The 55,974-nt window shown below is 38.7% G+C and overlaps 4 protein-coding genes across 5 annotated transcripts; 2 read left to right on the top strand and 2 right to left on the bottom strand.

Moving 5' to 3' along the window:
* Window positions 1–2,253: 2,253 nt before the first annotated feature.
* On the bottom strand, window positions 2,254–17,574 carry LOC306968141 (solute carrier family 35 member F5-like). The gene is made up of 15 exons (XM_079563450.1): window positions 17,430–17,574; window positions 16,905–17,007; window positions 15,668–15,807; window positions 14,019–14,168; window positions 13,792–13,854; window positions 13,618–13,699; window positions 12,569–12,762; window positions 10,560–10,641; window positions 10,350–10,437; window positions 10,152–10,216; window positions 9,977–10,081; window positions 8,807–8,966; window positions 8,456–8,546; window positions 6,649–6,803; window positions 2,254–2,345 (listed from the first exon to the last, which is right to left on the bottom strand). Exons 3-15 carry the CDS (start codon window positions 15,800–15,802, stop codon window positions 2,264–2,266), a joined length of 1,452 nt encoding a protein of 483 aa, XP_079419576.1. The 5' UTR covers window positions 15,803–15,807; window positions 16,905–17,007; window positions 17,430–17,574; the 3' UTR covers window positions 2,254–2,263.
* Window positions 17,575–17,999: 425 nt separating this feature from the next.
* On the top strand, window positions 18,000–36,801 carry sympk (symplekin). Of its 2 annotated transcripts, none has more exons than XM_079562591.1 (27): window positions 18,000–18,139; window positions 18,428–18,522; window positions 18,614–18,679; window positions 18,776–18,829; window positions 18,919–18,992; window positions 19,072–19,198; window positions 19,293–19,542; window positions 19,881–20,051; window positions 20,203–20,442; window positions 21,683–21,831; window positions 22,140–22,290; window positions 22,401–22,593; window positions 22,728–22,878; window positions 24,735–24,970; window positions 25,052–25,133; window positions 25,199–25,312; window positions 25,389–25,536; window positions 27,381–27,541; window positions 27,626–27,734; window positions 27,848–27,948; window positions 28,820–28,910; window positions 28,991–29,092; window positions 29,868–30,055; window positions 31,453–31,629; window positions 31,701–31,772; window positions 33,085–33,222; window positions 36,478–36,801. In XM_079562591.1, exons 2-27 carry the CDS (start codon window positions 18,445–18,447, stop codon window positions 36,652–36,654), a joined length of 3,600 nt encoding a protein of 1,199 aa, XP_079418717.1. In that variant the 5' UTR covers window positions 18,000–18,139; window positions 18,428–18,444; the 3' UTR covers window positions 36,655–36,801. The 2 variants fall into 2 exon arrangements, with proteins under 2 accessions (XP_079418717.1, XP_079418716.1); XM_079562590.1 differs by having other exon boundaries at window positions 18,393–18,522.
* Window positions 36,802–37,018: 217 nt separating this feature from the next.
* On the top strand, window positions 37,019–42,947 carry LOC306968173 (mannose-1-phosphate guanylyltransferase catalytic subunit beta; the record flags this gene model as incomplete). Its single annotated transcript, XM_079563491.1, has 8 exons — window positions 37,019–37,417; window positions 37,497–37,586; window positions 37,660–37,739; window positions 38,404–38,519; window positions 41,654–41,751; window positions 41,836–41,904; window positions 41,978–42,036; window positions 42,827–42,947. The coding sequence occupies exons 1-8, from the start codon at window positions 37,226–37,228 to the stop codon at window positions 42,945–42,947; spliced, it is 825 nt and encodes a 274-aa protein (XP_079419617.1). The 5' UTR covers window positions 37,019–37,225.
* On the bottom strand, window positions 42,941–47,279 carry asnsd1 (asparagine synthetase domain containing 1). Its single transcript, XM_079563428.1, has 4 exons — window positions 47,204–47,279; window positions 45,682–47,136; window positions 44,108–44,289; window positions 42,941–43,317 (listed from the first exon to the last, which is right to left on the bottom strand). The coding sequence occupies exons 2-4, from the start codon at window positions 47,077–47,079 to the stop codon at window positions 43,071–43,073; spliced, it is 1,827 nt and encodes a 608-aa protein (XP_079419554.1). The 5' UTR covers window positions 47,080–47,136; window positions 47,204–47,279; the 3' UTR covers window positions 42,941–43,070.
* Between the last annotated feature and the right edge of the window lie 8,695 nt (window positions 47,280–55,974).

The raw sequence follows: 55,974 nt of genomic DNA, 5'->3' as shown, positions 1-55,974 counted from the left end.
GTTCCTTCAAGTTATAAATGAAAAGATTAAAGTGTTGAGTGTTATGAGGTGCTTTAATTCGGCAGAAACAAAATGCAACTCTTGTCCTCGATTCGTAGCTTATACTGTTTTAGTTCAAGCCAAGGCCTTATTGTTTTGCTCATCACCTCGACTATTGCATTGAACATGACTGTTTTTTTGGTTTTTTTTTAGAGGGCCGGTCTTGACCCAAAAGTTCCGGGGCCGATTTTTTCTGCCAGTCCAGCCCTGTCTGTCATGGATATAAATGTGGTTCTTTGCATAATTCTAATTTTGCTCCCATTTTTACAAATAAAATATGTCCTGACCATTTCCATAAGAAATTATAGAAAACTTGCAATTAATTTTATTATGCATGCAAAAGTATCATTCCAGGTCGAATCCACTTCCCAAAATATAACAGTTGTTTCCTCGTAATAATATCCATAGTCAAAAGCTATATTGGTCAATTAAAGACATTGCATTTCTCCTTCTAATTGGATTCAGTTTGCAGAGGCTTTAGGCCGGATGCTCTTCCTGACTCAAACCTCTCTTTTTATCCAGAGTTGTGAGTGAACTGGCTCGTAACCACAGCGGGTTAGTTCAACACAGAGATTTGCATAATGACTACAAACTGATATTTCTTCAATACTACAAAGTCAATATTGGCGTAAGATTAAAAATACCACATGTGGCTTAGTTTTTCAGACAGTTAATTTGTGCTTTCACTAAACCCTCATGTCCGACTCCGTCCTAAATTACTTTGTTGTCTCTCGGTTCGCATCTCCTCGATTAGAGCCCACATGCTGAGCCGCAACCTCTGCTATTACTGTGTGTGTCTAGGAGGGAGCGATAAGGAACAAGCCTGACTAAACCGTCTCATCTCAGATAGAGCAAAGAAGGACGTGGTTTAGGACATGTGGGTGGCCTGTTTGAGCCTTAAATATTTACATCAGGATCTTTCCTGTCCCACTCATCGCTCTGTCTAAACTCGAGAGCGTCTGACAAAAGGGTGGACAGATATGTGGAAGCCTCTGAAGCAGTGTTAATTTTGACAACATATTTTAATTTAGTTTTTAATTTAGTTTTTGTCTGTGTAATTGAATTTTAGCCAAGATTTAGTCAAAAAATATCTTCAATTTTAGTCTAGGTTTAGTCGACTAAAATTGCAAGTAAATTTAGTTGACTTTGCATTTATAATATTCATTATAATCATGTTGAATCTTGTTCTTCTGCTTCATGGAGCTTCTCCACATGAACAAAGCTCAGAGCTGATCCTTTTGCAGAGAATTTACACGATATGAGGCTCTTTCAGACTGTAATAGAAGTTTGGATGATTTTATTCTCTCCTTTTCATTTTTATTTAGTCATGTTAGTCATAGTTTTAGTCTCATGAAAAACTTTTCATTTAGTTTTAGTCGTCAAAACTATCACTTTGACTAAAATAAAGACTAAATATTGTAGTCGACGCAATTAAAGCCACACCGCGTAACATTTTGGACAATACTGTTGCCAACAAAATAAAAAATGCTCTTAATGACCAACTCAACACAGAAAATGCTATTAATGCAGTGTGAAATAAAAGAATGGATTTGGATGAGAAACGTTTCTGAGGTATTTTTCAATGATGAAAATATCTGCCATAAAATAAATGCTTGTATTTAAATTGTATTTATTGGGTAAAATTCTACACGGTGTGGCTTTAACACTGCTGTGAAGTGCTAAGTAGGGCTGAGCGATATGGACCAAAAGTCACATCCCGATATATTTAGGTTGAATATCGATATACGATATATATCCCGATATTTTTTCCGCAAATTGAGAGCTGTGAAATGAAACGTTAAGTCAAAGTCAAAGCCAAATACGAGTAGTTTTATTGAAAACTCACTGTAAAATGTAAACATAAAAACTGTATAACAAAACTCCATAAAGTGCACATTTAAATAAAAAATATATCTTGGATAAAATAGCCTATAAAATAAAATAAGTCAATCTTTTTCTCAGGGCAGCATTTTTATATAAAGAGATAACAAAAGAAAGAGCTCAGTTTAAGATTTAAGCTGATCTGATTATGAAATATCCCGATATACGCGATATGGTCCAATTCCATATCTCATTTTAAAACATATCGATATATCATAAATATCGATATATCGCCCAGCCCTAGTCCTAAGACAAAAGTGTGTAGTTGTAATGCCTTATCTGTTTATATTTGCAGTCTTTAGATCCATGGAAAGGTTGTATTTGTACTTACTTAGTTGTCTGATCATGTGCAGTAGTCGTCCTCATGTGGGGAGATGGTGTTGAGAGGAATCAGGCTTTCACACTGTTCGCTGTCGTCTGGGAGTCTGCGAGCACAAAGAACCGGCTGTCAGTCATTTCAATCGCTTCAAAAGCAGGTCCAACAAAACCACAAAATGGATTTTGGCCATAACATTGAACTTATGACATTCGATCCAGAAGTCTATGCTTTAGCAGCACTTTACAAAGTTCTTTCTTTGGATCATTTTTGATGGGCTGCAAACTGAGACTGGAGACTGTTCTTGCCCAGACTGCTTTTCTTCTAAGGCATTAGTTTATCTAGGCTCATGTCTGTATCCAGGCCAAGGTACAGTACCAGTCAAAAGTTTAGAAACACTTTTTATGTATCAGCTTTTCTTCATTTTCAACACTGTTTGAAGACATTCCACTATAAATGAACTCGTGGGATTATGCAGGAAACAAAAGAGAGTCAAATTAGCTTCAAAATTGCCACCCTTTATTCTTGCCATCTTCTTAATGAGCTTCACAACACAGTCATCTGAAATCTCTAGTGACTACACTGTGAAGCTCATTGAGAAAGTGCCAAAAGTGCAAAGCAGTATCGCCAAAGCTATTTTGAAGAATCTATTTCTAAATGAATCCCTTCTGTGAGAATGTACAATTGTAAATTAGTCTTGAAATAAAAGAAAAACCAATACATGAAAATTGGCGGTTGTTCCTTGCTGTTAAGCGCTTTGAGTGCCAAATGTTGGTGGAAAAGCGCTACATTTTGAAAGTTGAGAACATTTACCAGTTTAGGAGGAGCCAACAGTGACTAACATTGTCAAAAAACAATATAAAAAGATGTATAAAAGCGATGTGGAACAACAGTTGGTTAAGCTGACACATTACATTTCAACCTCTCTATTGGTTTATTATTAACACACTGAGTGCAAAAACAGAAACACTTGTTTTTGCGGTAATTTTTTAAAGCAGTACTAAGTAACTCTTGCCCCAAGAGGCCATAAGCGCAACTGCAGATGTTGTAGCAAGTTGCGATTTTTTAACTTATTAATTGTCTTGGAGAGTAAATTCTACGCTGACAGGAAAGACAAAGGGAGAGAGGGATAATGTACATCCAATTATGCAATGGACATAATTTTTTTCACTCAAACTTGGCTGTAAATACTGTTTAAAGTGACGCTAGCCGGCAGTTAGCTTTGCCCATTAGCATGTTAGCTTCTTCTTTGTGATTCTATTAGTGTGTATTGGTGGCTCCGGTCCGGTGGCAGTCAAGTTGCAAACATGGTTTTCTGGCCAGAGACACCAGGGGGAGATGAAAGACCCTCCAATCATCCCATAAACACTTGTATTACCCCCACAGGGACTACGAAAAGGATTTATTAAGGTAAACACGTTGCTTAGTACTGCTTTAAATAACGAAACTAGACTCTCTAATACACCGTATGTGTGATTTTGGTAGCTCTGTGATGAACAGACGTGAAATAAATGATGATCAGAAACTTGTGAAAAGTCCAGACCTGGACATTTTAAATATATTATTGCGTTTCTTTTCTTCTTCTAGTCTGAGGGGTCATGGTGTTGTGTAGCAAACAGCTGTGTTGAAACAGTTGAGATTTTACCATTTCTCTGAGTTTTTAAGTGGTCAAAATCGAACCAAGGACGAGTGAGAAACATCCGGGTTAAGTCTTCAATCCGAGAACCAGGCTGTTTAAATGCACAAGCGATAAAAAGCGATCGATCTGCGGCAACACACGGTGTTTCAAAACGTGTCAACAATGTTGTCGTTGAAAATTGTCTTGAAATGGAAATATTTAGGCATTTGCCTCTTCACATAACGTAGTGCCAGAGGAGAGAGAAGGGGAGAGGAGTTAATCAGAAAGGACAGAGTTGCATAAAACCCCTGTTATTTCTGAGTCTAGAAAAAAAATCTGTGATCAAAACTAGCCTCTGTTTAGCTTTGGAACCGAGGCACGTAGAATTAAACTGTTTTCACCTACGGAGAGCTTAGATTCTCGTCTTTAAAACGAGCCATAGCATGTGTCCATAGCTATAACATAGAATCTGCTGTGGTGCTACAAATATCATGAAAAATGGTCTGGATTGTTGGCACTCAACAGCTAAATCCCAAAAAACAGCGTGGCCTCAATATGTTAATGAATGACCTGTTCCCAGAAATACTAGTGGTTTTAACGGCACAATCCCCTCCTGATTCTTGTCTGTGTCAGTCTTTACATTTATCATAATGTTACGGCTAAATTCATACCCAACACATCCTGCTTTAGAAAAATATCTCTGAGTTTTCCTACATTTCAGCAGCTTTCCGCGCAGGAACCAGGTGCTTAATTAACTCAGACGTCCCAGATGTGTTGGTGTTGTAAAAACATGCCTCCGTTTGAGAGACTGCAGAGAGGGGCCTTTTCACCCGATAAGCTCCTCTGTCTGTTTACCCTTTTAGAAAATGCCAAAGTAACTGCGTTTCTTTTTTTTTCACCTCGCGGAAAATCACCGGCTCGACGTGATCAGCCTCCTCCATGAAACAGTGAGACGTCACGGATGAATTAGTAATGCAGGATTAATGTGTAATAAGGAGATAACAGGGCGGCTGGAGTTCAGTGTTTACTTTCAACAAAAACCTTTGGTTTAGGAGTGAACACAAAATTGGGGGATTTTCTTGCCGTATTTACTTTACTCCTTAACATGTTTTTTGTCAGCCGTGGCAGTAGCTTGTTTGCCTGTTTGTAAGACAACTAAAATATTTGGATGAAATTTCTTACATTGATCAAATTTGTGACATAAGCAGCAAAATAGCAATTTATTATCCGTTGTAAATATAAATATCTGTTATGCAGTTCAGGCTGTCTGAGCATTTACCACTGAACTAAGATATGCTTAGTTGTTTAGTTTATTGCATGATGGGGAAAGTAATGTGTTTGAAATAAACCCACTTTATGCACTTCACAGTCCTCAAGCTTAAATATACACAAACATTATAGGCCCTTCCTAGGGCTGGGAAAAAAATCGAAATAATAAATTAATTAAATTAATAATAAAATTAATTAATTAATTCATGCTTTTAAAAACAGACGATTTGGAAAATGGCTGAATCGTAAAATCGAGTCCACCGCTCCATGTCCCCCAACGTGTGGCGTGCGGCCAATTTAGCAGCGTATAAAAATGACACCAGCGGAGAAGCAGCGACTTCCTGACAATCTGCTGCTTCACAAAGGCGCGTGTTGTGTTTTAAGAGTATGTGGTGGAGTTTTCTTTCCTACTTTCCTCCGGTCTGCTCCTGTGCTTTTCTCTCACTCTACTCTGAGCGGACCATTTAACTCCGCCCCTTTCCCTTGAGTCTCCATGGAGACGGTTGTCAATCAGAGCAGAGGCATGAAGACGATAAAACAAACACTTTTGAAAACTGGTAAAAACAGGGATGAATGAAAAATTAAAACCAGATTTTATACAACTTCCCCCTTTCTTGGTACAGCAGCGTTTTTGCCTTTATCTGCAGTGTCTGTGTTCCACATTGTTTTACTGGATACTTTTGTTCATCTTTACTATGTTTTTGTGAAGTTCAGTGGATTTTTGAGAGAGTCCATACTTGCCATGAAGGACTAAGTTTTTAGCCTCTTACCCCTGCCCAAACAGAGCGTATTTTCTCCAGTTCAGCTTTACCTTAATCTAAAAGCTTCTTGAAAAAAGCATCTACAATGCGGCAACAATGTGAGGAAAAAGATTTGTTTGGATGAGTTTTGTCGGCCTTAGCTAGCCTTAGCTACAAATGACTTCTTCTGAAACACTTATGAGACAACAAGAGCCCCCCAGACCTGCAGCCCAGTGTAGGAGTAACGAGAGGTGCTGCAGGAAGCAATACGAGGAGGTATCCGGACCCGTAGCTTGATTACAATTATTATTTGGAAATGACCATCTGTTGGGATGGGGTTGTGTTAATTTTACTTCTACATGTTACATTCGTTCAACCAGAAAAAAAGAACATCACACATTTTTGCATCGTTATCCACAGTTCGGCGGCAACGACAGCGTTCATCTCCAGCAGCAAACCGAGCATCTGAGCACATTCGGATTCCATTTGAATGTGTCTAATGGTTGATTCACTGAGCTGTGATGATCCAGAGACTGAGAATGCATTAAGTTAATTATTCTCTGAAATCATTGAGGCGACAGTGATCTACAAACACATCCCAACAGGAGCAGCAGCAGCAGTAGCGCTCGCAATGTTAACATCTGTTACTTTTGATAATCCGGTGATCCTCGCAAATGCATTCAGTGCTTTGATTAACAACACATTATCCAGTAAAGGTGTAATAGAAGTAGATATAAACATAAATTATATGTGTTGTGAGACAGCGAGGGCTCTCTTTGCCGTACCTCTGAAGCCGGTGTTTCCTGCAGATGAAGGCGTAGACCCTCCTCAGTCCCACCAGCACCGGGTCCCAGTTGTTGTAATGGCACAGAAGAGTCGCGATGAAGAAGGAGAGGAACACGGGCACCGCTCCAGCGAAGAACAGCCACGAGAAACGCACCTGTCCACACACAAGAGGCGGCTCAATTATGTAGCAAACTTGAAAAGTAGCAGCGTGCGCAAGAAACTGTTCAAAACCGTCCCTAATCCAGTCCTAATTAACCCCTTAACTCCCACCTGAACCGAGCACATTTCCTCCAGTTTGGCTTTACCCCAGTCCAAAAGCTTCTGGAAAAAAACTGAGACGAAAACAATGATGGAAATGATGGACAAAAAAAATGACAAAAATGTGACAAAAAATAGACAAAACATTTGACACAAAAAATGACAAAAATGTGACAAAAAAATGACAAAAATGTGATAAAAAATGACAAAAATGTGATAAAAATGTGATAAAAATGACAAAAAATGACGAAAATGTGAAAAAAAGACAAAAAATAGACAAAAAATGTGACAAAAAAATGACAAAAATGTGATAAAAAAGACAAAAAATTACAAAAATGTGACAAAAAAATGACAAAAATGTGATAAAAAATGACAAAAATGTGATAAAAAAATGACAAAAAAAATTACAAAAATGTGACAAAAAAGACAAAAAAATGACGAAAAATTTGACTAAAAAATGACAAAAAAGACAGAAATGTGATAAAAAATGACAAAAAAAATGACAAAAATATGATAAAAAAAGACAAAAAAAATGACGAAAAACTTGACTAAAAAATGACAAAAAAATGACAGAAATGTGATAAAAAATGACAAAAAAAATGACAAAAATATGATAAAAAAAGACAAAAAAATGACAAAAATGTGATAAAAAAAGACAAAAAATGGACATAAAATTTGACAAAAAAATGATAAAAATGTGACAAAAAAATTACAAAAATGTGATAAAAAAAGACAAAAAATTGATGAAAAATTTGACAAAAAAATTAGAACAAAATTACAAAAAAATGACAAAAAAAATTACAAAAAATTGACGAAAAATGTGACAAAAAAATGACAAAAATGTGACAAAAAAATGACAAAAATGTGATAAAAAATGACAAAAAAGTTACAAAAATGAGTACCCAACAAAAAAATGATGGAAAAAAAATCTGATGACATGAGGAAAAAGATCCTCTCGGTTCAGGCGGGAGTTAGGAGGTTAATGAGAAATTAGTGAGAAATAGCACCTTTCTTCATGTACAACTTGATACAACTTCCAGTTCAATATCACAATGAAATAAGGATAACTCATATTGACAAAGATAAATAATATTTTAATAAAAGACAAAATTCCAGTAATCAATTAGCAACTGATCAGAAGTGTGCAAAAATCTCTAAATGACTAAGCTCCCAAACCAGGGATCAGGGATTAATCAACCTGTTTAATCTGGGGGCTTTTCCAGTAAAAAGCAACCTGATTATCCACAAATGTAATGCAGTAAAAGCAACCCCAAAGCCCACAAATTGACTTACAATTCACTGGTTTAGGTTATGTGTAATTGAACATAATCTCCGGTAAAATAAGCCCCACTCACGCAGAACAAAATAACTTTATCCCTTACATTTGATAAAGTTTGACTGCAAGTGTGAGCGTTTTCTAAAATTATAGCCACAGTCTTTACATTTTCCCCCAAAACAATGGGCGATATGATGAAGAGATCTCCACAGCTACAAGTAACACTGACCGTACTGCCCCCTGTTGGTGACAAAGCTGTATTGCGCGCTCACCTTCTGCATACAAATGTCAGCCAGAATAGAGAGTGGGATGGTGAGGCTCAGCGCCAAAGTTCCGATTAAAGATGAAGTGAGAAAACAGCCCCTGCAAACAAAGGACGACGTGTCTTATTTAGACTGAAGGAAAGTAAATATTGTGGCTAAAAGATAAACAACACTGAGGCAGAATTTCTAAGGAGGAAGAGTGCCTTGGTAGTTGACTCTTCGAAGGTTTTACAGATGTATGACATATTGCACATTTAAAACAGGAGACTGCCAAGTTTACATATAAGAAAATGACTGTTCCATGGAAAAGACAAATTTGTTTTACATCATAGCAAAAATGCAAATGCGCTGAACGCTCACCAGAGCCACAGGAACTCGGACAGGACTGTGCCGATGAGCCCGTTGATGAGGATGTAGGTCCAGACCAGCTGACTCGGGAGTTCAAAGGGTTCGAACCCGGTGTAATGAAGGAAGAGGAACCCCGGCCACAACAGCAGCAAGTTAAACAGGCCCACAAACCCTGGAATCACAACGTAGGGAATACAACAAAGTGCCAGGATGAACCTTTGGCAAATCCAGATCTTGCAGGATTTATTTTGTGGAAAACTGGCCGTAACAAGAAAAGGCACTGGATGATTTCTCAGTAGAAAATATATTCTGTGAGGAGAGGAGAAAGGCCATGGGAACCCAGGGTGCTGTGGGTGCTGCAGCACACCCTGGTGGACAGTTTGTGCATCGTGGGCAACATTAACCTAAGTCCAACCTAATCCAAGCACATTTTTTCCAGTTTGGCTTTACCAAAATCCAAAAACTTCTTGAAAAAAAGCATCAATATAGCACCGAAAACGAGGATGAAAAGGCAATACAAATGTGACAAAAAAGCAACAAAAATAAGCTACAAAAGCGCTTCAAAAATGTGATAAAAACGGGGGACAACGTGACAAAAAAGTTAGGATCAGTCTTGTAGGCCTTAGCTTTCAAATAAAACACTGTTGCTCTCCAGTCAAGAAGCCTTCAGCTTTGAGTAAAACCGAACTGAGGAAAATGCACTTGGTTTAGGCGGGGGGTAAGAGGTTAATAAATAGGACAGGGGTAGGCAAGTTTGTGTCATGGAGGGATGATTTTCTTTTCTTTTTATTTATTTTTTCACATTTTAGAGTCCTTTTCACGTATTTGGTCTCTGATTTATCAATAAATGTTTCTTCACAATTCTCTTGGGGGCCAAAGGTTTTGTGCTGGAGGGCCGAATTTGGCTCCCGGGCCTGACGTTGCTTACCCCTGAAATAGGATATAAGCACAGGAAAAGCATTTTGGGGGAAAATCTTGTCCATCAGCACCGCCTAAACAAAATATGTTTCCATGGTTCTGGAGTGTTTGGATACATTTTAAAATCTTGGTATTAGGGGGGAAAAAAAAGTACAATTCCTCCATTACATTGAAGTGACATTTTGAGGGGTTTGTTTATGTCCTGTCAAATTCAAGTTGGGTCAAAGTCTTCACCATGACCTCATTATGGTTGTGTGCCCTCACCAAAAAACATGGGGATGTCGAGCTTATCCTCCCGATCCACTCTCCTCTTTATCATCACGATGTAGACGGCGTAGAGCACGGCTCCCGCCAGAGACCACAAGGAACCTGAGGTCGATCATAGACGTTACTACGGCAGGAGTATCACTAAAAATAAATGCATTTGTTTTCGCTTTACCGAGAGCGCCCTTCTCATCATGGTTGTCCATACTGGAAAGACTAACAAGGGCGACTCCTCCCATACTAATAAAAAAATCAAACAAAATCAGTTTTATCTGAAAATCCTCTATGGGAATAAATGAAGATACCGTGATGTGAACAAAACAATGCTCAGTTTTTTTTCTTTGCCAAGTCTATTGTTTGTATTACCACATACCTTAAAGCCACAGCCAGCAGTTTGGAAAGAGTGAACCGGTCAGTGCTGTTACTGGGGAAAATGGCCGCCAATATCAGGGTAAAAAGACCTACACAGGAACAAAACACACATTTTAAAATCAATCCATAAATGTAAATACTGGCATTACATACATGGTTTAAAAGAATCATTTTTTGTACATTTTTTTGTATTTTTGAAACCAGAGTTCACCTGAAGTGGAGGACAGTATGTTGACAACAGCCACCTGTGTGTCGGACAAAGCTTCCTGATACGAGAGATTTGCCAGAAACCACTGAAAGACAAACAGGGAGCAAAGACACAATGAAACAAAGGCAAACTTAGAACAGCACGACATACTTCAGAGCCTTGGAGGAGGAGATATGGCAAAAAAGGAAAAACTCTAATAATATAAAATAAGTTTAACCTCTTACCACCCGCCTGAACCAAACCTAACCGAACCTCTTTGGCCATTATATACTGTAGGTCTGTGTAACACCTCATTTGAAAGCTAAGACCCACAAAACTGAGTTTTTGTTACATTTTTGTTGAATTTTTTGTCACTTTTTGGTTGAGTTTTTGTCACATTTTGGTTGAGTTTTTGTTACATTTTTGTTGAATTTTTTGTCACTTTTTGGTTGAGTTTTTGTCAAATTTTTGTCATTTTTTGTCACTTTTTGGTTGAGTTTTTGTCACATTTTGGTTGAGTTTTTGTCACATTTTTGTTGAATTTTTTGTCACTTTTTGGTTGAGATTTTGTCACATTTTTGTCATTTTTTTGTTGAATTTTTGTCACTTTTTTGGTTGAGTTTTTGTCACTTTTTGGTTGAGTTTTTGTTATATTTTTGTTGAATTTTTTGTCACTTTTTGGTTGAGTTTTTGTCAAATTTTTGTCATTTTTTGTCACTTTTTGGTTGAGTTTTTGTCACATTTTGGTTGAGTTTTTGTCACATTTTGGTTGAGTTTTTGTCACATTTTTGTTGAATTTTTTGTCACCTTTTGGTTGAGTTTGTCACATTTTTGTCATTTTTTGTCACTTTTTGTCACATTTTGGTTGAGTTTTTGTCACATTTTTGTTGAATTTTTTGTCACTTTTTGGTTAAGTTTTTGTCACTTTTTTGTTTAATTTTTGTCACTTTTTGGTTGAGTTTTTGTCACTTTTTTGTTTAATTTTTGTCATTTTTTTGTTTAATTTTTGTCACTTTTTTGGTTGAGTTTTTGTCACTTTTTTGTTTAATTTTTGTCACTTTTTTGGTTGAGTTTTTGTCACTTTTTTGTTTAATTTTTGTCATTTTTTTGTTTAATTTTTGTCACTTTTTTGGTTGAGTTTTTGTCACTTTTTGGTTGAGTTTTTGTCACATTTTGGTTGAGTTTTTGTCACATTTTTGTTGAATTTTTTGTCACTTTTTGGTTGAGATTTTGTCACATTTTTGTCATTTTTTTGTTGAATTTTTGTCACTTTTTTGGTTGAGTTTTTGTCACTTTTTGGTTGAGTTTTTGTTATATTTTTGTTGAATTTTTTGTCACTTTTTGGTTGAGTTTTTGTCAAATTTTTGTCATTTTTTGTCACTTTTTGGTTGAGTTTTTGTCACATTTTGGTTGAGTTTTTGTCACATTTTGGTTGAGTTTTTGTCACATTTTTGTTGAATTTTTTGTCACCTTTTGGTTGAGTTTGTCACATTTTTGTCATTTTTTGTCACTTTTTGTCACATTTTGGTTGAGTTTTTGTCACATTTTTGTTGAATTTTTTGTCACTTTTTGGTTAAGTTTTTGTCACTTTTTTGTTTAATTTTTGTCACTTTTTGGTTGAGTTTTTGTCACTTTTTTGTTTAATTTTTGTCATTTTTTTGTTTAATTTTTGTCACTTTTTTGGTTGAGTTTTTGTCACTTTTTTGTTTAATTTTTGTCACTTTTTTGGTTGAGTTTTTGTCACTTTTTTGTTTAATTTTTGTCATTTTTTAGTTTAATTTTTGTCACTTTTTGGTTGAATTTTTGTCACATTTTTGTTGAATTTTTATCACATTTTTGTTGAATTTTTAACACATTTTAGTTGCGTTTACATCCTTGTTTTCTTCTCATTTTTTTGTGGCTGTTTTGGTGCTTTTTTTCCCCAAGAAGCTTTTTGATTAGGGTAAAGCCAAACTGGAGAAAATGGGATCCGTTCAGGTGGGAGTTAAGAGGTTAAGGAGAAAGTAACTCTGTGGGAGCTGCGGTTTACTGACCACAAAGCAGAAGAAGAAGCTGATTTTGGCCACGTCGGTGATGGTGAGTTTGCCCACTGTCTGCAGCATGGCTTCGTGGTCCTTTGCGGCGGGATACGACATTCGGGACAGTTTGGCCTCCAGTGCCTGAGTGGAGGGCAGCTGACGCACCTCCATGATGTTGCTGAAACGCACACGCTGCTTTTTGGAAGACGCTGAGGAGGCAGAGGCAGGGGTTAGTAAATGACCTGAATTTAAGTCAACGTAGCAAAGTAAGGTCCGTAAGGTTAACGTCATTGCCTCACGGTTTAAGTCTGTAAAAACACTATTTCATATATTTATATAACAACAATTTTCCCATAATTTATCATTACTTTGAAGTAGCAAAAAGCAGGTGCAGTTCTTTTTTTTGGACACTTATAATATAAACAGAATGAATCAGATGAAACACGCTAAATTAAGCCCTTTGAGTAAAGAACTGCACAAATGAAAATGCGTTCTGTAGCTGAAAAACAAATAACCTCTGTGAACAGGATTACTCAAACTTGTCTGAATGACTTGAAATGCTACTCCACGCATGTTTTTAATGAGGGAACATTGTTACTAGGGCTGGGATTGCAATGATGTTGGGTATTCAACTCATTTTTGTACCTTTTTTGTCATTTTTTTTTGTCATTTTTTGTCACATTTTTATCAAATTTATGTCATTTTTTTGTCACATTTTTGTCATTTTTTGTCACATTTTTGCCACATTTTTTGTCACATTTTTGTCATTTTTTTGTCACATTTTTGGCAATTTGTCAACTATGTGCCCTCAGTCACGCAAAAAGACCAAAGATGTTGTTAGCATTTGTCCTCTCCCAATGTATTCCTATTCCTCAGGTAAGAACATATCACAGTATGGAAAAACGGTGGCCTGTTCCTTTAAAACTTACTTACTTATTGTATTGCAATACCTATCAGATCGTGACAATCGTTACAACATTGTTATAGAAAAGTCTATTTTGCACATGTCCCCTTTAAATATGTAGAAAAGTAAAGTATATATACTGTATCTACCACATACTTACTCGTTTCACATTCTCCAATTAAACTACAGGACGTCTCATTTGGGACGTCCTGGAACTTCACAGGGACATATAGGGGTTCACTCTAGACACAAAGACAGTGAGAGTGAAAAATATTGTAGACAAAATGTATTATTTATTATCATGTTAAACTTGCTGTGGATTTACACTACGCACCAAACAGTCGTCCCCTGTTGTGTCATTGTTGCAGCGGGCAAAGTAGGCCTCTGCATCTGCAAACTGGAGGAAAAACATCTTAGAATATTTGACTGTTTTTATGTTGTCATGGCCGTGCTGAAGTGGTTAACTTGCAAATGACAGCTTAACCTATTAAAGCTAAATTTAACTCTTAAAGATTGTAGTTAGTAGACGATATGGATCAGTATTGTGAATAAAGAACTTACAAAGGCTGAGTGTCGTTTTTTGAGCGTCCCGGTGCACTGCTGCCTCCACGGCCTCCAAAGTAAAAACCCCAGCAGATACAGCACAAACATGGAGGTCTTTGTGAATGTGCTGAAGAAGGGCTTGTTGTACTCCTGCCGCTTGAAGATGTACTGCAGGGGAAGTAAATAGAATAAACAACATGCAATTACATAGTGTTTCTAAAGGCAGCATAGTAAACATACCATTAGCATTCAAGAATTGTTTGTCCAACAGATATGTTTACAAACGTTGCAGCGATCTTTGACGCAAATATTTCTTAAAGAGGGGGTATTATGCTTTTTTCAATCACATAGCACCAGTCTATAGCACGCTAACATGATGACGAAACCTTCGGTTGGTCTGTAAATGCAGTAAATTAGAATAACTGCCTTGTATAAAATTGCTCTCTCAAAATGGCTGTAGTAAATGTCTTGAAATAGGCCTCTGTCTCTTTAAGAACCTCTGACCCTTTCCGACACGCCCCCTCTACATGCTGTCTGTGGCATCCAATGGGCGCTGGCTGCTCTGCTTTATGACCACGACACTGGGGCCCGCCATTGCTCCGCCATTGCTGTAGTACCTGCATATCGCCACTAGGCCCCCGTTGAAAAGCATTGGAGTTTAGACACCTTAAAAACAACTTTAACGCCTGGTTTCAATTTTTTCAACACTAGACTAGAATAGATATTCCTCCTGAGATAACGCTGGGTTAGACACAATATATGAAACCAGGCTGGTTTTCGTAAAAATAATTTTTGAAATCTCGTACTTAATGAGGCTCGGACTGTTAGCATTGGAGCAGCGCGAGCTACATGTCACGCAAGGGCCGAGTCTACAGTGAAGATCCCGCCCTTTTTAGGAACATGCTTCGTCAGAGCTGGGGAGGGGGAGTCTGTAAATCCGCCATGAATTCCCCCTCGACCGTGGTCATTATGGGAAACGGGGAGGTAAGACATCCATTATTTTTTACAGTCTATGGTGGCATCAGTGGGGAGGGGGTTCTGCTGAGGAGCAGTGGTTGGTTACTCGGCTGGTGACGGAAGCTCGGAGGCGTCTCCAGGATGGCCGCCATCAGAGTTTTTACAGATAACTCAAAAATACATGAAGTCGATTTTGCATAATACCCGCCCTTTAACTGAACACTCAACTTTGTTATGTTCAACTATTGTGTTGGCCATTCTAAAACAATCCTTTAAGCAATTAGCATCAAAATTAGGAAAACTAACCATGATTTACCAAGAAATAATGCATTCACTGATCAGATTATCATCATTTTCAAACACTCAACTACTGGACGACACTTTACTATAGAAGCAACACGTTTTTGTCAAGAGGGATTCATCGTGCTGTCCGATTTTATTGCAGCTGTTGAAAGTTTACACACCAAGTACTAATTGTTGAAATAGTGAGCTTTCAATGAACAACTTGAGCAAGACCGAGCCGACCGTTTAAAATGAACTTGATCAACCCAGATGTACAATATACCAGGACTGAATTAATAAAGCAGGAGTGAAGTGTAAGACTAGAAGTCGTTAATACATGGTAGGAAGCAAACACACCATCAGTATAAGCAGTATCTGTACCATAGCTGAGAACCTCGTCTGTATTGACACAGTGAAATGTTTCTTACCGAGGTGAGCTCAGAGGAGGCGACCCAAATGACGTCAACGATCAGCAGGATGACGACCCCCAGCGCCATCCGCCGCCGCTGGACACTGGAGCTGCTCTGAGCGCTCATCCGGTTCATCACAAACACCCACTCCATCGGGACTACAGAGAATCATTAATTTAACATTTAATTCTAGTTAGTTAGTTAGTTAATTTATTTTCCTCGGTCATTATGAACATTTAAATCACATGTCACATGTATTCCAAAGATCTTACACTGCAAAAAGTAATTAACTAGATTAGTATAAACATCTCAATTTGAGCATAATAATCCACATTTTAGTTGTTTTGACTAGTTAAGCTGTTCTTGGGCATTTTTCCTAGATTATTTCACTTGTTCTGAGATGTTTCTGACTCATTTCAATACATTTCGTTCTTATTTCAGGTAATTTTCTCTGCCAATGGGGTAAGAAAAATGTCTAAATTAGCGAAAAACGCTCAAAACAAGATACACATTTCCTCAATTCAAGTCATTTAAGACAATGCTTGATATTTACTTTTTGCAGTGTAGACATTATACAATAAGAAACCACATACATTAAGAATTTAATCTAAATGATGCCTGACTGAAAGGGGTTTACCTGAAGCCAAGACTTATTCTGCCTAAACCCCTTTTACAACTGTGACTCTGTGTCCAAAGATGACACATTATACACTTTCTTTAATACCAACGATGGAAACACATAAGCACAAAACTTAAACTTCAACAATCAGAAATTATGCTATGTATCCTCGATCGACTTCTTTTCTAATGGTCTTCATTCAAGTGTTCTATACTTCTCTATCATGTTTAACTTATACATTTTCTTAAATGCTTTAATAGTTTTGGAGCCCTTAAGTTGAACAGATAAACCGTTCCATAGATCAACGCCTTTAACTGATAAACACCTCCTCTTAGTATTGCTGTGCGCCATAGGTTTTTGTAGCAGATCAGTTCCTCTAAGGTTATATATACTGGAGATTCTCTAGTTTGAAACATGTCCTGTAAACACTGAGGGAGCATGAGATTGTGAGCTATTGAATGCATGCAAAAATATATATTGTTGTGTCATGTCTTTGAAATAGCACATACCTGTGTAATTACTGTCAAAGGAAACATTATTTGTCTAATAATTGATCTGGCAGATACAATATTTCACCAAAAAGAAGATAATGTTGATAAAATGTTGGTCTTCTCTCATTTATTAAATTTGACATACCCTCTCCAGCTTTTCTGCAGTGTTTGACCGCAACAGTCGAAGTCTTTAATTTGGAGATGTGAGTCCAGCTGTTTGCTCCACTTGAATCTCATTTACTAGACATCTGAAAGGAAAAAAACAACATAAACAACACTGAACATGCTAAGAATGCACACATGAATAGCACAATCGTTAGAGACTCGGAGATAGTGATTCAGAGCTTACTTACATTACCTGTAACAGTTTGAAAGGAGAGTATTGACTTATGAATGTGAGAGCCAGCCAAACTAAACATAAGGCTTTTAGCTAGCTGTCTTAGCTTTAAATCGACGACTCTCTGGCACAAGAAGCTCTGCTCAAAACAAACCTTTTCTAACCTGTGCGTTAAACTGGGCACAGCACAAAAATAGCTCTGTCAAAGGTGCAGATGATTATTTGCAAGCTAACAAAGGTGCAATGCAAATAACCAAAGCATTTAAAGTTTGCTGGGCTAACCAACAGCTACTTCCTCGTAAACAGTCAAAAAATGCAGTAATATTGATTTACCTGGACGTGGGGAAATGGCATTCGGACTGCGGCATTATTGACTCGACAAATGTTTAGCAGAAATCGAAATATGACAGTATACTGCGCTATTTTTACGATAAAGAAATGATTGACAGTCTACGGTTGTAAACACTAGCACACCCGCCCGCATCGTAATCAGCTGACATCACTTATAAGCGCTGGGAATTCTGGGAAATGTAGTTTCTGTCATCTTTTTCATTTTTTCATCAGTTAAAACAGACCGTACTGTGAATTATTATCATGTATTTCTTCTTTTCATAAATGCTGCGGATGGTTTAAAAGTATATGTATAGTAAATGATGATAATGATGAGTTTTATGATGAGTTTTATGCAGCGCAAAAGTATATCTTTTATTGTTTTTATGATTGCGTGTCACTGGGAGAATACAAGTTTTTGTTTTTAGCGATTTTAACAATTTAAGGATGTATTTATTTTGTAATTTGTACATGTAATAATGTACTACCACATAACGACAGTACCACTTGCTTCCAGAAGATGGCGGCAAAGTCTACGTCATTTTGTCGGCAGTAGAAGAAGAAGAGGCACCGCTTTATGAATCAAACATGGCTTCTTGCTGGAAGAATGACAGTTTTTCTCCTAATTATGGCAAATAAATGTCCAATTAGCGTATCCAGAAGTATAACCTGATTGATTTGGTGTTGCTCTACGAATTGTACGCCTTGTGTCAGTGAGTAGGCTTCTTAATCGGGAGGAAAAGTGTTGATTTTTAACAATGCTAACATGAGCATTTGGCTAGACATTAGTTCTGGACGGGATTGTGGTGTAAATATAGTACTTTATATCCTTGGCTTATTATGAGGATCATGTGATGTAACTGGGGAGAATGATGTCTGTGCACTGGTCTTCTTGCATCAGATGTATTTTACCGAGTAGCGGCGATGAATCTGTACTTATATACGTGTACACTTTATTGTTTACAGATAAACATTCGTTATTTTATCTATTTCTGAATAAGGGATTAAATAAAGCAAGATGAACTTCATCGAAGAAGAAGAGGTCCGCCCCAAAACTAAGGCTCCCCCAAATGTTGACATGACTACCAGTGAAAAGGTTTGCTTTTGTTCTTGTTTAAATTAATTTTGTACTCAACTTTAGAGTCAAGATCCGTCAAAAAGGTGTGATTTATTGTATTTCCTTGTAGGTGGTGGACCTTCTGAATCAAGCAGCACTTATCCCCACAGATGAGAAACTGACAGTGCTCAAACAGGTGTGTGTTTTAACATCATTTTATTTTCATGTACAGATAGAAAATCAGTCTTGAACCGGATATTAGTCAAGTCTGCGACCCAATTTATTTTCACAGGTCCAAGAGCTCATTATCAACAAAGACCCATCTCTTCTTGATAATTTTCTTGATGTGAGTAAAAGTTTGTGGAAGATGTTGACATTGAAACTGAGAGGCAAAAAATACATATTGATTATGTTCTTTGCTAAATCAACACACAGGAGATGATTGCGTTTCAAACAGACAAGTCCATAGAAGTGAGGAAGTTTGTAATTGGGTTCATTGAGGAAGCATGGTGAGTTTCCCTGTTCCCACGCTTTTTCTTTTGTATGGAAATTACAGCATGCTTGATTATGTTTGTTTTTTATCTGTAGTAAAAGAGACAATGACCTCCTCCTGAGACTGATCGCCAACCTCAACATGCTGCTGAGAGATGACAGTGTGAACGTTATAAAGAAAGGCATCCTCACGCTCACACAGCTGTACAAAGTCTCTCTGCAGGTAAACCTCGAATGGTTCTTTGAAATGAACTGATCCCTATGATTCGGCTTCCGATAAAAATCCACAAACGCCGTCTCCTCTTTCCTCCTTGCAGTGGCTGGTGCGCTCCAAAGTCATATCGGAGATGCAGGAGGCGATTTGGGACATGCTCACGCAGATGGAGGGGGAGGTCCTGGGACTGCTGGACTCTGAGAACGACGGCGTCAGGACTCACGCCATTAAATTCACGGAGTCTCTGATCATCACTTTGTCTCCTCGAACGCAAGACTCCGAGGTTCCCAAACGACAAGAGAATGACATCAGCTTGGACAAAGTACCCAAAGACCACTCGTACATCCGTTATGGTATGGATGTTATTCTTCAGTCTAGTTGGCTTTGTTATGAATATAAACCACTGCTTTGTCCTTGTTTTCTGATGGATTTAATCTTGAGTTATGGTTGTGTCCTGCTACGGATCGGATAAGAGGGAACGAGCTGATTGGACCAACTCTTGATTTAGTCCTGGTTCAGTTCTGAATTTGATCTTTCATTCCAGAAGTAGCTTAATTTTTGCCTTGTCTCTTGCTTTAGTCCTGTCAAAGTCCTGGCACAATCCTAATCCAACATTTCTTTTTCTGAGGGAATACATGCTGTGAATGGTTTTCATAATCATTGTTGAGTTTGTGACCTGCTCTGTCCACAGATACCTTGTGTGAGGAGGGGAAGACCGCGCTGGAGAAGCTGCTGAAGTTCATGGTGCATCCGGCCATTTCCAGCATCAACCTGACCACAGCTCTGGGCTCACTGGCCACGATCGCCCGACAGAGACCGATGTTCATGTCCGAGGTGGTGCAGGCCTATGAGACTCTGCATGGTGAGTGTCCTCTGGCCCTTGTCATTAACTACACACGTGTTACAAAAGTGTGCATTTCTTATTTCAAATACCTCTAAATCTCTTAATGGGATAATGGGATCTGATCATAATTCGATCTTTGTATGACCTGTCCCCTTCTTTTTTGTGTTAGCCAACCTGCCCCCCACACTGGCCAAGTCTCAGGTGAGCAGCGTGCGTAAGAACCTAAAGCTCCACCTGGTGGCGGTGTTGAAGCACCCGTGCAGCCTGGAGTTCGTGGCCCAGATCAGCACTCTGCTCCAGGACCTGGGCATGCCTCAGAGCGAGATCGCCCGCTCCACTCCTGCCCTCCGCGAACAACGCAAACGGTCACGGCACGAGCCGTACACGGAGGGCAAGAAGGTCAAGATGGGTAAGACTATGAATTATTTTAGTTAATCTTAATATAATGTTTTATACTAATGTAATGTAATGACGGAAATAACATCATTCAGAACGAGTGTGACCAGATTTATTTATTTATTTTTTTTTTTTAAATTTGACAATAACAGACATAAAAGACAAACTTACACATTCCACAAACAAAAATGACAATGGACAACATAAGGAGGGAAAGGAGGGGTAGGTTGTCAGACAGAGCACAACTTACAAATGCCCTAAAAAGACAAAACACACCTTCCCATATTGACGCCATACCTGTCAACAAGACAAGACAAGACGGACAAATCATCATGCAGACATTCATAATTTGTTTAACTCAGACAGTTATTTTCACATTTTCCGTAAAGGCCATGAATTCTATATATTTGTTTGTTTTAGTGCAGACCATACTAAGTTAAATATGTTAGGGTGCTCTTCGCTCAAGTCCTCGAGCGCTAGAGCTGCTTGTTCCATGGAGACAAGATCCAAGTATTCTCCCAGCCATTCATCAAGCTGAAAAAACAATTTTGTTTCCGCACCTTCCAATTCATAAGGACAGTGCGCTTTGCTGAGAGAAACGCTGAAAAAGAAATTATTTTTTGTGTTATTCTGGAGTCCACTCCACTCCACAGTGTTTGACATAAAACATCTTTAATTTTTTCATAAAAGTTTTTCACTTCAGGAACATTCCCAAAGTAGATGGAGTCCCAGTCATGCCACAGCCATGCCAACATTAATCTGAGGCACTACTATTCATTTGATGTATTTTCTGTGGGGTGATGTATGATCTGAATAGAATCTTGAGTTGTATCAGCTTGTATCTCACGCATTTTGAGCTGTAATTTGACTGTCTTAGTATGGTCTCCCACTCTTCTTGGTTACATTTGTCTCCAGATCCTTCTCCCATTGTTCCATAATAGCCCCGCAACTTTCAAAAAAGTCATGACTTAATAACTTATACAGTCTTGAAACTGTGTTACGGCCATTTACTTGTTTGGAGTTGGTGGTCCAGGTATTCATTTGTATTAGTAAATTGTAAACTAGAGGGAACCATTTATTAATTAAATTAGAACATTTACGGTTTGGGACAGTTTGTTAAAGATTGTTATTTTTATCAATAAATCCTCATAAAATTCAGAGCTATCTCATACGTTCGAAATGAGTCAACAAAATGCTGAATTACATTTTTTTTTTTTTCTGATAATGATGATCTGCCTTGTTCTTCATTTTAGAGCCAGCATTAATCGATGAAGATGAGGATAAGGAGGAGCCGGCTCCTCCGGCGCCTAAACCTGCTCCTGCCCCAGTGGCTCTGTCCTCCACAGACCTCACGGCTGAGTTTCTGCGCCCCCTACTGACGCCGGAGAACGTAGCAAACCTGGTGGGTGTCAGTGATCGATAATCACGTTTCATAATGTCACAAAATGTTAATAATGAGCTTTTGTTTGGTTTTGTTGAACATCGTAAACACTTTTTATAGTCACAAAGCTACACATCAGGCTAATGTCTGTAAAATACTGCATATCGTTACCTCACATACCCTTCCTGAACTGAAATACTTGACCAATGTTTAATCAAATGTACCTTTTAATACTGGAGAAGAAATTATAAAGCAAATGAAACAACACTCCACATACTCAACATGTTTTTGATGTTTGTGTTGAAACGTTGTCTCTTTGCTGTGAGCAGGTGCTGATCAGTATGGTGTATCTGCCCGATGTGATGCCCGCCTCCTTCCAGTCCACGTACACGCCTGTAGAGTCCGCCGGCACCGACGCTCAGATCAAACACTTGGCTCGACTCATGGCCACACAGATGACGTCCGCCGGGATCGGCCCAGGTACATTGCTTATTTTTTGTTGTAACATGGTGCAACAGTAACGTATGACATGGATTGTAATGAAACCCTTATAACCTTCTAAAGCTTTATTCCACTCTGTTTACTTTCAGGTCTTGAGCAGTCCAAAAACAAAGATGGCCCCAGTAAAGTCGAAGAGGACGGCAGCGGCAAAGACCCTCTCATTAAACGCAAAACTCCGATGATGGTGCAGGCCATTTCTGTGGTGGGAGGACACACGGAGAAAACGGAGATCCCAGTGGTCAAGAGGCTTCCTGAGCCCATCGTGCCCACGGCTCAGACCAAGTGAGTTTAAATGTTTAGTTTTAGGGCAGTTCTTGTTCCCTCTGTTTTAGCTCTGGTTGTGTCTTGGTTCTGTGTGATGCAGAGTCCGCCATTGTTTTTGGTCAGGATGAATAAATGTTGCTCCATCGTAACAGGTTGGCGGGATCAAGTGGGAGGAAGAAGGTGTTTCGTTTGACCGATGTGATCCAGCCTCTGACGGACTCTCAGATCGAAAGCCTGTCGTCGAAAGCCGTCAAACGCATCCTGCATTCAGAGAAGGCCATCGCTCAGAGCGGCATGTCCCAGGCAAGTCATGTAGATGTCAGGAAAATGTCCAAATCCACATTGGACTTCACAATGTTCTCACACATCCTCAATCCTCCACTGGTAACAGTCTCATATATACACGACATACTGGGAACTTGTGCTCGTTGAAAAAAATATGGCTGTATAGAACAAAAAAATCATTGCCGAAAAATCATAAACCTATAGCTGCACAAAAATCGCCATTGTTTATATTTCTGAATTAATTTTCAATGAGCTGTAATTCACTGCCTTGACTAAAAAGAAGACGTCACCAACAAAAAAGTCACATGCTCTAATATTTTGTTGGTCTACTTTCAGCTTTGATTACAGCTGTGGCATTGTCCAAAGATCCAGTGTTCATTCATTTTTCACAAAGATCTTTATTGATGATGGGAGAGTGTGACCACTGAGCAGGTTTTTTTTAATTATTATTATTATAGTGAGGAGGTGTGGTTGACCCTGTTGCTAGGTATGAGTAGTCATTTCAAAAGCTGTGATTGGTTGATCCTAAAAGCTAGATTAAAAATGTACTTTTGGTGATTATGGGCAAAGAATGAACCCTCAGATCGATAAACTTAATCATAGAATCTAATGTTATGAAGACTGTGTCATTGTAAATAATTCACATAAAAGAAAATATCAGCTCCTCCGCCTCCTTTCCACTGGTTGTGTTGACAAGTGAGGATTGTGAGAAGCGTTGGTATGTGTTGCATTCAAAAGCAAAGCAAAAGCCATGTTGTCCTCTGCTTAGGGAACTACTAAGCTCCTTAAAGGAATAGGCCACTGTTTTTACATACTGAGATATGTTCTTACCTTAGCTTTGACGAGTTCTTTAGGACCTGTCTGATCTTCCCCCGTGCCTTCAGTCACGGAAACAGCGCAGACGGCGTTAGCATTTAGCCTCTCCCCCTCTCCTCTATAGCTTCCACGTTTTCCCTATTTAAATATGGTTACGTGAAGTGTTCCACTACAAAGTATAATTACACAAAATTAAACAATGTGGATTTTCTAAGCGGATAAAAGGGGGAACTATATTGTAAGGCGTAATAATACCAGGAGTAGTTCGAAATCTGCGCAGTAATCTTCACTTTACTGTGCGGATGCCAAATTACTCCAGGTATTATTACGCCTTACAATATAGTTCCTCTTTTAGAAAATCCACATTGTTTAATTTTGTGTAATTATACGTTGTAGTGTAACACTTCACGTAACCATATTTAAATAGGGAAAACGTAGAAGAGCTTGGTAGCTTCTATCTTGACCTGTTTTGGAGCTATAGTGGAGAGAGGGAGAGGCTAAATGCTAACGCCGTCTGCGCTGTGTTTACGTGACTGAAGGCACGGGTGAAGATCAGACAGGTCCTAAAGAACTCGTCAAAGCTCAGGTAAGAACATATCTCAGTATGTAAAAACGGTGGCCTATTCCTTTAAAAGTCCTCCTCGCAACTCTTAAGAGATCTCACCTTAAGAGCTAGGATTCTTAAGAATTGTTTTTTTCTTAACTAGGATCTTCACTTTTTGGAGAAATTCTAAGTGAACATCATGATTCTAAGAATGTTCTTAGAATTTTGCCACTAGAAGCAGCTCTTTTGCATTAAAAATCTTTAGGAACACGGCCCCTGGACTCTCTGGCGGCCAATGTGTGAATATAATGTCTCCTGCTCCCTGAACAACTTTTCCACAATGTTAGCCTGATGAATCCTGTCATTTTGGAATATGCCCGACCAGTGCCATCGGGGAAGAAGGAATCCACTAATGGCATAACCTGGTCATGGATATTTAATACGCCTGTTCCATTGTTGAAAATCTTCTCAGTGAAGTCCTCAAAATGGCCTCCCTTCCCTCCCTCTCCTGCAGGTGCGGGTGAAGCTCGTGTCCAGACTGGTGACTCAGTTCGAGGGGATGATGAAGGGCGACGTGCTGGAGTTCATCCTGGAGGACATCCGGACGAGGAGCGACTTGGCCTTTTCTCTGCTGTATCAGGAGTACACCACGTACCTGTCCCAGATGCCCACGGGTCTGCTGGACAGCTACGACCACTGCCTGTACACGCTGCTGTCGGGGCTGCAGGAGAAACCCGAGCAGCGCGACGGGTGAGGACAGACAGAAACAATAATACAAGTGTTTAGCCTTTGGTGAGAACAGGGTTTTCCTTTTAACGTATTTTCTTTCAGGCTTTTCACCAAACTGGTTCTCGAAGCTCCCGTCATAACAGACTCCGCTTTGGAAGTCATACGGCGTTACTGTGAGGATGAGGTAAACAAAATCTATGCTAAATATAAAAGTATTGCACAACAAGCTAATTGTTTTTCTTGTTTTAGTCGCGTGTTTATTTGGGCATGACGACCCTAAAGGAGCTCATTTTTAACCGACCATCGAGGCAGTTTCAGTATCTACACGTGCTTTTGGACCTGAGCTCACATGAAAAGGAAAAAGTAAGCATTTTTATCTAAATCGCGCTAAATCCCCCTAATGCGAGGGGCCTTTATTTTGATGCTGTGTTGTTTTTAGGTGCGGACGACAGCGTTGGGTTTCCTGAAGAGAATGTACGAAAAGAAGCATCTGAGAGACTACATCGAGAGGTTTGCCCTGAACTACATGCAGCTGCTGGTTCACCCCAATCCCCCGTCTCTGCTGTTCGGGGCCGACAAAGACACAGGTGGGATCATTTTTAGTCGAATGGATGATAATCTACAGATAATTACAGTTATTGTTATTGCAACATTATGAGAAGCCACAATACAGTCCAAAAATCACAAGTCTTCCATCTGACTGAGATTTAAACAAAAACTTGACTTAAAAAGGCACAGACGTTAAATTTAACCTCTTAACCCACACTTTACCGGAGTGCATTTTCTCCAGTTCGGGTTTACCCAGATCTAAAAACTGCCTACAGGCCAGTGCGATGGCTCGTTTGAAAGCGAAGACCTACAAAGCTGATCTAAGATTTTTCCTTGTGTTTCCATACGTTGTTGCAGAGTTGTCATCACTTTTTTGTTGTGTTTTTGTGTGGTCTTTTTGTTGCGTTTTTGTCAGCCTCTTTTGTCAAGAAGCTTTAAAGCAGTACTAAGTAACTTGTTTACCTTAAAGGGGGGGGGTATTATGCTTTCAATCACATAGCACCAGTCTATATCACACTACAATGATGACCAAACCTTCTGTTGGTCTGTAAATGCGGTAAATTAGAATAACTGCCTTGTATAAAATTGCTCTCTCAAAATGGCTGTAGTGAATGTCTTGAAATAGGCCTCTGTCTCTTTAAGAACCTCTGACCCTTTCCGACACGCCCCCTCCACACGCTGTCTGTGGCATCAGTGGGGAGGGGGTTCTGCTGAGGAGCAGTGGTTGGTTACTCGGCTGGTGACGAAAGCTCGGAGGCGTCTCCAGGAGGTGGGGGCGTTCCTAGGAGGACTCAGGCAAAGCTATCCCTAAAATGGCCGCCATCAGAGTTTTTACAGATTACTCAAAAATACGTGAATGTGCCAAGGCAACACTTCAGGCATGTTTTTAATGAGGGAATGACATAATAACATGATGTAAAGCTTGAAAAAGTCGATTTTGCATAATATCCCCCCTTTAATATATCCTTTCCGTAGTCCCTCTGGGGCTAATACAAGTGTTAATGGTATGATTGGAGGGTCCTTCATCTCCCCCTGGTGTCTCTGGCCAGAAAACCACAATTGCAACTTGATTGCCACCGGACCAGAGCCACCAATACACAAAAATAGAATCAAGAAGAAGCTAACAGGCTAAAGGGAAGGCTAACTGTTGGCTAGCGCCACTTAAAAAGTATTTACAGCCAAGTTTGAGTGAAAAAAATGAGTGGATGTACAATATCCCTCTCCCCTTTTCTTTTCTAGAATTTACTCTCACGGACAATTAATGGGTAAAAAAAACTTGCCGCAACTTGCTACGACCCCTGCAGTGGCGCTTATGGGCATGAGTTACTTAGTTCTGAACCATGAGGCCGTCCTTCTGTGGACCCACCACCTGCAGAAGGAGCCATAAGGGGCTGGTGCAATGTGATTTGGGCAACTCTGGCAACGGCTGCCCCCACGACCCGGAAACGGAAAAGTGGAAGAAAATGGATGGATGGATGAGCAAAATGTATTCAAATTTGCATTAAATCTAATTTTCTTGGAAAATAATGACATTGCTCAACACTTTTTAATATACAAGTTCAGCGAAAATACCAAAATTATGTTTTTTCTGCTTTTGTGGCGTTGAAATGTAATAATTGGGGATTAAAAAGCATTAAATTTGATATGCTTCTATTTGACATTACCCTTATTGTGCTGCAATAAAAATTGTATTTTAATCTTTATTTGCAGAACAATTTTTTTTTTTTGATCAGTTCTGTGAAGCAAATGATTTGTTTGAGCTTTTATTATTGAGCAAATTTTCCCTTTTATCTTCATTTTTATTTGTACTTAACCACAAAAATTGACTGATTTAATGTTCGTGTGGTTCACTTTTGGCTGTAAGTTGTTGTCTCTCCCTCAGAGGTGGCCGCTCCCTGGACGGAGGAGACCGTGAGGCAGTGCCTGTTCCTGTATTTGTCTCTCCTTCCCCTGAACCATCGTCTGGTCCATGAACTCGCGTCCGTCTACACCGAAGCCATCGCCGACATCAAGCGCAGCGTCCTCCGGGCCATAGAGCAGCCGGTAAGTTTAGACCGTCATATTCATCAAAGAATCATCAAAGAAATGGCGTTCCTCTGAAGTCTACTTTTCTATCTTTTCCCTTAGATCCGTGGGATGGGCATGAACTCCCCAGACCTTCTGCTGTTGGTGGAAAATTGCCCTAAAGGAGCAGAGACACTTGTTACTCGCTGCCTGCATATTCTGACTGACAAAGGTAAATTAAACCCTTTACCCAAGCGTATTGTTAGAATGAAGTCCATGAAAAGAGGAGCTCTAATTTCCCCGAAGAGGTCATTAAATAAAAGCTTTTGTCGCGCTTTTGTCCAGTGCCTCCGTCTCCAGAGCTGGTGGAGAGAGTGAGCGACCTTTACCACAAGAGGGTGCCAGACGTGCGCTTCCTGATCCCGGTCATCAACGGATTGGAAAAGGTAACAGCGAAACCGTTTAACCTCTTACTCCTCCCGCCTTAACTGAGCGCATTTTGTCCTCATTTGAACCAAGACCAGCAAAACGTATCTCAAGGGATCTTTTTCCTTGTGTTCTTTTTCATATTTTATATTGCACTTTAGTCACATTTTGCCACTTTTTTGTGGAGTTTTTGCCACTTTTTTGCAAATTTTTTGCCACTTTTTTTGCGGATTTTTTGACACTTTTTTGTGGATTTTTTGACACTTTTTTGTGGATTTTTTGGACACTTTTTTGTGGAGTTTTTGCCACTTTTTTGCGGATTTTTTTGACACTTTTTGTGGATTTTTTGACACTTTTGTACACTTTTTTGTAGAGTTTATGACACTTTTTTGTGGAGTTTTTGACACTTTTTTGTGGATTTTTTTGACACTTTTTTGTGGATTTTTTTTACAGTTTTTGTGGATTTTTTGACACTTTGTGGATTGTTTTGACACTTTTTTGTGGAGTTTATGACACTTTTTTTGTGGAGTTTTTGACACTTTTTGTGGATTTTTTTTGACACTTTTTTGTGGATTTTTTGACACTTTTTGTGGAGTTTTTTGACACTTTTTCTGGGAGGAGTTTTGGACCCTTTTTTGTTTTGTTTTTATTTAGTCACTCTCTTCTGTGGCTTTCTGTAGTAACTTTTTGGGTTTTTTTGTCAAGTTTTACCCTTGCTTTTGTTGCTATTTTGATGTTTTTTATCAAGAAGCTTTTAGGTTTGGGTCAAGCCAAACTGGAGAAAATGTGCTCGGTTAAGGCCGGGGTTGATTATTCACCATATAAAATGCTCCAAAATGTTAACATCCTAGAATCCATGAATGCCAAACTTGATTTTTTTTCTTTTTCTAGAGTGAAGTTATCCAGGCTCTTCCCAAGTTAATCAAACTCAACCCAATCGTAGTGAAAGAGGTTTTCAACCGGCTGTTAGGCACGCAGCACAGTAAGCAGTACTTTTTCTGACTCTCATGGTCAGAGATGCGTTTATTTGTGGTTGAATTGATGTAATGGTGATATTTCCAGGCGAAGGCACCTCCTCCGTGTCTCCTCTCACTCCCGGAGACCTGCTGATTGCTTTACACAACATAGACTCCACCAAATGTGACATGAAATCTATAATAAAAGGTCAGTGTTTGTGGATCATCCGGCTGTTTAGTATCAGCTTGATGAGCACTCACCTTATCCTTTTTTTCCGCATCTAACAATTTCATTTGAAGAATAACACACTGACATTTGTAGAGCTGGGTACATTTAAATTTTTTCCGATACCAGTACTTAAACGATACTTGCTTTTCAATACCGATACCTGAACGATACTTTTATTGATACCTACACTTAAATATTTGTCATATAGAAACGTAGAACAGAATAATAATGTTAATTTGTTCCTTTTCCTTCCATTTGATTTATTTTACATTTGTATCATTTACTACAAACTACTGTAGCTTTTACTACAAAAGGGCAGAAAAAACACATTGCAAGTTTTTCTTATTTTTTTTTTTATTTCCCCAATTTTTCCACTTTTATAAAAATATTTCGACATGTGTTTTCCCCAAATTTTTATTTTTTTTCTCAAAATTCTCCCATTTTTTTTAGATTTTTTTCCCCAAATTTTCCCTATTTTTTTCTTTTTCTCAAAAATTTTGAAATATTTCCCAATTTTACCCAGATTTTTCCACTTATTTTTCAAAATTTTACCCAAATTTTTCCACTTCTGTTTCGATACCAGCTTTCAATACTTTATTTTTTTCTATACCAGTTGTACCCAAACTTTTTTTTTTCTCTATCGGACTGGTATCGTTTAACGGTACCCAGCCCTAGACATTTGCATAATGTGAAAACAGCCCCCGTTTTTTTTTTTTTTTACCTAAACATCTTCCATCTGTATTAACTATTACAGCAACCAACCTGTGTTTTGGGGAGAAGAATGTTTATACGTCGGAGGTGCTGGCGGTGGTGATGCAGCAGCTGATGGAGCAGAACCCTCTCCCGATGCTCTTAATGCGGACGGTGATCCAGTCTCTGACCATGTACCCCCGACTGGGCGGCTTCGTCATGAACATTTTAACACGCCTCATTTTCAAACAGGTTTGTATCACATGTAAAAGACACGTAAACTTCAACACTATAGGAAATGATGGGGAATGTGTACATGAAAGTCAGGGTTGCCAGGTTTCTTTCCATGGGTGAGAAAGGGCTGTCACTGTTTTGAGAAAATACATCTCAAATCAGAGCTGCTTTTTCAGTGAGAGAGGGGGAGGAAGGGGCGGATCCGAGTCATTGGAGCAGCACACTGGTTCTGTATACAGGTCAAAATCATGAGAAACTCCAGGCACACCGTATGTCTGCAGATGTTGCTTGTTTTTTCAGATGTTTTTCGGCAGGTTTGGATGCTGATACCTGGCAACCCTGATCAGAGCTGTGTGTCACAAACTATTTTTGCTCCGCATACCTCCATGACCTTTCAGTTATACTTCCAAGTACCTCTTCATTTAGAAAGAGGTCAATTCAAGCTCTGAATAATTAGTAAAAAAAAAAGACAAGTTATAATCTTCATCAACATAAACATATTACTTCTAAATAGCTAGCTTTCTTTTGATAATATTAAAAACGGTATTTAGTGTCCCTTTTCTTTTTAAATTCTGAAATGATGCTATTCCCAAGCTGAAACACAGATCATCAGAGGAATAGCTCATTTCAGATGTTAGAGACAAAATGTATCCAGATTGAAATGGTTTGAACATGTGCAGAAGAGGGAACTTTTATACTGGATACTTGATACTGAGGTTAAAGCAGCCAGGAAACGGGAGACATAGATGAAAAAAAAAGAGATTTATTGGTGTATTAAAAGAGGACACGAGGCTTGTTGACATGTAAGAAAATGTGGACATTTCTTTTTCTTTGCGAGATTCAAAAGCACATCTTGAACATAGTTGGTATCACTTAACCCCTTAACTCCCACCTGAACCGAGCACATTTTCTACAGTTCGGCTTTACAAAAGCTTCTGGAAAAATCTGTGAAAATAGCAACAAAACTGAGACGAAAACAATGATGGAAATGTGACAAAAAAGCGAGAAAACATTGACAAAAAAGTGACGAAAAATTGATGAAAAAGTGGCAAAAATGTCACCAAAAAATGACAAAAAATGACCCAAAAATGACAAAAAATTTACAAAAAAATGACAGAAATTTGATTAAAAATGACAAAAAAAGGAAAAAAATGTGATAAAAAAAATTGACAAAAAAATTACAAAAAATTGACAAAAAAAAGGACAAGGAAAGGACAAAAATGTGACAAAAATGTGATAAAAAAAATGACCAATATTTGATTAAAAATGACAAAAATGTGACAAAAAATTACAAAAAATCTGATGACATGAGGAAAAAGATCCTCTCAGTTCAGGCGGGAGTTAAGAGGTTAAATTGTTATCCTTCATATGCACAAAATAAATCTGTAATTCTCTCTTGTGTATCCCTCTTGTAGGTGTGGAAGTATCCTAAAGTGTGGGAGGGTTTTGTGAAGTGCTGCCAGAGGACCAGGCCTCAGTCGTACAGCGTGCTCCTCAAGCTTCCTCCGGCCCAGCTCAGCAGCGTGTTCGAGCGCTGTCCCGAGATGAGAGAGCCGCTACTGCAGCACGTCCTGTCCTTCACCCCTCACCAGGTACGGACTCGACACAAATCCTCACTTTTTACTCAAGAGTTTTACTCACGTTTAATCTATCTGTGTTACAGCAAGCTCACATTCCCACGTCCATTATGACAGTTCTGAAACCAGAGCCTAAACCTGTGGAGCCTGAACCTGAGGTAATTAACTGTGATTACTAATCATTATCCAAAAAAAATGTGTTTAGGTCATTACTTTTACAAATATCAAAGGGTCCAAGTTTTGTTTTAAGAGTAGGAAAAAGGGCACTACAGTTTTCACCATGAACATTCATTCATTCCATCAACTTAAAGGGACTATACAGAGTTTAAAAATGTTAAAACTAAGTATTTTCCTCCCCCTACATGTTCCAGCCATGTCCTAATGTGTAGAATGAGCTCAGACCTGTTCACCACAATTGCCTCTAAAATCCTGTACTGTCACTCAAAAAATTGTTGCTTTGGGTCCGAAGTGCCGTCATGCACGAGCTTAATATAGAGATTGCAGTTACACGTAAGACCTGAGGTGGCAGTAGTGAGCACAAAATGACCAACTTGCATCTAGTCTCTTTAAAGATTTACAGTGTTTTACATTTACAACAATAAGCAACAGAACTTCTCATTATTATGATAAAAACGCATGTCCTCATTGTATTAGTGATGGTATTTATGGCTCTTTTTTGGGAGCAGAGTCTTTGGGAACCGTTCATTTCAAAAAGCTGTTCTAAAAAGACTGGCTCTTTAATATCAATTTTGAATAACGCCAGCCAGATAACTCACAATATCTGAGACGATGAGTTATTTGATTCCTCTGTGGGACTGACCACCTCACCTCACACTTCAGCATTAAGCGAAGGGTTTTTCCTGCTGAATTCTAGCCAGGAAGCACGTGGCACATATTAACCTCTTAACTCCCGCCTTAACCGAGAGGATCTTTTTCCTCACGTCATCAGATTTTTTTCCCATCATTTTTTGTTGGGTGTTCAACTCATTTTTGCAACTTTTTTGTCATTTTTTGTCACTTTTTTCGTAAATTTTTTGTCACATTTTTTGTCAATTTTTTTGTCATTTTTTTGTCACATTTTTATCACATTTTTGTCATTTTTTGTCACTTTTTTTTTTTATCATTTTTTTTTATCAAATTTTTGTCATTTTTTGGTCATTTTTTTGTCAATTTCTTGTGACATTTTTGCCACTTTTTCATAAATTTTTCGTCACTTTTTTGTCACATTTCCGTCATTGTTTTCGTCTCAGTTTTGTTGCTTTTTTCACAGCCTTTTTCCAGAAGCTTTTGGACTGGGGTAAAGCCAAACTGGAGAAAATGTGCTCGGTTCAGGTGGGAGTTAAGGGGTTAAAGGCCATTTCATATTTGAGTCTGGACTTTTGACAGAGACGAGATGTAAAATGAGCTGTGACTCCTTGTGGCGGTGATGCAGGTAATTGTGAGTGTATTGATGTTACGTATCTATAATAGGTTGAACCAGAACCGCAGCCTGTGGCGCCAGAGTCTCAGTCGGTGATAATCCAAGAAGCCGAACAAAGCGAACACCAGCAGGGAGAGGACGACGAACCCATGGAGCAAGAGGAGCTTGGACAAGATGAAGGCGCACAGGTAAAAAGACTCATTACGTCAGCTTTTTAAAGAAATATCAGGTTCAGGCTGGAATACTTTCTTATAGAGGTTTAAGAGTTCTTTTAATTAAATCTTAAAGTGTCCCTGAAGGAGGCTGTTTTGTTGGCTGCTACTCATGCCAAATGTTTTTTAGATATTTAAAATGAGATAGGCTTTATCTGTCATTATACAAAGAATTGTACAACGAAATTGCATTCAATGAGAATCGAGAATCAGGCGCACCACTCTCTTTATTTTAACACCAAAGAGCACTTTCACCACATAACAATTATTGTACAAATATTTTCTGATCACTTTTAAATGTACCCTTTTTATGTAGGAATTGGTCAAAATCCAATAGAAAGTCTATGGGAAACTGACATACTTTTTCCCCACTGTCTGTCTGTATGTATATAAATTATTCTCAGTCTGAAACAAAAGTAGTTAGAAAACTATTGTTATGTATTGAAAGAAAGCATATTTTTTAGTTGTTATAACTGACATAACAATGGTGTTCGAGAGGATAGATGAAGAAAAGGCAGCAGTCTGGATGTCTTATACAGGAGAAGTTTATTTACCATCGGTGCTGGACCCGGAGACATGAACTCGAGACATTGTGCTAGTCCTACCATTCAAGTCTGTCTATGCTTCCACAAAAAAAGGGATAAATCCCCTCTCGAGCGTCACACTGATGCACAAGCAAACATTCAGTGGCTGAGAGTCTGAGCACCACAGTCAAGGCATGACAGAGATAGTACGACTCTACAGCTTGACCCAGTGTGACTAGTGATTTAATGTTATCCTCTAACAATGACTGCGTTTCCATCAAACAAAATGCGAATCTTTTCAAAATGCGCTAAAGCAAAGCGTATAACAGATGCGAATTTTACATGTTTCCATCAAGCTGTTCTAGCGAATAACGGCATTGTTGTAACTATGGCAAACCAGAGCCAAAGATGGAGACCGGGCCACAATCTCATCCTCTGTCCACACAAACCTGTCCTTCTTATGCTGGGTTTACACATAACGGCGACAAGTCACGAATGCCACGAATCCACATTCGTGGCCGAGGATCACGAATGTGAGTGATTTGGGGTAGAGGTTTCACGCGCCGCCACGAACTGTTGCGACCTGTTACTGCGTGTTACGATTAGCCTAATGGCACAAATTATTGCGCACAGTCACGAATATGCGTCCCGCGCTGCTGCGAGCTGCTGCGAGTTATTGGGAATTGTCGCGTTCTGTCAAAAATCTGTCAAGAATTGGGCGAATGTGGACAAGATCGCTGCCGCGCACACCGGGGTGGAGGCGGAGCAGAGACGTCTCGCTCCGCCGTGCGCCCCAGACTCGTTGGGCTCAATAGCTGCACGACTTGGGCTGACTTTACTCCACAGAATAAGCATAAAAACACTACACTCACTGTGCACTCGATCTCCTGAGGATCCGTCGGAGAACTTGCTGCTCTTAAACCTCTTTATCCATGATTCTCACTCGTCTGGTCAGTCTCAGCTCCAGTTGGAAAAACTTTATAATCCACAAAAACAGGCGCCTCTTCACCTGCCCCGCGCCCAGGTTGTAAATAAGCCTTAACTTATATGTGGTGTAGCTGCTGGAACCACGCGCTGTTGTTTTGGTGCGGGGCAGCGCGGGAGATGCATTCAGGGACCATGGAAACGACGCTAGCACCAGCGTCTGTTTATTCGCTTCATGACATTTATTCGACAAACTGCGTTTCCATCTCGCAAAATACGCATCAACAGTTATGCGCACAAATCAAAAAACACCTCAAGCGAGCGGATAAACTTTTTATGCGAATTAAGAGTTTAAATGCGAAATTTGGTGTTTCCATCACTCGTAAATTATGCGCAACTTCGAAATGCGCATTTTAGTCCAGTGATGGAAACGCAGTTAATAACACTGTTTATTCAACTTCTGGTACAATGCAGAAACCCTTGTGGATCAATAAAGTTTGTCTAAGTTTTATGAGACCTACAGTGCGTCTCGAAAGTATTCATACACCTTGAACTTTTGCACATTTTGTCAGGTTTTCAACCCTAAACATGAAGGTTTTATTTTGATTTTTTTACTGAACGTTCACACACAAGTAACAGACAACTGTGAAGTGAAAGCAAAATGATACATGATTCTGTTATTTTTCAAAAAATAGAAAAGTGAAAAGTGGGGCGTGCATAAGTATTCATACAGCATTTTCTGAGTGCATTAAATTGCCTTTAAAACATTCCTAATGACTCCAGAATGTTCACACCTTGGCCTAATGGTTAAATAGAGGCACCTGTGTGTAATCTACTTTCAGTATAATTTCAGCTGTTCTTTTTGGCCCTCAGAGCTGTGGTCGGAGTGTGTTGGTCACTAAACATCATGAAGGCTAAGGAGCACACTAGAGAGGTCAGGGGTAAAGTTGTGGAGAAGTTTAAAGCAGCATTAAGTTACACAAAGATTTCCCAAGATTTAAACATCTCCCGGAGCACTGTTCAATCCATCGTTCGGAAATGGAAAGCGTATAGCACTACTGCAAACTTACCAAGACACGGTCGCCCATCTAAAATATCAGAGCGAACAAGGAGAGCACTGGTAAGTAATACAACCAAGTGCCCCAAGATAAATTTTGGAGAAAAACCTGCTGGAGTCAGCAAGAGAACTGAGGCTGGGGCGGAGATTCACCTTCCAGCAGGACAATGACCCTAAACACAAAGATAAATCTACAATGGAATGGTTCAATAAAAACATATTAATGTGTTAGAACGGCCCAGTCAAAATCCTGACCTAAATCCTATTGAAAATCTGTGGAAAGAATTGAAAACTGCTGTTCACAAACGCTCTCCTTCAAATCTGACTGTTTTGTAAAGAGGAATGGGCTAAAATTTCCGTTTCTAGATGTGCAAATCTTGTAGAGTCAAATCCCAAAAGACTTTCTGCTGTTATTGCAGCAAAAGGGGGTTCCACAAAGTATTAATTCATGCTGTATGAATACTTATGCACGCCCCACTTTTCGGTTTTCTATTTTTTTTAAAATAACAGAATCATGTATCATTTTGCTTTCACTTCACAGTTGTCTGTTACTTGTGTGTGAACGTTCAGTAAAAAAATCAAAATAAAATCTTTATGTTTAGGGTTGTAAACATGACAAAATGTGCAAAAGTTCAAGGTGTATGAATACTTTCGAGAGGCACTGTATACAACATTAGAGTAATCCAGTGATACAGTGTATAATCTGTTCCCTTTGCTGCCCGTCAGATGGAGTCATCAGCCGCTCAGGAGGAGGAAGCTGCTCCTCAGCCAGAGCCAGACGAACCAATGGACGACACACAGCCTGAGCCTGAAGCCCCTCAGCAGTCGGAGCAGGACGGAGAGGCGGAGGAGGCCGAGGCGGCCGAGGCCGAGGCCGGGAGTGGGAACGAAGCTGAAGAATAATGAAGGCATCAATGATAACATTTGTAGTTTGAGAATGGGATCGTTGTTTGTCTTCTTTTTGTGTTTGGAAACATTTATTTTGTACTAGGAAAAAAGGAATTGTAAATTAAACCAGTCCTTACATCTTCATGTCATGATTTGTAAAATAAAATAACAAATGATGGCTCTGTCTTTGTTATTATTTAAGGGGGAGATTTATGATTATTATTAGGGGGAAAACCCTTCCCAGTAGTAAATGTTTGTAAATGTTTATAATTTATCATTATCGACATTTTTCCCAATGAACCACAACGGCAGAAACACGAGGTGGAAAAAACTATTAAAGTTAAAGACCAAAACATGTTTAGAAAGGTAAAAATCACGTGATAAAAATGTAAACAAAACAATACCGGAAGTTCACGTTAGCATCTAGCATACTGAGCATCTCGCGACATTTCAAGCCACATCTCAAAGTTTAACGTTGCTCGAGGTTTGGCAAGTTATCTGGGCTTTGTAAAGTATAAAATATCTTCATCGTTGCTCTTGCGTGAAAGCAAAAGGCCAGTGAGTAAACTATTATTGACTTGTTGAAATGAAAGCCGTGATCCTCGCCGCTGGATACGGGACCAGGCTCCAGCGGGACGTGCTGGCTGACAGCAGCGGCAGATACGCTCACCTGGCCGGGGTCGCCAAACCGCTGCTGCCGGTGGGACGCTGCGCGCTCGTGTCGCACTGGGTCAATGCCCTGACCGCCTCTGGGTGTGTGGACTGCGTTTATGTCGTTGTAAGTGGCTTTAAGTTTGCGATTGAAATGTCACAAGGCAATTTGAAGATAAGTAAACTTGTGCTCTTCTCTCTTTCAGACCAATGCGCTTTACTGTGCCGCGTTTGAAGAGTGGGCAAAACAGTTCCCAAATGTCAAGATTATCAGCGATGGCACAAGAAGCAATGAGGTCCATTTATTTCTATACACTTGTGCTTTATGGTGTTGTGATTGCTTTTTTACCCTAAACTAATGTCTTGTAGGAGCGCCTTGGGGCTGTGGCCTGTCTCCAGCTTGCAGTGAAGCATTTCCAGATTGAAGACCACGTTATAGCAATTGGTGGGTAAGTGTTGTACTCGAATGAATGGAGACACAAGCCAGTTAAACTGTTAACTCCCGCCTGAACCGAGAGCATTTTCTCCAAAAACTAAATTGATCTTTTTCCTCACAACCATCAGATTTTTTTTCATCACTTTTTTTGTTGGGCAGTCATCTCATTTTTGTCAAATTTTCGTGACTTTTTTGTCACATTTTCATCAAATTTTTCGATTTTTTTTTTTGTCAATTTCTTTGTCACTTTTTTGTCACTTTTTCGTCAAATTGTTCGCATTTTTTTGTCAAATTGTTATCACTTTTTTGTCCATTTTTTGTCACTTTTTCGTCCATTTTTTTTCACTTTTTTGTAAATTTTTTGTCCATTTTTGTCATTTTTTTGTACATTTTTAGTCACTTTTTCTTCCATTTTTTCCTCACTTTTTTGTCATTTTTTTGTACATTTTTGTCATTTTTTTGTACATTTTTTATAAATTTTTTGTCACTTTTTCGTCAATTTTTTCTCGCTTTTTTCACATTTTCATCCTTGTTTTCGTCTCAGTTTTGTTGATATTATCACACCTTTTTTCCAGAAGCTTTTGGATTGGGGTAAAGCTGGAGAAAATGTGCTCGGTTCAGGTGGGAGTTAAGGGGTTAATCCATCACTTCTCATGGTTCTTTCCCGTTTCCAACAGAGACACACTTTTCAAGGAAGATTTCAGTTTAACTCAAGTCATTAAAAGATTCCATGAGCTTCAAGCAAAAAGTGAAGACAGCTGTCAAGTCCTGTCCTACCAGTGCAAAGAGGAGGGTGGGTCTTGCAGAAATTATAAAAAAGTTAAAGGTTCAATGTCAATAATATTACAGCTGTGACTTCTTAACCCCCGCCTGAACCGAGGCGCATTGTCTCCAGTTTGGCTTTACCCAAATCTAAAAGCTTCTCGACTGGAGGGCAACAGTGTAACACCTCATTTGAAAGCTAAGGCCTAAAAAAGTGATTGTAACTTTGTTGTCACATTTTTTAAGAGTTTTGTCGAGTTTGTCCCTTTTTTGTCGCCTTTTCATTGCTTTTTTTGTTGCACTTTTGTTGCTTTTTTGTTGTGTGTTTTCACCATGTTTTTGTTGCTTTTTTTTTATTATTTGAATCGCTTTTCCAGCATGTTTTTATGTCATTTTTTGAAGCGTTTGTCATGCTTGTCTATTTTTTTTTTACTTTTTCATTGCTTTTTTTGTTTTCTTTTTTTGTAGTTTTTTTGTTGTTTGTCACATTTTTTGAAGCGTTTTGTTGCTTTTTCATCGCTCATGTTTTTGTCGTGTTCTCACCATGTTTGTCACATTTTGTATTTTGTATTTTGCTTTTCCGGCAATTTTTTTGTCGCTTTTTGTTGCATTTTTGTTGCTTTTCCAACCTCTTTTTCGTCGCTGTTTTGATGCTAGAAGCTTTTAGATCTAGGTAAAGCCAAACTGGAGAAAATGTGCTCGGTACATGCAGTGGTTAAACCTCTGTTCGCTCCTAAACCGCTCTGTTCGTTCCTAAACCGTTCTGTTCGCTCCTAAACCTTTCTGTTCGTTCTTAAACCTTTCTGTTCGCTCTTAAACCGTTCTGTTCGCTCTTAAACCGTTCTGTTCGTTCTTAAACCGTTCTGTTCGCTCCTAAACCTTTCTGTTCGCTCCTAAACCTTTCTGTTCGTTCTTAAACCTCTCTGTTCGTTCTTAAACCGTTCTGTTCGCTCCTAAACCTCTCTGTTCGTTCTTAAACCGTTCTGTTCGTTCTTAAACCGTTCTGTTCGTTCTTAAACCGTCCTGTTCGTTCTTAAACCGTCCTGTTCGTTCTTAAACCGTTCTGTTCGTTCTTAAACCGCTCTGTTCGTTCTTAAACCGTCCTGTTCGTTCTTAAACCGTCCTGTTCGTTCTCAAACCTCTCTGTTCGTTCTTAAACCGCTTTGTTCGTTCCTAAATCTCTGTTCGTTCCTAAATCTCTCTGTTCGTTCCTAAATCTCTCTGTTCGTTCCTAAATCTCTCCGTTTCATTCTTAAACCTCTCTGTTCGTTCTTAAACCTCTCTGTTCGTTCTTAAATCTCTCTGTTCGTTCCTAAATCTCTCCGTTTCATTCTTAAACCTCTCTGTTCGTTCTTAAACCTCTCTGTTCGTTCTTAAACCGCTTTGTTCGTTCCTAAATCTCTCTGTTCGTTCCTAAATCTCTCTGTTCGTTCTTAAACCTCTCTGTTCGTTCTCAAACTGTCCTGTTCGTTCTCAAACTGTCCTGTTCGTTCATAAACCGTCCTGTTCGTTCTGAAACCGTTCTGTTCGTTCATAAACCGTCCTGTTCGTTCTTAAACCGTTCTGTTCGTTCATAAACCTCTCTGTTCGTTCCTAAACCGCTCTGTTCATTCATAAACCTCTCTGTTCGTTCTTAAATCTCTCTGTTCGTTCTTAAACCGTTCTGTTCGTTCTTAAACCGTTCTGTTCGTTCTTAAACCGTTCTGTTCGTTCTCAAACCTCTCTGTTCATTCTTAAATCTCTCTGTTCGTTCTCAAACCGCTCTGTTCGTTCCTAAACCTCTCTGTTCGTTCTTAAATCTCTCTGTTCGTTCTTAAACCTCTCTGTTCGTTCTCAAACCTCTCTGTTCGTTCTCAAACCTCTCTGTTCGTTCCTAAACCTCTCTGTTCGTTCTTAAACCGCTTTGTTCGTTCTTAAACCTCTCTGTTCGTTCTCAATCCTCTGTTCGTTCTTAAACCGTTCTGTTCGTTCTCAAACCTCTCTGTTCGTTCTCAAACCTCTCTGTTTATTCTTAAACCGCTCTGTTCGTTCTCAAACCGTTCTGTTCGTTCTCAAACCTCTCTGTTCGTTCTTAAACCTTTCTGTTCGCTCCTAAACTGTCTCTGTTCGTTCTTAAACCGCTCTGTTCGTTCATAAACCGTCCTGTTCGTTCATAAACCGTCCTGTTCGTTCATAAACCGTCCTGTTCGTTCATAAACCGTCCTGTTCGTTCATAAACCGTTCTGTTCGTTCATAAACCTCTCTGTTCGTTCATAAACCTCTCTGTTCGTTCATAAACCGTTCTGTTCGTTCTTAAACCTCTCTGTACGCTCCTAAACTGTCTCTGTTCGTTCCTAAACCGCTCTGTTCATTCATAAACCTCTCTGTTCGTTCTTAAACCGTTCTGTTCGTTCTCAAACCTCTCTGTTCGTTCTTAAACCGTTCTGTTCGTTCTCAAACCTCTCTGTTCGTTCTTAAACCTCTGTTCGTTCTTAAACCGTTCTGTTCGCTCCTAAACTGTCTGTTCGTTCCTAAACCGCTCTGTTCATTCATAAACCTCTCTGTTCGTTCATAAACCGTTCTGTTCGCTCCTAAACTGTCTCTGTTCGTTCATAAACCGCTCTGTTCGCTCCTAAACTGTCTCTGTTCGTTCCTAAACCGCTCTGTTCATTCATAAACCGTTCTGTTCGTTCTTAAACCGTTCTGTTCGCTCCTAAACTGGCTCTGTTCGCTCTTAAACCTCTCTGTTCGTTCTTAAACCACTCTGACGCTCTCGTCTCTCTACACAACTAAACAATTCTAACACTCTCTTCTCTGCGTCTCAATGGCGTCTCCTTGTCGTTGCCGTGGTGTCCCCGTTCCGCTGCGTTGTCAGCCGGCCGCTGGGCTGCTCTCTCCGTAAAGTAGCTAATGGCGGCGTCCAGCTGTCAGTCCGCGGCGCTAAATGACTGCTCTATTATGGCTCATTGGTCTTTTTACGTTGTATCAACTGAATTGAAATTGCACATTTTCTACTTCCATTAACACAATAATTAAAGTAGTTGCAACAGAGTCCATGGATGACTTACTAGAGTGTATTAATAACAGGTCACGTTATATTTTACCTTGTGTGATAGCAGCTTCAAAATTCTTAAGAGGTTAAAGGTAATTTGGATTATTTGTGTAAGAAACTTGTTGTAACTTCAGAAACCCGTAAATATGGTATACTGGAAGTGGATGAGGAATCGCGCGCCCTCCGTATGAAGGAGAAGCCGCTTCCCACGGAGACGACATCGAGACGAGCAGTAAGTTCAAAATCACTCCAGAATTCAAAATGAGTGAATATTATGACAATACTTTTGAGATGACGTGTCTGCATTGTGTTTCAGTGCCCTTGTTATTACATGTTTTCAAAGAACAGCTTGCCTCTATTAGACGCCTTTCTTGAGGAAAAGAAGGTAAAACATTTTCCTAAGAATGCTTTCGAAATACACATTTTTATGTCAACTTGTATTGCTTCATGTACGACAGAATGCACCAATAGAAGAAAAAGATGCACCAGGGATTTTTGTGTCATGGATCATTTCAAGGTAATGTAACTCAATCTTAACCCCTTAAACTCCCACCTGAACCGAGCACATTTTCTCCAGTTTGACTTTTTACCCCAAAAGCTTCTGGAAAAAAGGTGAGAAAATAGCGACAGAACTGAGACAAAAACAATGATGAAGATGTGAGAGAAAAAAAGTGAGTAAACTTAGACAAAAACAGTCAAAAAATTGTCCAAAAAATGACGAAAAATAGACCCAAAAAAAAATGACAGAAAGTGACAAAAAAATCGACCAAAAAATGGATGAAAAAATGATGAAAAAGTGGCAAAAAATTTCACCAAAAAATGACAAGAATTCACCAAAAAATTATGAAAAAATGACAAAAAAATGACCAAAAAAATGAAAGTGGCAAAAAAATTACAAATTGACCAAAAAATGATGAAAAAATGACAAAAAATACAAAAAAGTGACAATTGACAAAGAAATTGCAAAAAAAATTACAAAAAAATTACAAAAATGTGACAAAAAATGTACAAACAATTTGACCAAAAATGTACAAAAAAGTTACAAAAATGAGTTGAAAGCCCCCCAAAAATAATGGGAAAAAAATTCTGATGACGTGAGGAAAAAGATCCATTCAGATGAGTTTTGTAGATCTTAGCTTTCAAATGAGGCGTTACACTGGCCTACAGGATTTGGCTATAGCTGAACTGGAGAAAATGCTCTTGGTTCAGGTGGGAGTTAAGAGGTTAATATGCCTAAATGAGCCTCAGTTTTTGCATTGTGAGTCTTGTTCTATATCTGATACACAATTCAAATATGTCACTTGCAGGAAACCAGTGTACGTCTATCCAATCTCTGGCCGCTTTGATGTTGGAAATTTGCCCTCCTACACCGAATGTGACCTCTATTTCAAAGAAAAACTACAAAACATTGAATCCTACATGGTCTAAATACATTTTATTAATTACTGTCAAAATCCAAATGTAAAGCAATTATTTTTGAAATGACATTTCTGTAATGAATCTGTTTTCTATTTATTTGATTTTACCTCCTGTCGATTATAATAAATCTATTCATCCGGTTAGAAGCCTTGTGCACTTGTCTGATGCCTTTTCGCGGTTGTCCTCCATTTTGGCGATGCGGGATCCAAACTGCATGGCTCTTTTGGGCAGGACGGCGGACTGACCCAAACCGAGCCGTTTAGCTGCGAGTCTCAAAAGCAGTTTTTCTCCAACTCCACGAGGTAGAGACAGGTCGGCTTTAGTCCACACAGGCAGAGAGTTCAGGAAGCTCACCACGTCCTCATCCAAGTACGGAAACCTTGGGAAGATAAATTAATCAATAGATTTCTTTTCTGAATTCATTAAAGCCATAGCAGAATCAATAAAGTAACTCTCCTCTTTTGTGCAATACACATACCATATTAAATGTTATCTTTTTTTTTTTTAAATAACTGCATGTCAACTCTAGTGATAAACAGTAATTGAAAGCATTAAGTTTCTCCTTAGGGTTGGCAAGACTTGAGAACACAATAAAATTACCTCTTAAAACCAGTGTTAATTTCGTCGACTAAAATATTTAGTCTTAATTTTAGTCAAAGTGTTATTTTTGACGACTAAAATTGGACTAAAACTAAATTAAAAGTTTCTCATGAGACTAAAACTATGACTAAAATGTCCAGATATTTTAGTCGACTAAAATAAGACTAAATAAAAATGAAAAGGAGAGACTAAAATCATCCAAACTTCTATTGACCGTCTGAAAGAGCCTCAGATCATGTAAATTCACTACCAAAGGATCAGCTCTGAGCTTTGTTCATGTGGAGCAGCTCCATGAAGCAGAGGAACAAGATTAAACATGATTATAATGAATATTATTAATGCAAAGTCGACTAAATTCGTCTTAAATTTAGTCGACTAAATTTACTTGCAATTTTAGTCGACTAAAACTAGACTAAAATTGAAGATATTTTTTTGACAAAAACTAGACTAAAATCGAATAACATTTTTGTCAAAAGACAAAGACTAAAACTAAATTAAAATATGTTGTCAAAGTTAACACTGCTTAAAACCAAGGAAAGCTAATACAGTTTGTTATACTGGTGACTCACCTTGCCTCTTTCCCGTGGTCTCCTATCACCCTGTCGTCTCGGCCCAAGTTCCGGGTAGAGATCCGGCCCAGCTCCATGGCCAGTTCATCCAGGAGTCCCCGATGTCCCGAGGTCTTGAAACGGACTCTGTGTCTGGAGTATCCCGCCAGCTGCTCATCCGCCCCGATACCTGTCAGAATGACCTGAAACAAGAAATGAGAGGTCAGCGTGGCGCCTTTACTTTCCTTCCCAGTGGTCTCTAGGACGATCCAGGACCCGGTGTTTGGAAGGTTTTCACTCCTGACGGATCCTCTCACCCTCTAAATGTCATTTTCTCTATCTGTCTTTTAACTCAGAGTGCGTTTGTGTTCACCCACATGTGTAGGTTTGGACTTTTTAGCTGCTTGTGTTAAATATGAACTGATCTGAATTTTCTGCAGTGTGGCTCAAACCCCTTAACTCCCACCTGAACCGAGAGCATTTTCTCCAGTTTGGCTTCACCCCAATCCAAAAGCTTCTGGAAAAAAGCTGTGGAAATAGCAACAAAACTGAGACGAAAACAATGATGGAAATGTGACAAAATGTTACCCAAAAAAAACCCAAAATATTATGAAAATTTGACCAAAAAATGATTTAAAAAAAATGGACAAAAATGTGATAAAAAATGACAAAAATTGGATTAAAAAATTTTTACGAAAAAATGACAAAAAATGGACAAAAATTGGATAAAAATTTTTACGAAAAAATGACAAATTTGACAAATGACAAAAAATGACAAAAATGTGATAAAAAATGACAAAAAATTTACGAAAAAAATGACAATGTGACAAAAAATTGACAAAAAAATGACAAAAATGTGACAAAATATTACAAAAAAAATACAAAAATACTATGAAAATTTGACAAAAAAATGACAAAAAATTGACGAAAAAATGACAAAAAAGACAAAAAAATGACAAAAATGTGATAAAAAATGACACGATATTGATAAAAATTGACCAAAAAATGACAAATGTGAAAAAAATGACAAAATGTTACCAAAAAAATACAAAAATATGATAAAAATTAAAAAAAAAAAATGGCAAAAATGTGATAAAAAAAGACCAAAAAATGACTAAAAAGTTACAAAAATTAGTTGAATACCCAACCAAAAAATTATGGAAAAAAAATCTGATGACGTGAGGAAAAAGATCCTCTCAATTCAGGCGGAAGTTAAGAGGTTAAATCTTAGTGCAAAAAATGTTCTAGGTGCCATTTTTAATATTCTGAAAAATTGTCAATAAATAATAATACAAAAACACATGCGGCATTCTCAATTATCGATATGGTGCTTTTTAATTAACAGGTCTACAGTGAATCCTGGTTTCGAAAAGTGGAGAGATGTGGTGCAATAATTGAGTTTTATCGATGTTCATACTCAAACACAAAGCCACATTTGTTTGTTTTTAGTATGATGATATTATTTTCCTTATAGTAGGGCTGGACAGTTACTTTTAATCCCTATATTGATTCAATGTTATGCTGCCCAGTCACACTCTCCCCACTTCCTATCTATACTTTCCCATACTCCCAGTTCAAGTCTAAAGTCCGCTCACCTTTGCTGCGGATGTGAACGGCCTCTCGTCACCGCTCTCTCCGACGAACCCTCTTCCTCTCGCGGCGAACCACACGGCGCACCCAATACTGTCATCCAGCACCGTGTCCAGGGGGTAAACCAGATGGCAAATCCTCTCCCGCCGCTCCTCCTGAAGCTCCTCCTGCGTCACATTAATCTCCACAAAATTCCACTTCCTCCCCGGGTTCAGAGCTCGCAATTCCTCCAAACCGGCCCTTCCGGTGACCCTGTCCGGCACGTCGTAAGGACAAGTCGCCGACGTTGCGCTGTAGTTCTCCGTGCCCGCGTTTAACTTCTTACTTTTATTCTTTTTCGACTTGTTACCGACGTCTTTCTGTGTCTTCGGCGCGTGGAGCTTGAATGCGACGTTCAGAAGGTCGATTGGTTCGTGGATGGGGATGTGACGATCAGCCAAAGCAGCTAAAATCATAGAGTCGATCCCGCCAGAAAACAATATGGCAACATCAGCCTGGTCTTTTATCGGTGATTCAGTTTCTTGAATGTAAGGCAAAGACTGGACGCGTCGCCTCACTGCCTCACTTAGAACATCAATGAGAGCATGAACTTCACTGGTTTCCTCACACCTCGCCAGCAGTTGCTCTAAATCCTTCCCATTTAGCTGATTATTTGATTCACTTACTTTTTCTTCTGAAGTATTTGGTAAACACATATTCAAAGCAGCGACTGGTGACGGCATGACAAGTCTTGACTGATTCGTAATCGCGACGCAATCATCATGAACCGTTTCCCATCGAAGTTCATCATCACCTCCTCCATTTCCTCCATTGTCCCATTGAAATACCTCAAAGGAAATGCCTTCACCGATCGTCTTCAGGGGAATCCTGTACAAGCCGACGGCAGGGACTTCTTTCCAAGCGCAATCTCCCAAGTTATGAGCAGCCACGGAGGAGAGAGTGAAGATTCCGGCGTCCCGATCGAATCTCCACAATAAACTGCGTCTGCCGAAGAAGTCTCGTCCGAACCAGAGGTAATCCCCGGCCTTTTGGTGGTAAACGAACGCCCACGGTCCTTGCATCGAGGAGAAGACGTGAAGTATTTCCGAAGGGCTGTCGCAGGACGCTAAACGCTTGGAAATCACAGCAGTGTCGTTTTCGTTCGGTGAAACAGGCAGGCCTCCGAAAACCTCGCCGTTCCACAAGAGGACGTTCCCGTGGGGATCTTGAATCGGCTGAGGAGTCAGAACCCCTCTCATATGAAGAACATGAGCAGAAAACAGACACGTGTGGCTGAAATCAGAGGCTCGGACGGTGAGATTTTGGCCGCAGTTTGGTCCGCGCTTTTGTAGTTGTCCACAAACGGTTTTGTCCGGTTCTGGAGGAGCAGGTGAGGCACTCAGCTGACAAAATATCCCACACATGGTTCGTCTAGATGGCTTAGATGTCTTGCAGTTCTTTCTTCATGATGTCCAGTTCCTCTGTTAAAAGACAATGTTTTGAATCTTACTTTTGTTTCACACTAATGCGACTGTACTTGAGACTTACTTTTACACGAGCTGAGAGTTTTGCTTCTGTCTGCCAGGAAAAATATGTTGCTGTTGCGCTGCTGGGTGTAAACTTTCTGCAAAAAAAAGAAAACAATTTTTTTTTACATATGCCCGATCTGAATGTCTGTCTGACTTTGCACCACAGCAGCTGAAAAAGGGGGTAAAAAGGTCCCACATTTAACAAGTGGAATCAAAGTGCTTCACATGGATTAACCCCTAAACTCCCACCTGAACCGAGCACATTTTCTCCAGCTTTACCCCAATCCAAAAGCTTCTGGAAAAAAGGTGAGAAAATAGCAATAAAACTGAGACGAAAACAAGGATGAAAATGTGAAAAAAGTGAGAAAACATTGACAAAAAATACAAAAAATGACAAAAAATTTGACAAAAAATGACCAAAAAAACGACAAAAAAATGACAAAAAATGACAAAAAAAACGACAAAAAAATGACAAAAAAATGACAAAAAAGAAAAATAAATTGACAAAAAATGACAAAAAATGACAAAAAATGACAAAAAAAATACAATAAATTTACAAAAATGAGTTGAATACCCCCCCAAAAAATGGAAAAAAAATCTGATGACGTGAGGAAAAAGATCCATTTAGATGAGTTTTGTAGATCTTTTTGTAGAGCTTTCAAATGAGGTGTCTGGCTTCAGGATTTGGGTAAAACTGAAAATGTTGACGAAAAATTGAGAAAAAATTGACAAAAAAGTGATAAGAATTTGACGAAAAAGTGAGCAAAAAATGGACCAAATTTTTTTTTTTTAAATGACGAAAAAGTGACAAAAAAGTCATGAAAATTTGACAAAAATCAGATGACTGCCCAACAAAAAAAGTGATGAAAAAAAATCTGATCATGTGAGGAAAAAGATCAATTTAGTTTAGCAAATCTTAGCTTTCAAATGAGGTGTTACACTGGCCTACAGGATTTGGGTAACGCTGAACTGGAGAAAATGCTCTCGGTTCAGGCGGGAGTTAAGAGGTTAATGACAGTAATCACTATAAGGGGGTGTTTAAGACACAAAAACAATAGAAAGTTTATTTAGTTCCATTTTTCCATGTCGTCCTGTTACCTCTACAGTGGACCTGCTGTGAAATATATAAATGACACAAGTTTGGAGCAAATCGGACACTATTATGGGGGGGCTGACTTCACACAAGGGGCCTACAAGCACCGGGAAGCTTTTAGATTTGGGTAAAGCCGAACTTGAGGAAATGCGTTCTGTTAAGGCGGGGGTTAAGAGGTTAAGAATGGACACTGGGGGTGAGATGTGTTTAGTGTCTTGCCCAAGGATGTAAAAACAGTATACAGGTGGGATAATAATGAATTAAATGTATTTGTCTCGATGTAGTCGTGAAAAATGACTAGGTTTACTTTATACTTAACTTACAAGAGTCATGAATAAATGTACACTTTATTATTGATAGGTATTTGTAATGTGTTGCATCACGTTTGATACTGTATAAGCTACAATGCTCTTTCTTTAACCTCTTAACTCCCACCTGAACGGATCCCATTTTCTCCAGTTTGGCTTTACCCTAATCAAAAAGCTTGTTGGGAAAAAACACCTAAATAACCACAAAAAATGAGAAGAAAGCAAGGATGTAAACGCAACAAAAATGTGACAAAAATTAAACAAAAATGTGACAAAAATTAAACAAAAATGTGACAAAAACTCTACAAAAATTCTACAAAAATTCAACAAAAAATCAACAAAAAAATCACAAAAAATCAACAAAAATGTTACAAAAATGTCACAAAAATTCAACAAAAACTCAACAAAAAAATTCCAAAAATTCAACAAAAATGTGACAAAAACTCAACCAAAAAGTGACAAAAATGTGACAAAAATTCAACAAAAATGTGACAAAAATGAAAAAAAAAGAAAGAAAAAAAACATTAAAAAGGTGACACAACACAGCAACAACGCAAGGAAAAAGATCAGTTTTGTGGGTCTTAGCTTTCAAATTAGGTGCTACACAGGCCTATATAATAGCCAAAGAGGACAGAATGCATTTGGTTTAGGCGGGTGTAAGCCACCAAGAGGTCTAGTACTCACCCTTCCCTTCTTCAGATTGGAGAGTTCATCCATAACAACCTTTTGCTCTTTAATCTGAAAAGGAGAGACATTTTTTTCTTTTTACAAACAATGGTCGAAATATTAAGCAACAGAACAGACAGATGCATGAACCACCTTTCACCTTCTCATCACAACATCTGCTTAAAAAGTCACTAATTTGAACACGTTTAGTTGTTTTTACCTTTTTGTTCATCTCTTCCTTTAACGCGCGCAGCCCTTCTTCGTTTTCGTTGCTGTTGTGGGACATTTTGTTCATTAAAATAGTAAAAATACAACAGCACTTGTTTACTCTGCGGCTAACGTTAGCATCACATGCTTTAGACAGAGGAAGATAAAAACTTCCGGGTTTAAAAATGACTATTAGCGCTTTGCTGCCCCCTAGCGGACTGTCAACGAAGTGTCAATGCAAAGTATCCCCAACGATCATTGAAAGCCTAACTGGGCCCATCTGATTTTTTTTTTCTCTAGTTGAGGAATATATACTTGTTTGTCCTTTATTACATTGTAAAAGCTGACCTTTGTAAAAAATAAATAAATGAATAAAAAAAAGACCTAGCAGCTGTCAATGGTTTACACTAGCTACTGTAAGTTTGTGGTCAAAAAGGGTGTTAACCCCTTAACTCCCACCTGAACCGAGCACATTTTCTCCAGATTGGCTTTACCCCAATCCAAAAGCTTCTGGAAAAAAGCTGTGAAAATAGCGACAGAACTGAGACGAAAACAATGATGAAGATGTGACAAAAAAGTGAGAAAACTTTGACAAAAAATGTGACAAAAAATGTGACAAAAAATGACCAAAAAAAATGGACCAAAAAATGACCAAAAAAATTGACAAAAAATGACAAAAGAAATGACCAAAAAATGACCAAAAAAATGACCAAAAATGATAATAAATTTTAAATAAATTAAAAAAAATGAGTTGAATAAAAATGGAAAAAAATCTGATGACATGAGGAAAAAGATCCATTTAGATGAGTTTTGTAGATCATAGCTTTCAAATGAGGTGTTACACTGGCTTCAGGATTTGGGTAAAACTGAACTGGAGAAAATACTCTCGGTTCAGGCGGGAGTTAAGAGGTTAAATAGACAGTCTTTGAGAGGCTTGAATCTCAAGACAAAGTGAATTTCTCCTTTGTGAGATCAATAAAGGATTATCTTATCGTATCTTATCTCTAACTTGTGTTTACTTGTCAAATTTTCAAACCACAAGAAGAAGCTTCTGTAGATAAAGCGAAACAAGCCTCAACTCAGTCAGTCCAGTCGCCGATTTAAACTTGCTTTATACACAATGAGGTCTTACTGCGGCTGTATTGCTCCCTAAACGTTCTGTAAACTCATCCCTGTGAACAATTGCGATGTATATAATGTGTAAGGAAATGTGTGTGTGTTCAGGTAAGGAATGAGTCTGGACCACAACTTACAATTCAAAATTTACATTCCCACTTCTTATTGTGTCAACTCAGTGAGAGTCGAGACAATGAACTCCCTCTTTCATTTCACTGAGACTCTGTTGTGAGAGTTGAGACAATGGATGAGAGAGTTCTTTGTCTCTCAACTTTCACAATTCGACTTATATGAAGAAATAAATGTTTAATATTTGTTATCATGGCAAATGTGTGTGTTACTCCCGGATGTCTTGTTTTGCTTTTTAACATAAAAATCAATAGGCTTAGTCATAAAGCTACATATAGTGCGCTGGTTATAACAGCCTATTTCTTCGATGATCCCCAGAGAAGATCTTTATATCTGTAAGCCCATAAAACTCTAAGTCCTCAAAGCTGGACTCCTGTAATGTGTCCTTTAACCTCTTAACTCCCGCCTGAACCGTGAGCATTTTCTCCAGTTCAGCTTTACCCAAATCCTGAAGCCAGTGTAACACCTCATTTGAAAGCTAAGATCTACAAAACTCATCTGAATGGATCTTTTCCCTCACGTCAGATTTTTTTTCCATCATTTTTTGGGGGGTTTTCAACTCATTTTTGTAACTTTTCTTTTTTTTTTTTTTTAATTGTTTGTAAATTTTTTGTCACTTTTTGCCACTTTTTCATATTTTTTTCATAATTTTTTGGTCAATTTTTTGCCACTTTTTTGTTATTTTTTCTTCAATTTTATGTAAATTCTTCGTCATTTTTTGCCACTTTATGTCAATTTTTGTCCTTTTTTTGTCAATTGTTTTGCCAATTTTTTGTCACATTTTTGTCAATTTTTTGTAAATCTTTTATCACATTTTTGCTACTTTTTCATAATTATTTCATAATTTTTTGGTCAATTTTTTGCCACTTTTTTATTATTTTTTTCGTCCATTTTTGTAAATTTTTCGTCATTTTTTGTCCTTTTTTGTCAATTCTTTTGTCAATTTTTTGTCACATTTTTGTCATTTTTTTGTACATTTTTGGAAATTTTTGTGACATTTTTGCCACTTTTTCATTATTTTTTTGTCCATTCTTTGTCCGTTTTTGTCTTACTTTTCTCCCTTTCTTGTCACATCTTCATCATTGTTTTCGTCTCAGTTCTGTCATTATTTTCTCACCTTTTTTCCAGAAGCTTTTGGATTGGGGTAAAGCCAAACTGGAGAAAATGTGCTCGGTTCAGGTGGGAGTTAAGGGGTTAATCTCACCACTGAGCCGCAGCCTATTGCAAACACATGCTTTCAACAGCCTCCACATTTTACAGCGGAGATTGATCTGGTATGTTGGACCACAGACAAACATGACCTAAAATGACACGGTTGACCTGTTCTTCTCAGTCACATCCAGGTGTGTTTGATCACGTATCGTCCCGCACATCTGTCTGTTCTCTGATTCCACTGTATCGATCGCACACAGCTGTTCAATGTTTACTCACTCCCTGGAACAGGAAAAGGCCTTTAGGAACACAACCCCTGAACTTTGCTTTTAATCCTTCTGTCGTGCAAGAACACAGCACTGATAGAAATGCACAAATGCTTTTTTGAAATCATTTTATTTGTCTTGAGACATTCATCCTAAGAAAATAATGTGGCGTGTTGAGAATATAACTAAACTGCGCCTTTAGGACGATGAGCTCCAGCTAAACAGTATTGATAAGCAATTATAGGCCAATATAATAAAACTGGAAAGCCTTCATCTAGCTTTTAATAGAATTCCCCTTTATGTTTGAAGTACAACTTGAGAAAGAAGTAACATCATAGAATTATTCATAGTTCATACTTTTCTCTGATTTTCAATAGTGAAGATGGGGTATTATCCTTTTTACAGGCATTTGGTTATGATGTCAAACACATTTGCATCACTATCTTGGTTAGAAAATGCAATAAAGATCTTAAACATGGCAAAAACAAATTATCTAACTTCCTGATCATCCAAGTGAGCTGCCATAAGCCCCTCCCACTCCCCCCTCTGCCTGGTCCCCTTCACAGCAGTTTCAATAAAGAAAAAAGAAATACACTGCTCGTCTTGTGTGGCTGCAGTGAAGCGATGGCGAGTGTTTTTACTTTGCAATGAGAGGATTAAACTTTGCAAGAGGTCGAGAAGTGGGGAAACAACATTGTAGCATGGTAAAAAAATCTCTTTTACACATATTTGGTGCTCGTTAATATTGTCATAACATTATTGTCAGTAATGTCAGCAATAAATATGTGTCTTATTTATTCTAAATGTTCAATGACTGAGGAAAATTATTAAAAATAAAATTATACCGGTCAAGACCATAGATATATATAAAGGCTAGATGTCTCGTACGCGCTGCTGGCCAATGGGGGGCGACGTCCACGCACGGCGGCCATCTTGCCACAGGGAGCTCGCTCACTCGTAACATTGTGTTTTATGGTGTATATACTTTTAAATAACCATAACTTGCTTATTTTCTTGTTATAAACCTCGGAGATGTAGGTATGACACTGCATACATATGAATAAAAAAAGAAAACCTTTATTTCAACATGTTCAGAATTATAGCCACGTTAATAACGAAACCAAACCGTTTGTAAATCCGTCGAGATTTCAGCGAGATATGAGGATTTGTGTTCGTGCTGATCACTCACTTACTTGAGCTCGCCAGGAAGCTTCCCTGTGGCAAGATGGCCGCCGGTTATGCCGGAAGTGACTCTGCCTTAAAGGGGCTGGATGCAAGTTCGCCATTTTATGCTCACTACTGCCACCTCAGGCCATATGTGTAACTGCGCCTTCTATATTAAGCTTGTGCATGACGGCAATTCGGGCCGAAGTGACACCTTTTTGAGTGACAGGGCAGGATTTTAGAGGCAGTTGTGGTGAACAGGTCTGGGCTCATTCTACACATTAGGACATGGCTGGAACAGGTAGGGGGAGGAAAATACTTACTTTTAACATTTTTAAACTCCCTATAGTCCCTTTAATACATCTAGCCTTGTATATGTCTGTGGCCAAGACCCCCAAAATCACTCAACAAACAACCCGGAACCCCCTTCTGTAAAATGAAATAACATTTATAACAATTTAAGGTGCCAAACATTCAAAATCTGCTTTAATGTCATTAGTTTGGATATTGTATTTTGATATTTGACTTCATTTCACTCAAATATTCAGCTTTTAATCAAAAACACATCAAATTCAATGTCAGAAATGTCTTGTCTTGTCTCTAAATCATCTTACGACCCCCTCTTCAGTGTCCAGCGACCCTGCAGGAGGTCCCGGCACCCACTTTGGGAACCACTGCTCTAGAACTGTGTAGCCCAAGCACATGCTACCAAACTAATCAGACAAGCCAGCCATAGAAAAGCACGTATTCTTGTTTGCTTAACACGATTCTCCAAACAATGAGTAATTCAGACTTCTTGACGATGATGATCAAAATGGGAAAAATGTTTGTTGCTTACTTTTTACTTTTTAGCCCCTTTCCTTTATCCCTATATTATTTTTGGTGTAAACAATGCCACAAAAGTGAACATCAGCAGTATATACCCACCTCCTCTGAAGACACTTCCCCGCGCAGAGACATAAGCACATATTTTAAACTGTGCCATGACAAAGGGCTTGTATGGGCCTTTTAAGATCAACAGTGGGCATCACAAAGCACCGGTGTACACTCAGCCGGCACAAACAGCTCACCATTATCATTACTACTCCTACTATTAGTGGACGTGTGTGTCACTTTGAATGGTTAAGACGACCGGTGTGTCACTTTGCGGTGCGTCTGCGTCCACGCCGGGATCCCTCTGCGAGTCTCAACTGTGGGAACAACAAGCAGTGTTTACCAAACTGTCGCAGGGCTATATTTGTAACTTCCAGGACGAAAATACGAGAATGAGCAACGTCCCGCGGCCTCAGACGGCGTCACGTTCACGAAAGGTGTGAGCGGGATCTGAGAGGAGTGTGAAGCGCGTCTTAAAAGCTGAGTTGTCTCAATGCGTCGGATCTTCTGGTTTCTTTTTGACACAACAGCGGTGTAAGCCCGTGGTTCTTTGTGTCAATGCAGTGTTTTCTGAGACGCTAAGGCAGGTTTTATTGGAGGTTGGGTAACTGACTAAATTTAGTCTTGAGTCTGAGGTTCACCATTTTCTTCTGCTGTTTATTGCAGTGCCGTGCGGTTCGAAGTAATGACCTGGACTAAATACTGTGCATATTGTAAGAGAGTGATAACGTAATCAAATATGAGCCTTAGCTATTTTTATAATGATGAAAAACAATGTTAAAAGCACCATTCAAGACACCCAAAGTGCTGGACACTGCAAAAAGTAATTAACTAGATCAGTATAAACATCTCAATTTGAGCATAATAATCCAAATTTTAGTTGTTTTGACTACTTAAGAAGTTCTTGGGCAGTTGTTTCAGATTATTTCACTTGTTCTGAGATGTTTCTGACTCGTTTCGATACATTTCGTCCTTATTTCAGGTCATTTTCTTTGCCAATGGGGTAAGAAAATTGGTCTTATCTCATTGGCAATTTTACTTTCTTATTTCAAGCGAGATTTACCTTAGAACTGGTCTGAAATGTCCTCAAACAAGCAAAGTAAACTCGGTCCAATCAGGAAAAGTGTCTAAATGAGTGAAAAACGCTCAAAACAAGACACATTTCCTCAATTCAAGTCATTTAAGCCAATGCTTGATATTTACTTTTTGTAGTGTAGGTAAAGCTGTGGTTCCCAAAGCGAGGGCCGGGACCTGCTGGGGGGTCCCGGGATACTGAAGTGGGGGTTTTATTTAGACCTGTTTGATTGAAAACAGCATATTTTAGTGAAATAAAGGCACAAAATATAAAGTATTCAAACTAACATCATTAAACCAGATTTTAATCTCCTACCCCCCGCTTGAACTGAGCACCTTTTCTCCAGTTCGGCTTTACCCAAATCTAAAAGCTTACAAAAAGTGATCACTTTTGTTACATTGTCACCATGGTTTTTTGTTGTTGTTCTTGTTTTTTTGTCGTGCTTTTGTTACTTTTTGGTGCTTTTCCAGCACGTTTTTTGTCGCTTTTTGTTGCGTTTTTTTATGTTTTTTTTGTTAATTTTTTTGACACGTTTTTGTCACTTTTTTGTTGCTTCTTGGGCCGTTTTTTTTGTTATGTTTTTGTTACTTTTTGTTGCCTTACCGCTTTTTGTTTCTTTTCTTTTGTTTCATATTTTTATGTCTCTTTTTGCCACATTTTCATCACTTTTCTGTTGCTTCTCGGGCACATTTTTTGTCGCGCTTTTGTTGCTTTTTGTTTTTGTAAATTTTTTGTTGAGGT

This window comes from Gobius niger, assembly GCF_951799975.1.
Source record: "Gobius niger genome assembly, chromosome: 9".
NCBI classification, from domain to species: Eukaryota; Metazoa; Chordata; class Actinopteri; order Gobiiformes; family Gobiidae; genus Gobius; species Gobius niger.
The sequence above is the reverse complement of the archived record's forward strand: the minus strand, read 5'-3'. Positions and strand labels throughout refer to the sequence as shown.

What these genes read in the sequence shown, in the direction of transcription:
- LOC306968141 (XM_079563450.1), bottom strand. Translation starts at nt 15,802, where the DNA reads ATGGAGTGGGTGTTTGTGATGAACCGGATGAGCGCTCAGAGCAGCTCC. An exon ending in GCTTCTTCTTCTGCTTTGTG is followed by an intron (nt 10,642 to 12,568) that starts GTCAGTAAACCG and finishes TTTGTCTTTCAG; the next exon opens with TGGTTTCTGGCAAATCTCTC. An exon ending in CTGACATTTGTATGCAGAAG is followed by an intron (nt 6,804 to 8,455) that starts GTGAGCGCGCAA and finishes GTGTGTGGACAG; the next exon opens with GTGCGTTTCTCGTGGCTGTT.
- sympk (XM_079562591.1), top strand. Translation starts at nt 18,445, where the DNA reads ATGAACTTCATCGAAGAAGAAGAGGTCCGCCCCAAAACTAAGGCTCCC. An exon ending in GGGCAAGAAGGTCAAGATGG is followed by an intron (nt 20,443 to 21,682) that starts GTAAGACTATGA and finishes TCTTCATTTTAG; the next exon opens with AGCCAGCATTAATCGATGAA. An exon ending in CGGAGAACGTAGCAAACCTG is followed by an intron (nt 21,832 to 22,139) that starts GTGGGTGTCAGT and finishes TGCTGTGAGCAG; the next exon opens with GTGCTGATCAGTATGGTGTA.
- asnsd1 (XM_079563428.1), bottom strand. Translation starts at nt 47,079, where the DNA reads ATGTGTGGGATATTTTGTCAGCTGAGTGCCTCACCTGCTCCTCCAGAA. An exon ending in CGTTCACATCCGCAGCAAAG is followed by an intron (nt 44,290 to 45,681) that starts GTGAGCGGACTT and finishes TTCTTGTTTCAG; the next exon opens with GTCATTCTGACAGGTATCGG. An exon ending in GACCACGGGAAAGAGGCAAG is followed by an intron (nt 43,318 to 44,107) that starts GTGAGTCACCAG and finishes TATCTTCCCAAG; the next exon opens with GTTTCCGTACTTGGATGAGG.